This window comes from Bos mutus, chromosome X (assembly GCF_027580195.1).
Source record: "Bos mutus isolate GX-2022 chromosome X, NWIPB_WYAK_1.1, whole genome shotgun sequence".
Classification (NCBI taxonomy): Eukaryota; Metazoa; Chordata; class Mammalia; order Artiodactyla; family Bovidae; genus Bos; species Bos mutus.
The window spans coordinates 13,179,648-13,251,736 of record NC_091646.1 but is presented as its reverse complement, the minus strand read 5'-3'; the positions used below and the strand labels follow the sequence as shown (position 1 = coordinate 13,251,736).

At 37.5% G+C, this 72,089-nt stretch overlaps 1 pseudogene; it reads right to left on the bottom strand.

Moving 5' to 3' along the window:
• Window positions 1–71,725: 71,725 nt before the first annotated feature.
• The window catches only part of LOC102284990 (peptidyl-prolyl cis-trans isomerase A pseudogene), a 478-nt pseudogene continuing 114 nt past the window's right edge, over window positions 71,726–72,089 (bottom strand).

Below are 72,089 nucleotides of genomic sequence, written 5' to 3'. Positions count from 1 at the left end.
GAATTTAAAGCGTCTGTGATGTCTTCTTTTCCTAGTCTTAATTTTCATCAGGTTGAGATCAAGCCAAGAAAAAGACCGCAAAACAAAGAGATAAAGAAAATAGATTTTAAAAGGAATGAGAAGGGGAATCTGGGATTTATAAACAGGCCACACTCATTGCTCTTTGCTAGAGTCCATTTACTCGTGTGACACTCTGTGATCCAAATGCTGAATACCAAGTCCTTGTCTCTGATAACTCACCTTCATGAACACTGCTGAAACAATTTTGTCTGCAGCTGTCATCCTCCTTCTGGTCTGTTATTTATATTCCCATAGTAAACAGGGGAATCATTCTCTGTTAAGGAGTATGTGTCATTTTTGTCTCCACCACATGACAATTACTTACTTTTCTGGCATTTGTTCCAAATGCTAGCATTTGAACACATGACCACTGGCATATTAAAATAAGAGACAAACTAATGCTTTGTGGATGTTTATTGCTTCTCTTTGCCTACAATTTCCTGTCCACCACAGTACGTAAATAATAAGGTATATTTCAGAAGGGTCCTTTCCCTATCATTTAATATTCCCCCTTTAATGGCCCATAAATTTGATTGCCATTTGCCTTGTTCTTTGATTTTTTAAAGCAGTGTTCTCATTTTCAAAACGTTTTGAATAATTTAAAAATTGTTTCAAAAGTGTAACTTTTTTTCAAGTGACATATAAAAGAAACTTTGGGTTGATTTTTAAACTTTTACTAGTTATGTCTCATGCCTTGATCAGCTTCCATATTTTGAGTATGTACCATGGCTAAGCCATTATATTAAGCAGTATACCAAACTAATATCTATCATCCAATTGGAACAAGTAGATAGAAATTTGAGACAAATATCAAAGGTATGTTTTTAATTTACCAACAAAATCAGTTAGACATAGGATATAGTCGACAACTACCTGCATTCCATGCTATGTTCTCTGCTTTACCTTGCAAATGCAGATTTACATTTAATATTCTCAATATCAGATATACTTGTGTATTCTGATAAAAGCATCATCCAAACTGGTTATTTGTCTAGTGAAAATATGAATACAAGCTGCTTTGGCACAGCATGAAACATTCAGAATCCAGTATATCCTTAGCCCAGGACTGTGCCTATGTGGAAAATTATTTATGTAGTTGAGATTCCAGAGACTACATAATCTTATACTCTTGACTGGTTTTAACACTATGAAATTATTAATTGCCATCTGATTGTAAAATAATTTTGAATTCATCTTATTGATAAGTGCTTGATATCTCAATGATAAATGAGATACCATTTCCCTTTTTTCAAAGTTTGGGTATGTCTGTTCTTTAAAGACAGTGTTTTTAGAGTAGTTTTAGGTTCACAGAAAAGTTGAGAGGAGGGTATTCCATGTATACCCCTAGGTATACATACAAGGAAGAGATTCCATGTATACCCCAGTCCTCACACAAGCTTAGCCTCCCCCAGTATCAATATCCCCCACCAGAGTGGTACATTTGATGAACCTGCATTGATGCATCCTTACCATCCCAAATCTATAGTTTACATTACAGTTCATTCTTGATGTTGTACATTCTGTGGGTTTGGGCAAGTGCATGATGACAGGTAGTCATTATTAGAGTATCATATACAGTATTTTCACTGCTCTAAAAATTCTCTGTGCTCTACCTGGCAATCATTGATTTTTCTATTGTCTCCATAGTTTTACCTTGGCCAGAATGTCTTATAGTTGAAATCATACAATATTGTGTATCTATTTTTCACTGTGTAAATTCTGATGCATTAAAATATCTAACCATATCAAGATTTTTCCTTGCTCAGCATTATTTTCTTAGGCTAGAGTAATATTCATATTGCATGGAAGGAATATCATTTCGTTTAAAAAACTGACTATTTTAGTACGTAGGAAGTAGAACAATATATTGTTACTTTGATGAGAAAAATGTGACTTTATATTTAGCATTTTTACTTCCTTGATTTCTACTAATGTTGAACATTTTTTTTTTCAAAATAATTAAAAATTTGATTTTCATAATTTGTGAATTATTTGTTATGTCTATTTTCCTTTAACCTTTATGTTGAGTTTTTAAAATAAGTTGCCATCTTTATTACATTTATAAATATATTTGTTGCCTTTTAGATTTCCTAGTTATATTTTGAAATTCAAAAATTTTGTGATTTATTCCAGTCATTTATATAAACATTATTTAGTGATTTTCTTCTGCTTTGAAACTTAGGAAGGTCCCCTTCCCATACTTGAAAAATTACTGATCTCTGTGTTCCTCTAGGATTTTATTAATTTTATATTTATTTCTTAATCCAGCTGGAATTTATTTTGCTACATGAAATAAAATGAGTATATAAATTTATTTTCCTGTTAGATAAACAACAGCACCAATACCATTTATCTCTTCCCAAGTGCTTTATGATGTTCTTTATCATATATTGAATCTTACATATGACAAGATATATTTTTTAAATTATCTAGTAGAGTTGTTGTTCAGTGGCTAAGTCATGTCTGATCCTTTGAAACCCCATGGACTGGAGCACCCCAGGCTTCCCTGTCCTTCACTATCTCCCAGAGCTTGCTCAAACTCATGTCCATCAAGTTGGTAATACCATCCAACCACCTCATCCTCTGTTGTCCCCTTCTTCCCCCAGCTTCAATCTTTCCTAGCATCAGGGTCTTTTCCAATGAGGCAGTTCTTTGCATCAGGTGGCCAAAGTATTGGAGTTTAAGCTTCAACATCAGTCGTTCCAATGAATATTCAGGCTTGATTTCTTTACGATTGACTGGTTTGATCTCCTTGGAGTCCAAGGGACTCTCAAGAGTATTCTTCAATACCACAGTTCAAAAGCATCAATTCTTTGGCGTTCAGCTTTCTTTATGGTCCAACTCACATCCATACATGACTACTGGAAAAACCATGGCCTTGACTAGATGGACCTTTGTTTGCAAAGTAATGTCTCTGCTTTTGAAGATGCTGTCTAGGTTGGTCATAGCTTTTCTTCCAAGGAGTGAGTGTCTTTTAATTTCATTGCTTCACTCACCATCTGCAGTGATTTTGGAGCCCGAGATAATGAAATATGGCACTGTTTCCATTATTTCCCCATCTATTCGCCTTTGAAGTTATGGGACCAGTTGCCATGATCTTTGTTTTTTGAATGTTGAGTTTAAGTCAGCTCTTTGGCTCTTTAGATCCTCTTCACTTTCTGCCATTAAAGTGGTCTCTACATGCAGCATCAATATATTTATCCCTGCTTTTCATTAGTTCACTTTATTCCACTTTGCTTTTGTGAAAAACTTTCATTAATATTAGTTCTCACTAACTAAAAGAAATTCTAAGTGGATTTTTGCTTTTAAGAAAAAAGGTGAAACGTGAAAATAGTGCTCAGTGTTTATTTTGCAGCAAGCTGTTACAGAGGCAACAGGCACTCTTAGCTTCACCAAGTTCCTTCCTGGGAACCACACTCAGCATCAAGTCACCATAGCTTTGAACTGTGTCCATGAGCATATGTGTTCCATCTCCATTCATTTTGTGCATCCTTTAGCAAGATGTGACCTAAGGTAGTTGCTTCTGTGCTTTATGACATTTTCACTTTTGAAAGGTTTCCTAGGAACACTCTATTTTGGACAGTGAGGGAAACACTATATTTTCTATTACATACTTGCACTACTGTTAATCCATATGTTAAGTCACATATATTAATTTGTGTCTTGAAACTAAGTGAAAAATATACCTTATAATTTTTTAATCTCAACCTTGGTAATTTTTTAAAATATATATTTATTTATTTTAATTGGAGGCTAATTACTTTACAATATTGTGTGGGTTTTGCCATACACCAGCATGAATCTGCCACGGGTGTACAGGTATTCCCCATCCTAAACCCCCCTCCCACCTTCCTTCCTGTACCATCCTTCTGGGTCATCCCAGTGCACCAGGCCCGAGCATCCTATATCATGCATCCAACCTGGACTGGTGATCCATTTCACGTACAATAATATACAGGTTTCGATGCCCTTCTCCCAAATCAACCCACCCTCGCCCTCTCCCACAGAGTCCAAAAGACTGTTCTATATATCTGTGTCTCTTTTGCTGTCTCGCATACAGGGCTATCGTTACCATCTTTCTAAATTCCATATACATGTGTTAGTATACTGTATTGGTGTTTTTCTTTCTGGCTTACTTCACTCTGTATAATAGGATCCAGTTTCATCAACCTCATTAAAACTGACTCAAATGTATTCTTTTTAAAGGCTGAGTAATATTCCATTGGGTATATGTACCACAGCTTTCTTATCCATTCATCTGCTGATGGACATCTAGGTTGCTTCCATGTCCTGGCTATTATAAACAGTGCTGCAATGAACATTGGGGTACATGTGTCTCTTTCAATTCTGGTTTCCTTGGTGTGTATGCTCAGCAATGGGATTGCTGGGTCATATGGCAGTTCTACTTCCAGTTTTTTAAGCAATCTCTTACTATAGTTCTCCATAGTAACTATACTAGTTTGCATTCCCACCAACAGTGAAAGAGGGTTTCTTTTCCTTTTCTCCACACCATCTCCAGTATTTATTGCTTGTGGACTTTTGGATAGCAGCCATTCTGACTGGCATGAAATGGTACCTCATTGTGGTTTTGATTTGCATTTCTCTGATAATGAGTGATGTTGAGCATCTTTTCATGTGTTTGTTAGCCATCTGTATGTCTTCTTTGGAGAAATGTCTGGTTAGCTCTTTGGCCCATTTTTTGATTGGGTTGTTTATTTTTCTGGAATTGAGCTGCAGGAGCTCAATTTTGAGATTAATTCTTTGTCAGTTGCTTCATTTGCCATTATTTTCTCCCATTCTGAAGACTGTCTTTTCACGTTGCTTACAGTTTCCTTTGTTATGCAGAAGCTTTTAATTTTAATTAGGTCCCATTTGTTTCTTTTTGCTTTTATTTCCGATATTCTACGAGGTGCGTCATAAAGGATCCTGCTGTGATTTATGTCGGAGAGTGTTTTGCCTCTGTCTTCCTCTAGGAGTTTTATAGTTTCTGGCCTTACGTTTAGACCTTTAATCCATTTTGAGTTTATTTTTGTGTAGGGTGTTAGAAAGTGTTCTAGTTTCATTGTTTTACAAGTGGTTGACCAGTTTTCCCAGCACCACTGGTTAAAGAGATTGTCTTTTCTCCATTGTATATTCTTGCCTCCTTTGTCAAAGATAAGGTGACCATAGGTGCGTGGATTTATCTCTGGGCTTTCAATTTTGTTCTATCGATGTATATTTCTATCTTTGTGCCAGTACCATACTGTCTTGATGATTGCAACTTTGTAGTAGAGCTAGAAGTCAGGCAGGTTGATTCCTCCAGTTCCATTCTTCTTTCTCAAAATTGCTTTGGCTATTTGAGGTTTTCTGTATTTCCATACAAATTGTGAAATTATTTGATCTAGTTCTGTGAAAAATACCATTGGTAGCTTGATAGGCATTGCATTGAATCAATAGATTGCTTGCAGTAGTATACTCATTTTCACTGTCTTGATTCTTCCAATCCATGAACACGGTATATTTCTCCATCTATTTGTGTCATCTTTGAGTTCTTTCATCAGTGTTCTATAGTTTTCTATATATAGGTCTTTTGTTTCTTTAGGTGGATACATTCCTAAGTATTTAATTCTTTTTGTTGCAATGGTGAATGGAATTGTTTCCTTAATTTCTCTTTCTGTTTTCTCATTGTTAGTGTATACAAATGCAAGGGATTTCTGTGTGTTGATTTTATATCCTGCAACTTTACTATATTTATTGATTAGCTCTAGTAATTTTCTGGTGGAGTCTTTAGGGTTTTCTATGTAGAGGATCATGTCATCTGCAAACAGTGAGCGTTTTACTTCTTCTTTTCCAATCTGGATCCCTTTTATTCCTTTTTCTGCTGTGATTGCTGTGGCCAAAACATCCAAAACTACATTGAATAGTAGTGGTGAGAGTGGGCATCATTGTTTTGTCCCTGACTTTAGGGGAAATGCTTTCAATTTTTCACCACTGAAGATAATGTTTGCTGTGGGTTTGTCATATATAGCTTTTATTAAGTTGAGGTATGTTGCTTCTATTCCTGCTTTCTGGAGGGTTCTTATCATAAATGGATGTTGAATTTTGTCAAAGGCTTTCTCTGCATCTATTGAGATAATCATTTCGTTTTTATTTTTCAATTTGTTAATGTGATGTATTACATTGATTGATTTTCAGATATTGTAGAATCCTTGCATTCCTGGGACAAAGCCCACTTGGTCATGATGTATGGTCTTTTAAATATATTGTTGGATTCTGTTTGCTAGAATTTTGTTAAGGATTTTTGCATCTATGCTCCTCAGTGATATTGGCCTGTAGTTTTTTTTTTTTTTTTTAGTGGCATCTTTGTCAGGTTTTGGTATTAGGGTGATGGTGGCCTTATAGAATGACTTTGGAAGTTTACCTTCCTCTGCAATTTTCTGGAAGAGTTTGAGTAGGATAGGTGTTAGCTCTTCTCTAAATTTTTGGTAGAACTCAGCTGTGGAGCCATCTGGACCTGGGCTTTTGTTTGCTTGAAGATTTCTGATTACAGTTTCAATTTCTGTGCTTATGATGGGTCTGTTAAGATTTTCCATTTCTTCCTGGTTCATTTTTGTAAAGTTTTACTTTTCTACGAATTTGTCCCTTTCTTCCAAGTTGTCCATTTTATTGGCATATAGTTGCTGATAGTAATCTCTTATGATCCTTTGTACTTCTGTGTTGTCTGTTGTGATCTCTCCATTTTAATTTTTAATTTGTTGATTTGATTTTTCTCCCTTTGTTTCTTGATGTGTCTGGCTTTTCAATTTTATTTAACTTCTCAAACAACCAGCTTTCGCTTTGCTGATTTTTGCTATGGTCTCTTTTGTTTCTTTTGCATTTTTTTCTGCTCTGATTTTTAAGATTTATTTCCTTCCACTAACTCAGGGGTTCTTATTTCTTCCTGTTCTAGATGCTTTAAATGTAGAATTAGGTTATTTATTTGACTTTTTTCTTGTTTCTTGAGGTATGACTGTATTGCTATGAACCTTCCGCTTAACACTGCTTTTACTGAGCCCCATAGGTTTTTGGTTGTTGTGTTTTCATTTTCATTCGTTTCTATGCATATTTTTATTTATTTTTTTATTTCTTCTGTGATTTGTTGGTTATCATTAGCATGCTGTTCAGCCTTCATAAGTTGGAATTTTTAACAATTTTTCTCCTGTAATTGAGATCTAGTCTTACTGCACTGTGATCGGAAAAGATGCTTGGAATGATTTCAAAATTTTTTTTAATTTACCAATGCTAGATTTACGGCCCAGGATGCGATCTATCCTGGAGAAGCTTCCATGTGCACTTGAGAAAAAGGTGAAATTCATTGTTTCGGGATGAGATGTCCTATAGATATCAATTAGGTCTAACTGCTCTATTGTATCATTTAAAGTTTGTGTTTCTTTCCAGAGGTGTGAGAAGGGTATTAAAGTCTCCCACTATAATTGTGTTATTGTTAATTTCCCCTTTCATACTTGTTAGCATTTGTCTTGCATATTGTGGTGCTCCTATGTTGGGTGCATATATATTTATCATTGTTATATCATCTTCTTGCCTTGATCCTTTGATCATTAGGCAGTGTCCTTCTTTGTCTCTTTTCACAGCCTTTGTTTTAAAGTCTATTTAATCTGATATAAATAAGTATTGCTACTCCTGCTTTCTTTTGGTCTCTATTTGCATGGAATAACTTTTTCCAGCCCTTCACTTTCAGTCTGTATGCGTCCCTTGTTTTGAGGTGGGTCTCTTGTAGACAACATATATAGGGGTCTTGTTTTTATATCCATTCAACCAGTCTTTGTCTTTTGGTTGGGGCATTCAACCCATTTACATTTAAGGTAATTATTGATAAGTATGATCCCGTTCGTCTAGTCAAGGCTATGGTTTTTCCTGTGGTCATGTATGGATGTGAGAGTTGGACTGTGAAGAAGGCTGAGCACCGAAGAATTGAAGCTTTTGAACTGAGGTGTTGGAGAAGACTCTTGAGAGTCCCTTGGACTGCAAGGAGATCCAACCAGTCCATTCTGAAGGAGGTCAGCCCTGGATTTCTTTGGAAGGAATGATGCTAAAGCTGAAACTCCAGTACTTTGGCCACACCATGCGAAGAGCCGACTCATTGGAAAATACTCTGATGCTGGAAGGTATTGGGGGCAGGAGGAGAAAGGGATGACAGAGGATGAGATGGCTGGATGGCATCACTGACTCGATTGACGTGAGTCTGTGTGAACTCCGGGAGTTGGTGATGGACAGGGAGGCCTGGCATGCTGCGATTCATGCGGTCGCAAAGAGTCGGACACGACTGAGTGACTGAACTGAACTGATCTGAACTGATGATCCCGTTGCCATTTACTTTATTGTTTTAGGTTCACGTTTATACACCCTTTCTGTGTTTCCTGTCTAGAGAAGATCCTTTAGCATTTATTGGAGAGCTGGTTTGGCGGTGCTGAATTCTCTCATCTTTTGCTTGTCTGTAAAGCTTTTGATTCCTCCTTCATATTTGAATGATATCCTTGCTGGGTACAGTAATCTGGGTTATTTTCTTTCATCACTTTAAGTATGTCTTGCAATTCCCTTCTGGCCTGAAGTGTTTCTATTGAAAGATCAGCTGTTATCCTTAAGGGAATCCCCTTGTGTGTTATTTGTTGTTTTTCCCATCAGCCCTTGTTGCTTTTAATATTTGTTCTTTGTGTTTGATCTTTGTTAGTTTGATTAATATGTGTCTTGGAGTGTTTTGCCTTGTATTTATCTTGTTTGGGACTCTCTGGGTTTCTTGCACTTGGGTGACTTTTCTTCCCCATTTTAGGGAAGTTTTCAACTATTATCTCCTCAAGTGTTTTCTCAGGTTCTTTCTTTTTGTCTTCTTCTGGGACTCCTATGATTCGAATGTTGGGACGTTTAACATTGTTCCAGAGGTCTCTGAGGTTGTCCTCATTTCTTTTAATTCTTTTTTCTTTTTTTCTGTTCTGTTTCATTTATTTCCACCATTCTATCTTCCACCTCACTTATCCCATCTTCTGCCTCAGTTATTCTACTGTTGGCTCCCTCCAGAGTGTTTTTTATCTCATTTTTTGCATTATTCATTATTGATTGACTCTTTTTTTTTTTCTTCTAGGTCCTTGTTAAACATTTATTGCATCTTCTCAATTCTTGTCTCCAAACTATTTATCTGTAGCTCCAATTTGTTTTCAACATTTTAGATCATTTTCACTATCATTATTTGGAATTTTTATCACATAGATTCCCTATCTCTTCCTCTTTTGTTTGGTTTGATGGGCATTTATCCTGTTCCTTTACCTGCTGGGTATTTCTCTGCCTTTTCATCTTGTTCATATTGCTGTGTTTGGGGTGGCCTTTCTGTATTCTGGCAGTTTGTGTTTACTCTTTATTGTGGAGGTTCCTCACTGTGGATGAGGTTGAACATGTGGCTTGTCAAGTTTTTCTGGATAGGGAAGCCTGTGTGGTTGTTCTGGTGAGTGGAGCTGGATTTCTTCTCTCTAGAGTCCAATGAAGTGTCCAGTAATGAGTTTTGAGATGCCAATGGGTTTGGTGTGACCTGGGGCAGCCTCTATATTGAAGCTCAGGGCTATGTTCCTGTGTTGCTGGAGAATTTGTGTGGTATGTCTTGCTCTGGAACTTGTTGGCCCTTGGTTGGTGCTTGGTTTCAGTGCAGATATGGAGGCATTTGATGAGCTCCTATCAATTAATGTTCCCTGGAGTCAGGAGTTCTCTGGGGTTCTCAGGATTTGGACTTAAGCCTCCTGCCTCTGGTTTTCAGTCGTATTCTTACAGTAGCCTCAAGACTTCTCCATCTGTACAGCACTGATGATAAAACATCTAGGTTAATGATGTAAAGTTTCTCCACACTGAGGGACACCAGGAAAGGTACACAGAGTTACGTGCAGAGGAGAAGAAGGACGAGGGAGATAGAGGTGACCAGAAGGAGAACAGGGGAAATCAAAAGAGGAGAGAGCAAGCTAGCCAGTAATCACTTCCCTATGTGCTCTCCACAGTCTGGACCCCTCAGAGATGTTCACAGAATTACACAGAGAAGAGAAGAGGGAGGAAGGAGAGAGAGGTGGCCAGGAGGATAAAAGGGGGAATCAAAATGAGAGAGACAGATCCAGCCTATAATCAATTCTATAATTGTTCTCCACAGCCCAGAACATGCAAAGAGATTCACAGAGTTGGGTAGAGAAGAGAAGGGGGAGGGAGGAGATAGAGGCAACCTGGTGAAGAAAAAGGAGAGTCCAAAGGGGGAAAGAGCAATCCAGGCACTATTCTCACACCCAAGTAAAAATGGGTACTTAAGATTAGGTTCTTAAAGGTACAAAGTTAATAACAAATACCAAAAAGCAAAGATTAAAAATATAGAGTAGAAGTTAGATTCTCAAAAATACAATACTAAAGAAAGAAACAAAGTCAAAACATTATTATATATATACATATATATATATATATAAGTTTGCTTTAAAAATAGGGTGTTTTTGCAAAGTAGTAGTAGGTTATAAAAATGAAAATTAAAGGAGTAATAGAGGACTAAAATATTTTTAAAAATTTTAAAAATGATGATAATAAAAATATATTTAGGACTTTCTGTGGTGGTGTTGTGGATAGTGTGGGGTCAGTTCATTTTCAGATAGTTCCTTGATCTGTCTTACCCTTGTCAAGATCTATAGGCCCATTCCTATGTAGTCAGTGCTAACTTCAGGGTTTTGATCAATTGCAACTGTCACTTCCAAAGGAGTTCCCTCTGTTTATTTTAGCTTCTGTTTGCTGGCCTCTTCAGTGTCTAATTTCAACCCTGACACAAAGGGGTGGTGGTGGTCACTTTTTTTAAGCTCACTTGTTCAGTCGTCCTGTGGGGAGGGAGGAACACTGCAAATAAATATCACTGGTGTCTGTTGGGAGTGTTCCCAGTGTCTCGGCCACACTGGGTTTGCTTCCACTCATGGCATGTGTGCTTTCCCAGTCTACACTGCTCAGGCTCTAGGCGCTCTGCTGGGAACTGTCTGAGGCCGGCCATGTGTTGAATGCACTTCCCAGGTCTAAGCGGCTCAGGTTCAGGTTCTCGGGTACTCCACAAAGGCACAAACTTGATTGGGCCTGCGTTTTGTGCCCTTCCCTGGTCCAAGCAGCTCAGGTGAACAGGTGCTTGGCAAGCTGTGACTTATCGCCTCCCCTGTCCCAGATGCTAGGTTTTCTGGGTGTACAACAGGCACGCCTTCTCAGGTGTGCCGTGTGTCTCCTCTGTGGAGCTGATCTCTGGCTGCAACCCTCCCAGCGGATGTCGACCACCCAGAATCCCAAGGAGTCTTGGTTAACAACGAAGCCTGCTTGCACTTTGGTAGATGATGCTTCTCTGGGGCCGTGGTTGCCCTTTTCTGGCTCTGGCTGCCCTCGCCTGCCTGTCTCCAGCAGGGGATGGGCTGGTACGCAGCTGGCTAGCTCTGCTCAGTCCTTTGTTCTGTGAGTGGACCTGGCAGTGTTTTAGGTTAGGGCTTTTTGTGGGATAGCTATCCCACAGTCTGGGTTGGTATTTCTAGTTGGTTCCCTCAGATTGCCCTCGGGGCATTCAGGCCCGGTCCTTATCCTAAATAATGCAGCCTGCACCTACCTGTCCAGTCCCCACTTGCTAGTGGCGGATACAAGCGTCTGTGCTGCTTCTCTCCTGGGAGTTGCCTTAGGCACATAATCTGTCGGTTTTAATTATTTACTTATTTTTCCTCCCGGTTATGTTGTCCTCTGAAGTTCCAAGGTTCACCACAGATTCCCTGGTGAGAGTGTTTCCTGGTGTTTGGAAACTTCTCTCTTTTTTAAGACTCCCTTCCCGGGATGGATCTCTGTCCCTCCCTCTTTTGTCTCTCTTTTTATCTTTTATATTTTATCCTACCTCCTTTTGATGACAATGGGCTGCCTTTCTGAGTGTCTGATGTCCTCTGCCAGCATTCAGAAGTTGTTTTGTGGAATTTGCTCAGTGTTCAAATGTTCTTTTGATGAATTTGTGGGGGAAAAAGTGGTTTCCCCATCCTATTCCTCTGCCATCTTAGGACCGCCCCTAATATGATACTCTTAAAATCCATGTTTATATATTTCTCAGAAGTGGGGTTATAGATGATTTTAACATTCTTTTGTGCTTTTGTATGTTTTTAAAATTATTTTACTAAAAGGAAAAGATTGCTTTGAAAACAGTAAAATATTTGGCATACATGTAAAAAAAAAATTTCTTTACTCTTTTCTTGTTTTTACTCCCCTTATGTGTTCATTCATACCTCCCTGCCTTTGCTCTCACTATTCCCCCTTTAAAAAAGTACTGTCCTCTCTTCTTTTTATCTATTCACATTCCACCTTCAAGACCTTTATTGAAAACTTTCTCTCCCCTATAGCAAATTGAATCTGCTCACAGATGTTTACCCCCGGAAATAGAGTACAGATGGTAAAGGCTTAAAACTTAAAGGTAGCATCACAGATTCCTTGCTTGAACACTGGCTTTGGCTTTTATCAATGGTGTGAACTTGCACATGTTAATTAACAATTTTATGCATCATTCTCCCCAGTTGTTAAATGGATGATAATAGTAACTATTTCATACAGTTCCTATGTGTGCTGCATGCTCAGTCGTGTCTTTACTCTTTGTGACCCCCATGGTCTGTAGCCCACCATACTCCTCTGTCCACGGTATTCTCCAGGTAATACTACTGAAGTAGACCGCCATTTCCTCCTCCAGGGTATCTTCCTAACCCAAGGATCAAATCTGAGTCTCCTGCATTGACAGGAAGATTCTTTACCACTGAGCCATAGTTGCTATAAGAGGATTAAAAGCTGACATAAATATACCACAGAACCTGGCACATAATAAGCACTCAGTGTTACTGCATTCTGCTTGAGCAAATTTTATAATCCTCTTTTATCTCAGCTATGCCCAGCAAAATACAGCTAAGGCAATTTTTCCTTTTTGATTAATTTATCTATTAGAATCCATATTTCAGTCTAATTAAAACAAGATTCAATGTGGAGAAATCTGTGAAATAATGGGCCTCACACCTCAACTAAAAACCATTGAATTCCACATAAACAGGCAATCTATCATGTTTCCCTGCATTTATAGAGTTATCAACCAAGTTGTTCATTTTGAAATTTCTCAAAAAATTTCCTTTAAGAGCAATATTTTATTTGCAATTCCTTATCTACTTTCTCACACACTTTAAAAGAACTGGAGATGAAGAAATAGTCCTATACATTTTTTGAGGCTCACTTGGTTTCTTAGTAACCAAAATTGAATGGATGCAGGTTCCAAGTTCTTTTTGTACTTTCATATTTTGTGCCAGTTTAGGAAGAGTCTAGATAATACTAGCTATGTTCAAGAAATGCTAATCTGGTTGTAAAACTTTCAAATGATTAGCCTATGCACCTTTATGTTTTCTAAAAAAAAATACACATTTTTAATAACCTGATTTTTCAAATATGCTGTGGTAATACTTAACCCTAAAGAAACTAGGTTTTCCCTGAATCATGTTAAATTTAAATGAATCTTTACTGTATATCTAAGGAATGCTTCATGTGAAGTTTCTAGTATGGCTTATATTATGTAAGAGTGACCTTTTCTAAAAATCAAGCCATAAAAAATACAAGCAATTATCAAATTGCTGATGGTGATACGTTTAAAGCTTCAAAGCAATGGAAGAAATTACAAATGAAACTATGGATGTTTGTTTATACAAAAAATTAAAACTTTAGTATAATAAAAACAAAACTAAAATGTCAATCATATCATCTTTCTCGCTACATATATATTATATACACTGTATGCATGTCATATGCATTTATATGTATGTATATATAAGCACATATATGGGTGACTGAAGAGATGGAAATTTAAATGAAATACATTTCCGTCTTTCAATTTAGTAAAAATATGAGCAATAATATTCAGTTTTGGTGAGGGTTCAGTGAGATGTATATCTTTACATCCTACTAGTAAGGATATAAAATAGTACAGACTATCTGGAAGCTATTTTTTGAAGATTTATCATGTACCATAAGAACATAATGAGACATGTTTAACTACACACTAATTTGAATAAACATTTTTAAAGATTGAAATTATATTTACAAAAGGCTTTTAATGCAAAGAGGAAATGCTTATATATATTCAGCAACTGTTTACTAACTGCGTACTTTGTACAACAATGGCAAATAATGGTAAAAAAATAACTTGTAATAAAAGAACTGAAAGAGTCATAGTGGTTTGTTGAAAATATTGGTGATTTTTCTTTGCATCTCTCTATGTTTAATTTCAGAGTAAGAACACACTTTTTTTTCTCAAAAACATGATAATAATTAATTTTTCAACTACTGATTTATAGTTATACACAGTCTAAATAAGCACTGGCAGGGTTGGGGACTATAAATATTTTAGATTTTATAGCAATCTTTCACACTGTATCTCTCCCGAAAAAAAAAAAAAAAAATAGAAATCCCTGAAGAATCCTCAGTCGGAAGTTGTACAGAAGAAACATTTGCTTTAAACAGAGTAATAAAATTAAAAGTTATAACAAAATATTCTACAATATAGAATGAGTTTTGGTCTCTTATAGAGAAAACCTTAACCTCTTCAAGGCTGAGGGTAGCTGTTTTGCAAGGGAACATTGCTGTAGTACATGAATGTTTCCACAAGGGGGCAGAAGAACAATACAGTTCGATATATTTTTTTAAAATTCCATGCTAGAATTCTTGCTCTGCAGCTTAATTTTACCAGCTACAAAATTATTACTATCAATACTCTTAAGCTGTAACATCTCAATGTGTTCATTCAACTACTTCAGATTTCATTCTAAAATATCTTGTATTATTGGTAAAACTGAAAAAACGTGACAACAGTAGAAATATACACATACATTGTTGTTCTTCAGTCATTAAGTTGTGTCTGACACTTTGCGACCTCATGGATTGCAGCATGCCAGGCTGGTCTGTCCTGCACTATCTCCTGGAGTCTGTTCAAACTCATGTCCATTGAATCAGTGATGCAACCATTTCATCCTCTCTCTCCCCCTTCTCCTCCTGCCTTCAATCTTTCCCAGCATCAGGGTCTTTTCCAGTGAGTTGGCTCTTCACATCAGGTGGCCAAAGTATTGGAGCTTCAGCTTCAGTATCAGTCTTTCCAATGAGTATTCAGGACTGATTTCCTTTAGGATTAACTGGTTGGATCTCCTTGCAGTCCAGGGGACTCTCAAGCGTCTTCTGCAGTGTACCACAGTTCGAAAGCATCATTTTTTCAGCGCTCAGCCTTCTTTATGGCACTCTCACATCCATACGTGACTACTGGAAAAACCATAGCTTGACTATACACACCTTTGTCGGCAAACTGATGCATCTGCTTTTTAACAGTTGTCTAGGTTTGTCATTGGAGAAGGCAATCGCACCTCACTCCAGTACTCTTGTCTGGAAAATCCCATGGACTGAGGAGCCTGATAGGCTGCAGTTCATGGGGTCGCTAAGAGTCGGACACGACTGAGCGACTTCACTTTCACTTTTCACTTTCATGCATTGGAGAAGGAAATGGCAACCCACTCCAGTGTTCTTGCCTGGAGAATCCCAGGGACGGGGGAGCCTGGTGGGCTGCCGTCCATGGGGTCGCATAGAGTCAGATACGACTGAAGCGACTTAGCAGCAGCAGGTTTGTCATAGCTTTCCTTCCAAGAAGCAAGCGTCTTTTAATTTTGTGGCATCATCTGCAGTGATTTTGGAGCCCAAGAAAACAAAATATGCCACAGTTTCCATTGTTTCTCCATCTATTTGCCATGAAGTGACAGGACTGGATACCATGATCTTAGTTTTTTGAATGTTGAGGTTCAAGTCAGCTCTTCACTCTCCTCTTTTACCTTCATCAAGAGACTCTAGTTCCTCTTCACTTTCTGCCATTAGAGTGGTATCATCTTCATAGCTGACGTTGTTGTTATTTCTCCCAGCAAGCTTGATTTCAGTTTGCGATTCATCCAGCCTGGCATTTCTCATGATGTACTCTGCATGTAAGGAGACTTGTCATGCTCCTTTCCCCATTTTGAACCAGTCAGTCATTCCATATCAAGTTCTAACCAACAAACACATCCATCACTGAGCGTCATTTCTGCTTTGGCTCAGCGTCTTCATTCTTTTCTCCACTCTTCCCCAGTAGCATACTGGACACCTTCTGACCTGGGGTGGGGGGAAGGTGGCTCATCTGTTGTCATCTATTTTTGCCTTTTCATACCATTCATTTGGTTCTCAGGGCAAGAATACTGCAGTGGTTTGCCATCCCCTCTTCCAGTGGACCACAGTTTGTTAGAACCCTTCACTGTGACCCATCCATCTTGGCCCTACACGGTATGACTCATAGCTTCATTGAGTTACACAAACCCCCTCACCACAAAAAGGCTGTGATCCATGAAGGGGACACATCTGTATTATTTTCTTTTTCTTGGACTTTTGAAAGCCACAGCTTTGATATACCCATATGTTTGCTTTTGTTTTCTTTATTGATTCAATAGTCTTTAAGAATGTGTCCTTCACCAATATATCTCAGAAAGGTACCATTAGAGTAGAAGAAATCAGATGGAATCAAAGAAACTTAACATGTCTGATCTCTGAGAAGGCTTTAGTTATCACCTGGTTCAAATCTCTCATGTTATCAGTGGAGAAACTGGCATCCTGAAAATAACATGCCCAAATGCACATGGTATGTTGAAGTTAGAGGCAAGACTAGAAGGCATATCTCCTGAAAACCAGATCAGTGTGGTAACAATCAGAAAATGCGTAGTGGATTCATGTTGATGTTGGCAAAACTAATACAATTATGTAAAATTTAAAAATAAAATAAAATTTAAAAAAATAAATAAACTTTTATTTGGATAAGAAAAAATATATTGTAAAGTAATTAGCCTCTAATTAAAATAAATAAATTTAAACTAAAAATAATAAAAAATAATAAAAATTAAAAAAAAAAAAAGAAGAAAATGCTTAAGGTTTGATGGTGTGAAGATATCATCTAGAAGGGTTAATAATTCTGACCTCTCTCTCTGGGCCATATCTCAAAGGCCCAACTCTGTCATTGCAGTGTCAAATGTCATGTACAGCATGGTCTAGGATAGGGTTTACATCTTAACTCCCACATACCTGTCTTTTTGTCATTTCAGAGCCCAGATTCTCCAGATGGCCTTAGCAAAATCAATCGTGATCTTTCTCAACTTGATCTCAGAGGAGCATCTCTCCTATGTCAAGACTAGGGTAAAAGTCATCATTTCCTACTAAGTGCTGTTCAACAGAGAGATACAGAGGCTCAGAATGATAAAGGACCTTAGAAATATTCTAGACAGAGATTTCACTAAACCAGCCATTAAATGGTGAACAGGCTGTTACCCAGTTTCTTTTCATTGGCTTTGAGGCAGAAAGCTTAGCATGAATGCTAGCAGTCAGTAACAATATCCATATAGTCAAAGTTCTTTTCCTCTTTAGCTAAAAATAAAAATGTGCTGAGAAAATTGGTCGTGCACATATAACACGATTTACAGTGCCTTTTCAATCATTAAAGCATTTTTATGAAAAAGCTGTAAAAGATACTTAATATTCAACTTTTTAAAAAAGATACTTAACATTGAACTTTTGTCATCAGTTCCCAATTCTCACCTCAATATAGCCTTTTCTAACACATAAATACACTTCACTGACTTTTTCTTGAAGGACAGATTATATGCTGAAAACCAACTTATAATGAAAATACTGTTTTTGTGGGTCTTTGAACTTTCTTAGCATCAGCCTGCAGAGCCCCATCCTTCCCATAATTTTCCTTCCCGCTGCCAGTCACTCATCCACACATCCAACCCTGGATGTTCTCAAATACACAGGCCACCAATTCCCTGTGCCCTCTGAGGAGTACAAGAGAAAAATCATCCTATTCTGGCATCCCCTAGTGGTGATGCCAATACTCCTCTTTGAATACTATATTTTTTTTTTCTTTCTTATTTTTCCAAATGAAGTAGTAGATGCATTTATCAGCCCCTTACTTTTCTTTCTATAGTTTTATTTTATGCATTTGTATCCCTAAACATTATCTTGTTTAATTTTGCAGGCTCTCTTTTCTCCACCTCCTCACCCCTCAGGGAGAACCCGCAGTTGTGATATCCCTCCCACGTGCAGGTCATTGCACCAAAGGTGTTTTGGCTAGACCACATTTCTGCCCCTCCTACCTGTCTTGATGTGGCATTTTCTTTATACCCTTAGTTTTAGAAAATCTGTTTTGTGAATGTTCATGTCATTCTTAGACATGGTTGTTCTATACATAGCTGTAGTTTTGTTGTGTCTATGGGAGGAAGTGAGCTCAGGATCTTCCTACTCTTCTATCTTGATCTGGGCCCTACTTGGGAATTATTTTGCCTGGTTTTCTTCTGGATTGTCTGCGAATTTTTAAAATATAGCCCTCATATATTATAGACACTAATCCATTGTCAGTTATATGTGTTGAAAATTTCCCTTCTAGTTTATGCTTTGTCTTTTAGTTTTACACATGGGTCTTGAAAGAACAATGTGCTTAACCTTAATATGCTTGATTTTAAAACATTTTATTTGTAGTGTTTTCTTTCTATATATTAAGATAGTTTTATACCCCCAAGGACTTAATGTTATTACCTTTCCTCCTAAACAGCTTAATAGTTTTCCTAGTCACATGAAATCTAGATATATCAGGAATTGATTTGTATTTCATCTCTGGTCTCTCTTTCCTGTACTGCTTGTCTATTTCTTTGAAAATGTCCCAAGTGTTTTAATTGCCATAGCTTCATAAAATCTCTTGAAATCTAGTGAGGCAACACCTTCCCACATCTTGGACTATTTTAGGTATCATGATTTTCAAAATAGCTTTTTACACATTAGCTTCTCAAGTTCCCCAAAAAGGAAAGGTATGGATGTTGACTTTAATTTTATTGTCTTTATTAATTAAATTGGGAACAACTTATATCTTTACAGTACAACTTATATCTTTATAATACCTTTACAAACTTTTAGAGCTTTCTAATCCATAAACATGGTGGTTGTCACCATTTATTTAGATTTATTTAATGCCTTTCAGTAAAATTAATACAACTTTCTTTTCAAAAATCTTGCATATTTTGGGGCAAGACAGTCCTGGGTAATTTATAATTGTTGATGCTTTTATAATTGCGACCATTTTTATTTTTTAACTCTGCATAGCTGGAGGATAGAAATACTTTTTATGTGTATTGACCATCCATCCCAACAGTTTGAAAAATCATATTAATTCCAATAAGTTATCTGCATATGTTCTGGATTTTGTATATAAATCATCCTATTGCAAATAATGAATAGCATTTTTTCTAATCCTGAATTTTTTACTGCCTTACTGTACTGACTCAGACATTGAAGTGAAAGTGAAAGTGCTAGTCTTTGAGTCATGTCTGACTGTAGCCCACCAGGCTCCTCTATCCATGGAATTCTCCAGGCAAGAATACTGGAGTACATAGCCATTCCCTGCTCCAGGGGATCTTCTCAAACCAGGTATCTAACCCGTGTCTCCTGCCTTACAAGCAGACACTTTACCATCTGAGCCACCAGGGAAATCATACTCAGATATTTGTTGTTGTTCAGTCGACTAGTTGTGTCTTACTCTTTGCAACCTCATGGACTGCAGGATGCCAGGCTTCCCTGTCCTTCACCATCTCCCAGAGCTTGCTCAAATTCATGTCCATTGAGTCTGTGATACCATTCAACCATCTTACCCTCTGTTGTCCCCTTCTCTTCCTGCCTTCAATCTTTATCTGCATCAGGGTCTTTTCTAATGTGTCAGCTCTTCACATCAGGTGGCCAAAGTACTGGAATTTGAGCTTCAGCATCAGTCCTTCCAATAAATATTCAGGCTTGATTTCCTTTAGGATTGACTGGTTTGATCTCCTTGCAGTCCAAGGGACTCTCAAGAGTCTTCTCCAACACCACAGTTCAGAAGCATCAATTATTTGGTGTTCAGCCTTCTTTATGGTCCAGCTATCAAATCCATGCATGACTACTGGAAAAAACCATAGCTTTGACTAGACAGACCTTTGTCAGCAAAGTAATGTCTCTGCTTTTAAATATTCTGTCTAGGTTGGTCAGAGCATTTCTTTCAAGGAGCAAGCATCTTTTAATTTCATGGCTGCAGTCACAATCTGCAATGACTTTGCAGCCCAAGAAAAGAAAGTCTCTCACTGTTTCCATTATTTCCCCATCTGTTTGCCATGAAGTAATGGGACCGGATGCCACAATCTTTTTTATTTTTTTAAATGTTGAATTTTAAGCCAGCTTTTCAAGCTCCTTTTTCACTTTCATCAAGGGGCACTTCACTTCCTCTCCCATAAGGGTGATGTCATCTGCTTATCTGTGGCTTTGGTATTTTTCCCAGCAATCTTGATTCCAGCTTGTGCTTCCACCAGCCCAGCATTTCTCATGATGTGCTCTGCATATAAGTAAATAAGCAGAGTGACAATATACAGCCTTGAAGTACTCCTTTTCCTATTTGGAACCAGTCTGTTGTTCCATGTCTGGTTCTAACTGTTGCTTCTTGACCTGAGTTCAGATTTCTCAGGAGTCAGGTCAGGTGGTCTGGTATCCTCATCTATTTAAGAATTTTCCACAGTTTGTTGTGATCCACACAGTCTGTGGGCAGGAATCCCTTAGAAAAAATGGAGGAACCATCATGGTCAACAAGAGAGTCATAAATGCAGTACTTGAATGCAATCTCAAAAATGACAGAATGATCTCTGTTCGTTTCCAAGGCAAACCATTCAATATCATTGCAATCCAAGCCTATGCCCCAACCAGTAACGCTGAAGAAACTGAAGTTGAGTGGTTCTATGAAGACCTACAAGACCTGCAAGAACTAATGCCCAAAATAGATGGCTTTTTCATTATAGGGAACTGGAATGTAAAAGTAGGAAGTCAAGAAACACCTGGAGTAACAGGCAAATTTGGCCTTGGAGTACAGAATGAAGCAGGGCAAAGGCTACAGAGTTCTGCCAAGAGAATGCACTGGTCATAGTAGACACCCTCTTCCAACAACACAAGAGAAGACTTTACACATGGACATCACCAGATGGTGAACACCAAAATCAGATTGATTATATCCTTTGCAGCCAAAGATGGAGAAGCTCTACACAGTCAGCAAAAACAAAACTGGGAGTGGACTGTGGCTCAGATCATGAACTTCTTATTGCCAAATTTAGACTTAAATTTAAGAAAGTGGGGCAAACCACTAGACCATTCAGGTATGACCTAAATCAAATCACTTATGACTATACAGTGGAAGAGAGAAATATATTTAATGGACTAGATCTGATAAACAGAGTACCTGATGAACTATGGACGGAGGTTCTTGACATTGTACAGGAAACAGGGAGCAAGAGCATCCCCAATAAAAGGAAATACAAAAAAGCAAAATGGATGTCTGAGGATGCCTCACAAATAGCTGTGAAAAGATTGAGAAGTGAAAAGCAAAGGAGAAAAGGAAAGATATACCCATTTGAATGCAGAGTTCCAAAGACTAGCAAGGAGGGATAAGAAAGCCTTCCTCAGCAATCAGTGCAAAGGAATAGAGGAAAACAATAGAATGAGAAAGAGTAGAGATCTCTTCAAGAAAACTGGAGATACCAAGGAAATATTTCATGCAAAGATGGGCTCAATAAAGGACAGAAATGGTATTGACCTAACTGAAGCAGAATACATTAAGAAGAGGTGGCAAGAATACACAGAAGAACTGTACAAAAAAGATCTTCAGTTCAGTTCAGTTGCTCAGTCACGTCCAAATTTTTGCGACTCCATGAATAGCAGCACGTCAGGCCTTCCTGTCCATCACCAACTCCCAGAGTTCACTCAACCTCACGTCCATTGAGTCAGTGATGCCATCCAGCCATTTCATCCTCTGTTGTCCCAGTCTCCTCCTGCCCCCAATCCTTCCCATCATCAGACTCCTTTCCAATGAGTCAACTCTTCACATGAGGTGGCCAAAGTACTGGAGTTTCACCTTCAGCATCATTCCTTCCAAAGAAATCCCAGGGCTGATCTCCTTCAGAATGGACTGGTTGGATCTCCTTGCAGTCCAAGGGACTCTCAAGAGTCTTCTCCAACACCACAGTTCAAAAGCATCAATTCTTCAGCTCTCAGCTTTCTTCACAGTCCAACTCTCACATCCATACATGATCACTGGAAAAAATATAGCCTTGACTAGACAGACCTTTGTTGACAAAGTAATGTCTCTGCTTTTCAATATGCTGTCTAGGTTGGTCATAACTTTTCTTCCAAGAAGTAAGCATCTTTTAATTTCATGGCTGCGTCACCATATGTAGCGATTTTGGAGCCCCCAAAATAAAGTCTGACACGGTTTTCACTGTTTCCCCATCTATTTCCCATGAAGTGATGGGGCCAGATGCCATGATCTTCACCTTCTGAATGTTGAGCTTTAAGCCAACTTTATCACTCTGCACTTTCACTTTCATCAAGAGGTTTTTTAGTTCCTCTTCACTTTCTGCCATAAGGGTGGTGTCATCTGCATATCTGAGGTTATTGATATTTCTCCCAGCAATCTTGATTCCAGCTTGTGCTTCTTCCAGCCCAGCATTTCTCATGATGTACTCAGCATATAAGTTAAATAAGCAGGGTGACAATACACAGCCTTGAGTACTCCTTTTCCAATTTGGAACCAGTCTGTTGTTCCATGTCCAGTTCTAACTGTTGCTTCCTGACCTGCATATAGGTTTCTCAAGAGGCAGGTCAGGTGGTCTGGTAGTCCCATCTCTTTCAGAATTTTCCACAGTTTATTGTGATCCACACAGTCAAAGGCTTTGGCATACTCAATAAAGCAGAAATCGATGTTTTTCTGGAACTCTCTTGCTTTTTCGATGATCCAGAGGATGTTGGCAATTTGATTTCTGCTTCCTCTGCCTTTTCTAAAACCAGCTTGAACATCTGCAAGTTCATGGTTAATGTTTTGCTGAAGCCTGGCTTGGAGAATTTTGAGCATTACTTTACTAGCATGTGAGATGAGTGCAATTCTGTGGTAGTTTGACCATTTTTGGCATTGCCTTTCATTGGGATTGGAATTAAAACTGACCTTTCCCAGTCTTGTGGCCACTGCTGACTTTTCCAAATTTGCTGGCATATTGAGTGCAGCACTTTCACAGCATCATCTTTCAGGATTTGAAATAGCTCAACTGAAATTCCATCACCTCCACTAGCTTTGTTCGTAGTGATGTTTTCTAAAGCCCCACTTGACTTCACATTCCAGGATGTCTGTCTCTAGGTGAGTGATCACACCATCATGATTATCTTGGCCATGAAGATCTTTTTTGTAGAGTTCTTCTGTGTATTCTTGCCACCTCTTAATATCTTCTGCTTTTGTTAGGTCCATACTATTTCTGTCCTTTATCGAGCCCATCTTTCCATGAAATGTTCCCTTGGTATCTCTAATTTTCTTCAAGAGATCTCTAGTCTTTCCCATTCTGTTGTTTTCCTCTATTTCTTTGCATTGATCACTGAGGAAAGCTTTCTTATCTCTTCTTGCTATTCTTTGGAACTCTGCATTCAGATGCCTGTATCTATCCTTTCTCCTTTGCTTTTCACTTCTCTTCTTTTCATAGCTATTTGTAAGGCCTCCCTAGACAGCCATTTTGCTTTTTTGCATTTGTTTTCCATGGGGATGGTCTTGATCCCTGTCTCCTGTACAATGTCATGAACCTCCATCCATAGTTCATCAGGCACTCTATCAGATCTAGTCCCTTAAATCTATTTCGTACTTCCACTGTATAATCATAAGGAATTTGTTTTAGTTCATAATGAATGGTCTAGTGGTTTTCTCTACTTTCTTCAATTTAAGTCTGAATTTGGCAATAAGGAGTTCATGATCTGAGCCACAGTCAGCTCCCGGTCTTTTTTTTGCTGACTGTATAGAGCTTCTCCATCTTTGGCTGCAAAGGATATAATCAACCTGATTTCAGTGTTGACCATCTAGTGATGTCCATGTGTAGAGTCTTCTCTTGTGTTGTTGGAAGAGGGCGTTTACTATGACCACTGCATTTTCTTGGCAAAACTCTATTAGTCTTTTCTTTGCTTCATTTCATATCCCAAGGCCAAATTTGCCTGTTACTCTAGGTGTTTCTTGACTTCCTACTTTTGCATTCCAGTCCCCTATAATGAAAAGGACATCTTTTTTGGGTGTTAGTTCTAAAAGGTCCTGTAGGTCTTCATAGAACCATTCAACTTCAGCTTCTTCAGCGTTACTGGTTGGGGCATAGACTTGGATTACTGTGATATTGAATGGTTTGCCTTGGAAACGAACAGAGATCATTCTGTCATTTTTGAGACTGCATCCAAGTACTGCATTTCTGACTCTTTTGTTGACCCTGATGGCTACTCCATTTCTTCTAAGGGATTCCTGCCCACAGTAGTAGATATAATGGTCTTCACGACCAAGATAATCATGAAGGTGTGATCACCCACACTCACCTAGAGCTGGGTATCCTGGAATGTGAAGTCAGGTGGGCCTTAGGAAGCATCACTACAAACAAAGCTGGTGGAGGTGAAGGAATTCCAGTTGAGCTGTTTGAAATTATAAAAGATGATGCTGTGAAAGTGTGGCTCTCAATATGCCAGCAAATTTGGAAAACACAGCAGAGGCCACAGGACTGGGAAAGGTCAGTTTTCATTCCAATCCCAAAGAAAGGCAATGCCAAAGAACGGTCAAACTACTGCACCATTGCACTTATCTCACACACTAGCAAAGTAATACTCAAAATTCTCCAAGCCAGGCTTCATCAATATGCGAACTGTGAACCTCCAAATGTTCAAGCTGTTTTAGAAAAGGTAGTGGAGCCCAAGATAAAATTGTCAACATGTGCTGGATCATCGAAAAAGCAATAAAGTTCCAGAAAAACATCTATTTATGTTTTATTGACTATGCCAACACTTTTGACTGTGTGGATCACAATAAACTGTGTAAAATTCTGAGAGATGGGAATACCAGACCACCTGACCAGCCTCTTGAGAAATATATATGCAGGTCAGGAGGCAACAGTTAGAACTGGACATGGAACAGCAGACTGGTTCCAAATAGGAAAAGGAGTATGTCAAGGCTGTATATTGTTGCCCTGTTTATTTAACTTATATGGAGAGTACATCATGAGAAACACTTGATTGGAGGAAGCACAAACTGGAATCAAGATTGCTGGGAAAAATATCAATAACCTCAGATATGCAGATGACACCACCCTTATGACAGAAAGTGAAGAAGAACTAAAGAGCCTCTTGATGAAAGTGAAAGAGGAGAGTGAAAAAGTTGGCTTAAAGCTCAACATTCAGAAAACTAAGATCATGGCATCCGGTCCTATCAATTCATGGCAAATAGATGGGAAAACAGTGGAAACAGTGGCTGACATTATTTTTCTGGTCTCCAAAATCACTGTGCATGGTGATTGCAGCCATGAAATTAAAGACGCTTGCTCCTTGGAAGGAAAGTTATGAACAACCTAGAAAGTGAAAATGAACGTGTATTCGCTCAGTCGTGTCCGACTCTTCACAACCCCGTGGACTGCAGCCTACCAGGCTCCTCCGTCCATGGGATTTGCCAGGCAAGAGTACTGGAGTGGGGTGCCATCAGACAGCATATTAAAAAGCAGAGACATTATTTTGCCAACAAAGGTCCGTCTAGTTAAGGCTATGGTTTTTCCAGTGGTGATGTATGGATGTGAGAGTTGGACTATAAAGAAAGGTGAATGCCAAAGAATTGATGCTTTTGAACTGTGGTGTTGGAGAAGACTCTTGAGAGTCCCTTGGACTGCAAGGAGATCCAACCAGTCCATCCTAAAGGAGATCAGTCCTGGGTATTCATTGGAGGGACTGATGCTGAAGCTGAAACTCCAATACTTTGGCCACCTGATGTGGAGAGCTGACTCATTTGAAAAGACCCTGATACTGGGAAACATTGAGGGCAGGAGGAGAAGGGGATGACAGAGGATGAGATTTTTGGGTCCGTCACTGACACAATGGACATGGGTTTGTGTTGACTCCGGGAGTTGATGGACAGGGAGGCCTGGCGTGCTGTGGTTCATGGGGTCGCAAAGAGTCGGACACGACTGAGCGACTGAACTGAACTGAACACAGTCAAAAGTTTTGTCATAATCAGTAAAGCAGAATTAGATGTTTCTCTGGATCTCTCCTGCTGTTTTTATGATCCAACGGATGTTGGAAATTATATCTCTAGTTCCTCTGCCTTTTCTAAATCCAGTTCGAACATCAGAAGTTCTCAGTTCACATACTGTTGAAGCCTAACTTGGAGAATGGTAAGCATTACTTTGCTAGCATGTGAGATCAGTGCAATTGTGTTTGAGTTTGAGCATTCTTTGGCATTGCCTTTCTTTGGGACCGAAATGAAAACTGACCTTTTCCAGTCCTGTGGTCACCGCTGAGTTTTCCAAATTTACTTGCATGTTGAGTGCAGCACTTTCATAGCATCGTCATTTAGTATTTGAAATAGCTCAGCTGAAATTTCATCACCTCCTCTAGCTTTATTCATAGTGATGCTCTCTAAGGCCCACTTGACTTTGCATTCCAGGATGTCTGACTCTAGGTGAGTGATCCACACCATCGTGGTTTTCTGGGTCATTAAGATATCTTTTGTATAGTTCAGATGTTAGTTACAGTGTTAAATAGAAGCAGTAATAGTGGGGAACCTTTTGACATTCTGGATTTTAAATGGAAGTTTTTCATGACTTCACTCTTAAGTATGATACTTTCTGTGATTCTTTCATAGGTGCCCTTTTTCAAGCTAATAAAGATCTCTTCTATTCTTGCTTTGCTAAGGTTTTCTTTTTAATAATGCATAGATATTGTAGTTTATCAAACTTTTTGTCTGTAGTATGGAGACTGCCATGTTATTTTCATCTTTAATAAGTAAACATGGTAAGTTAATTGATTTCTGAGTGTAAGATCATCATTACATTCCTGGAGTAAACCTAGTTTTTGTCATTTAAGAAATACAGCTGGATTCATTTTGCTACCATTTTGTTAATGATCACTGCATCTATATTCATGAGAATGTTGTCCTGTAATTGTCCTTATTACACATCCTTGCTTACTTTTGGTTTTAAAGTTTTCTTGGTTTGATTACATGAATTGAGAATTCTTTTTCTATAATTGAGGGGTTCATGTGAAATTGGAACTTATTCCTTGTTTCTTTCAAAGAAGAGTTGATAAAACTAACACTGGTACACATGTCAAAGAGTTTCTCTATGATATTTTCCTAGAGAAGCCATTGAGGTTTAATTGTAACAATCATATATTTCTTTTTCTGTCTCACATACAGGGTTATCATTACCATCTTTCTAAATTCCATATATATGTGTTAGTATACTATATTGGTGTTTTTCTTTCTGGCTTACTTCACTGTATGGTATTTTATTTTGTATTTTATTGTCTGAAGTTCTTAGAAATACAATCCTGCTATTTCTCATGTCAGTTGACTTCATATTAGATTGCTTCTTTGTGGTTTTAGAACTCAGAAACAAAAGAAAAGCAGCCAAGAAGTAATGATACAGGTATAAAGCAGAGTTCTAGTTCCTTCTGAAGAGAAATTAAAAAAAAAAAAAAAAAAAAAACTGGGACATATATCTTTGAGTTGTTCTACAGGAACTAAGGCTGCCATCCAAGTGGAGGATGGTAACTTCAGACTGAGCACAAGCATTAGGCTGCACATTGGTTGTAATCATAAAGGTTGATAATTGACATTCCTGGAAAACTACCCTGTTAACCCACCATCAACCAGAAGGTCACACACTCTGCAGCCCTCATCCCAAATTTGCTTTTCAAAACTCTTCCCTGAAAACCACTGGGTAATTTGGGTCTTTTGAGCATGAGACACCTGTTCTTCCTGCTTGGCCCTTACACTAAACCTTTTTCTGCTCCAAACTCTGATGTTTTGGTTTGTTTGGCCTCACTGTGCATTGGTCATGTGAACTTGTGTTTGACAACAATGTGAGATTATTAAAACCCAAGCTTCTTGTTTAAGGATATTAGCCATCATCTTTTTCCCTTTGGCCTCTAGGATATTCCTTACTTTTTTCCAAGCTCAGCCATACCTTTAAAAGGATGTTTTCTTTGTTTCTGTTGGCTTTTCTGCTGGAGCATTATCTGGTTATACCAATGAATATCTGTAGGAGACATTCAGTGAGTCTTTCCTTAAAGTTATTCCTCAGGAATGACAAATACATTGAGATAAATTCGTGCTACACACAGGAAAAACAAACATTAAAAGGACACTCCTAACTGCATTTTATCTTATAACCTCCTTCCCCCCACGGTGATAAAGAGTCTATTATCACTGCTAAGAATTCAGGAATGTGAGTCTGCACAATGTCTGAAATTTCCAAAAGTTAACTGTGACATATAGATACAGAATCAAAAAAAAAAAAAAAAAATCAGAGCAATTGGACCTTATTTTTATCCCTTTTGAGAAAAGTTCATACCTTCCCAAAAATCTTCTGTTTCAACCATTTATCTCGTACATTAATATATATCAACTGGGGGGTGGCTGTGGCAAATCATAATACGAGACAGGGAAGAGGATAATCTAAGGTGGACACATTTCCAAAAAAAAGATTTAAACTTCTATAACCAAAAGTACATCAAATATTTCTAAGAAATCCTCTGTGTTGCTTTTAAAAGATCTGTACAGACTACTATTGTTTTATACTGTTCCTTAATTACTTATAGTTATCTACTCAATAGAGATGCACCATGCCTTTATTATTCTGAAAGCAATCTGTTTTTGCCATAAGCCATACACAGTATTTTTCAGATACCTAGTAAATATGTCAGGTGCTGCAAATTAATGCTACTAGAATCCATTCTGGGGAATATTTCATAAAATATGGTGGTTGGAGGTGGGAAGCAATTGTATTTTACTTCTCATTGGCATATATTTGAAATGTAAAATACTGTTTCATAAATGATGGCCCTTCTGCTGTTTGTTTTATTGCTTTTTAGCAAAATTTAGTCCCCCATAATTGTCACTGCCTCATTTAATACTGTATATTTTGAAAATTCAGTCAGTTCCGTTCAGTTCAGTTACTCAGTCGTGTCCAAATCTTTGCGACCCCACGAACCACAGCACACCAGGCCTCCCTGTCCATCACTAACTCCCGGAGTTCACTCAGACTCATGTCCATAGAGTCAGTGATGCCATCCAGCCATCTCATCCTCTGTCGTCCCCTTCTCCTCCTGCCCCCAATCCCTCCCAGCATCAGATTTTTTTTTCCCAATGAGTCAACACTTCACATGAGGTGGCCAAAGTACTGGAGTTTCACCTTCAGCATCATTCCTTCCAAAGAAATCCCAGGGCTGATCTCCTTCAGAATGGACTGGTTGGATCTCCTTGCAGTCCAAGGGACTCTCAAGACTCTTCTCCAACACCACAGTTCAAAAGCATCAATTCTTTGGCGCTCAGCCTTCTTCACAGTCCACCTCTCACATCCATACATGACCACTGGAAAAGCCATAGCCTTGACTAGACAGACCTTTGTTGGCAAAGTAATGTCTCTGCTTTTCAATATGCTATCTAGGTTGGTCATAACTTTTCTTCCAAGGAGTAAGTGTCTTTTAATTTCATGGCTGCAGTCACCATCTGTAGCGATTTTGGACCCCAGAAAAATAAAGTCAGACACTGTTTTCACTGTTTCCCCACCTATTTCCCATGAAGTGATGGAACTAGATGCCATGATCTTCATCTTCTGAATGTTGAGCTTTAAGCCAACTTTTTCACTCTCCACTTTCACTTTCATCAAGAGGTTTTTTAGTTCCTCTTCACTTTGTGCCATAAGGGTGGTACCATCTGCATATCTGAGGTTATTGATATTTCTCCCGGCAATCTTGATTCCAGCTTGTGTTTCTTCCAGCCCAGCGTTTTTCATAATGTACTCTGCATATAAGCTAAATAAGCAGGGTGACAATATACAGCCTTGACGTACTCCTTTACCTATTTGGAACCAGTCTGTTGTTCCATGTCCAGTTCTAACTGTTGCTTCCTGACCTGCATATAGGTTTCTCAAGAGGCAGGTCAGGTGGTCTGGTAGTCCCATCTCTTTCAGAATTTTCCACAGTTTATTGTGATCCACACAGTCAAAGGCTTTGGCATACTCAATAAAGCAGAAATCGATGTTTTTCTGGAACTCTCTTGCTTTTTCGATGATCCAGAGGATGTTGGCAATTTGATTTCTGCTTCCTCTGCCTTTTTTAAAACCAGGTTGAACATCTGCAAGTTCATGGTTCACGTATTGCTGAGGCCTGGCTTGAAGAATTTTGAGCATTACTAGCCTGTGAGATGAGTGCAATTCTGTGGTAGTTTGAGCATTCTTTGGCATTGCTTTTCTTTGGAATTGGAATTAAAACTGACCTTTCCCAGTCCTGTGGCCACTGTTGAGTTTTCCATATTTGCTGGCATATTGAGTGCAGCACTTTCACAGCATCATCTTTCAGGATTTGAAATAGCTCAATTGGAATTTCATCACCTCCACTAGCTTTCTTCATAGTGATGCTTTCTAAGGCCGACTTGACTTCACATTCCAGGATGTCTGGCTCTAGGTGAGTGATCACACCATTGTGATTATCTTGGTCTTGAAGATCTTTTTTGTATAGTTCTTCTGTGTATTTCTGCCACCTCTTCTTAATATCTTCTGCTTCTGTTAGGTCCATACCATTTCTGTCCTTTATTGAGCCCATCTTTCCATGAAATGTTCCCTTGGTATCTCTAATTTTCTTGAAGAGATCCCTAGTCTTTCCCATTCTGTTGTTTTCCTCTATTTCTTCACATCGATCATTGAAGAGGGCTTTGTTATCTCTTCTTGCTATTCTTTGGAACTCTGCATTCAGATCCTTATATCTTTCCTTTTCTCCTTTGCTTTTCACTTCTCTTCTTTTCACAGCTATTTGTAAGGCCTCCTCAGACAGCCATTTTGCTTTTTTGCATTTATTTGCCATGGGGATGGTCTTGATCCCTGTCTCCTGTACAATGTCATGAACCTCCATCCATAGTTCATCAGGCAAACCACTTCAGTATTCTTGCCCTGAGAACCCCATGAACAGCATAAAAAGGCAAAATGATAGGATACTGAAAGAGGAACTTCCCAATTCAGTAGGTGCCCAATACGCTACTGGAGATCAGTGGAGAAATAACTCCAGAAAGAATGAAGGGATGGAGCCAAAGCAAAAACAATACCTAATTGTGGATGTGACTGGTTATAGAGGCAAGGTCCAATGCTATACAGAGAAATATTGCATAGGAACCTGGAATGTCAGGTCCATGAATCAAGGCAATTTGGAAGTGGTCAAACAGGAAATGGCAAGAGTGAATGTCGACATTCTAGGAATCGGTGAACTAAAATGGACTGGAATGGGTGAATTTAACTCCAACGACCATTATATCTACTACTGCGGGCAGGAATCCCTTAAAAGAACTGGAGTAGCCATCAGGGTCAACAAAAGAGTCAGAAATGCAGTACTTGGATTTCTGTTCATACAGAGAACATACATCATTCTGTTCATACAGAGAACAAACAGAATGATCTCTGTTCGTTTCCAAGGCAAACCATTCAATATCACAGTAATCCAAGTGTATGCCCCAACCAGTAATGCCGAAGAAGCTGAATTTGAATGGTTCTATGAAGACTTACAGGACCTTTTAGAACTAACACCCAAAAATATGTCCTTTTCATTATAGGGGACTGGAATGCAAAAGTAGGAAGTCAAGAAACACCTGGAGTAACATGCAAATTTGGCCTTGGAATACGGAATGAAGCAGGGCAAAGACTAATAGAGTTTTGCCAAGAAAATGCAGTGGTCATAGTAAACACCCTCTTCCAACAACACAGAAGCAGACTCTACACATGGAAATCACCAGATGGTCAACACTGAAACCAGGTTGATTATATCCTTTGCAGCCAAAGATGGAGAAGCTCTATACAGTCAACAAAAACAAGACCAGGAGCTGACTTTGGCTCAGATCATGAACTCCTTATTGCCAAATTCAGACTTAAATTGATGAAAGTAGGGAAAACCACTAGACCATTTTGAAAATTAGGTGTTCATTATTTCACTGTGAAAAAGTGGGTGTGGGTAAAGGAAGACAGAAGAGGAAATGAGAAGCATACTGAGAATAAGGGGGGAGAATTACAAACTGTAAACAAGGTCAGGAATTGTGCTTTATACTTTCACATATGTTTTATCCTTATTTCCACAGCAATCTTGTGATTCAAAAATTATTCTTGTTTTACAGATGATGAAAACAAGTACAAAATAACATAAGTGGTATACCTCAGTTCATATTTTTAATAGGTAGCATGTTCTCTGTCTTTGAGAATACAGTCAGTTTTTTTTTTTTTTTTCATGACACCATAGCTGCCCCCCATTCTACCAAACACTGGACTCAGTGTAGATTCACAGTACTTTGTACCAAGTATATACAGTTCAGCAACAAACTCTATTAAGTGGGAATGGATTGGGGATGACTGCTAATACTTACAGCACAGGCTGTACACTGGAAGCCAGAGGTGAAGCCTGGCCTTCAGATAATTCAACAAGATCCATTAAGTATCCCATGATATTATTTAACAACTGAACAATGTATATTTGTTGAAAATAAATAAATGTATGATACCAGTTTCCTAGGGTGGTTGCACCAAATTATCACAACTGGGTAGCTTACAACAGCAAAAAATTATTGTCTCACAAATCTGGAGGCTAGAGATGTGAAATTAAGATGTAGGCAGGGCCATGTTCCCTCTGAAGGCTCTAGGGGATAATTCTCCCTTGCTTTTTTCTAGCTTTCGGTGGCATCCAGCAATGTTTGGCACTCCTTGGCCTAGCGCTCTGTTACTCCGGATTCTGCCTCCATTTTTATGTTTTTTTCTTCCGTGTGTCTCTATGTCCAAATCTCCCTCTGTTACAATACCTTTAGGATTTAGGGTTATATTCTGAGGTTCTGGGCAAATATGAATTTTGAGGAGACATTATTTAACCCCTATACCAATCAACAGAAGTATTTTATTATTAACCACAAGTTCAACATACTGTTCTGTTCAGTTCAGTCACTCAGTCGTGTCCGACTCTGCGACCCCATGGACTGCAGCACACCAGGCCTCCCTGTCCATTGCCAACTCCTGGAGTTTACTCAAACTCATGTCCATTGAGTCAGCGATGTCATCCAACCATCTTATCCTCTGTCGTCCCCTTCTGTTCCCGCCTTCAATCTTTCTCAGCATCAGGGTCTTTTCCAGTGAGTCAGTTCTTTGCATCAGGTGGCCAAAGTATTGGAGTTTCAGCTGCAGCATCAGTCCTTTCAATGACTATTCAGGACTGATTTCCTTTAGGAGGGACTGGTTGGATCTCCTTGCAGTCCAAGAGACTCTCAAGAGTCTTCTCCAACACCACAGTTCAAAAGGATCAATTCTTGAGCATTCACCTTTCTTTATAGTCCAACTCTCACATCCATACATGACTACTGGAAAAACCATAGCTTTAACTAAATGGACCTTTGTTGGCAAAGTAATGTCTCTGCTAAATATTGTTACTGTCTACTATTCTTACTGGCTGATTATGTTGCCTTTCATTTGTTTTACACAGAAAAGTACATATGCACATCATTTCACCTAATTCTCATAATCACTTTATCAATAGGCAGGGTAAGTAATATTACACATTGTGTAGATAAAAATCATGAAATGTGGAGAAGTAAATAAACTTGCTAAAGATTAAATATGTTGTAATTCAGGGAAAGACACTTTAATCCAAGCAGGATAGGAGAGAAGAGTAAATATGAGCAGATATGTAATGAATATGATTGAGCTGTGAGACTTCAGTGGAAAGCCATGTTAAAACCACCAGCAAGGTAGGACCAGAAGTATCACACACTTCAGCTAGGCCCAGGGCCTGTATCTATCAAGTCAGACAGCAATTTAAAGATTGTCTGAGGGCACCTTACCTTTCTCTGGGCTAAATATTTGGGTAGCTGGATATCTACATAGGCACTAACAAATATATTTCTTTCTCATTCATTCTTGTGGTACTACTCAATTGACATTTAGCATGCAAATCAGGGCTTCCTTGGTGGCTCAGATGGTAAAGGATCTGCCTTCAATGTGGAAGACACAGGTTTGATCCTTGGGTTGGGAAGATCCCCTGGAGAAGGAATGGGCATCCCACTCGAGTATTCTTTCCTGGAGAATCCCATGGACAGAGGAGCCTGGTAGGCTATAATTCATGGGGTCATAAAGAGCCAGACATGACTGAACGACTAACATGCATGCAAAGTGAAGGGGAAGGTATTACATTCCATTTCAGAATTATTTTATCCAGATTTTTTCTATATCTTATCTCCCCTCTTAGGTTGTAAACTGATTGAGGGCATAGGCATAATCTTAAAATGACATCCTCTATAATATTTAACCTACTAGTCATTTATTCATTCAGATATACTTATAGTGCTTAATCATTATTAAACTAACTTATTACACTTACCTAATTCTGTAAGCATTTGCAAACCTCACTTGTGTATATTATAGTGTATAATTTGCATTATTCATTTATTAATTTATTCAATTCATTAATTTAAATTGGTGAGGAAGAATGGGATTTAATACCTTTCCCTTCTCTTTTCAATATTTTGCCTCGCTTGATGGTCATTAAAATGGTTTCCTATAGGTACTGCCTTTGAAAATAAAAAATAATCCTATAGATGATTGATGGAAGTCAGAAAGTAGAACTAAAATGATAATATGGATATGCAAACTAAAACATCTCTTAGCCTGCAGTTGATTTTGACTGCTTATTTATGAAACCCTGAAACGTGGGGTCTATAATGAAACTGCTGCTAGACCCTGAGCTGTAACATCTGTCACGGAGGGTGATGGTACGAGACTAAATGATAAATTGTTAAGGTCAAGCTACAATCAATATGCAAACACTCAATATAGAAATGTGTGACTTATGCACACCAACAGCAATAGATTAAAATATTATGGATTCAATCATTTTTTCCTCCCAACGGAGGCCATCTTTAAGATAAATGGTGCAAATAACTTTATCATAAGGTCATATCTGATTTTATTTATTTAAACTCAAAGGTAGGGCAAGCAACTCACTTTTTTAAAAAAGGAAAAACCTCTGACTGTTTTTGTCTCAGTCATTATGCATAACTCAATTTAGCAATTGAGAATTCTGATAACTCATAATTATACATATTTAAATTATAAAGTATGCTTTTCATATACTTTTCATCATGTTTCTCCTCTGAATTCTTTGCCTTCCAACTGCACCCATTTAGACTGTCATCAGTTTTTTTAACAGTAACATTCTAGGTTGCCTTCTCTGTTTTTAATCCCTTCTGATCCCTGTTGCACCCCTACAAACACATATTGCATGTATCATCCCTTCAGGTCCAATGTGAGAACTGACCAGTCTGATGGCAGAGCTTGGCTGATCTGTGTTCCCAAGTATTAGCTAGATTAGTCAGGGTTCTTCAGGGAAATCAGTACAAATGTAGATTCATTATAGAAATTGGCTCACAGTTATAGAGGCCAAGAATTCTCACTGTCAGCCATTTGCAAGCTGGAGAACCAGGAGGCCAGTGGTATAATTCACTCTGAGTCCAAAGGCCTGAGAACCAGGGGAGACAATAATAAAACTCCCAGTCCAAGGCCAAAGGTCTGACAATGGTGTAAGTCCTAGAGTTTGAAGATCTGAGAACCAGGAGCTCTAGTGTCTGATGGTAAAAGAAGATAGATGTTCCAGCTGAAGAAGAGAGGACAATTTCATTCTTCATCTACCTTGTTTTTTCTATTCAGGCCCTTAATAGATTGAATGGTGCTGGCTCACATTGGCAAAGTAGACTTTCTTTACTCAATCAACTTATTTAAATACTGATCTCTTCTGAAAACACTCTCACAGATGCACCCAGAAAAAATATCTTATCAGCTCTTTGGGCATAATTCAGCTCAGTCAAGTTGACACACAAAATTAACCATCATGACATTCAAATACTTAAACTGGAGTTCTATAGACAAAGCATTCTCATTTGTCTTATAAGCAGCTAGAATTTGTGGGAATTTCAGTAAAGGTAGAAGTGGTGCCCCTGGTAATAGAAACTACTGAGATGGAATTTAGGGAAGACTATAGGCATGTAGGTATCTAGTTTACGAAATCATTCTTTAGTCTAGAGGTATCCAACATGATCTTTAGCCTCAGACACATCTGGCTGATTTCACAGCTTTTCCATTTAATATCTGAGTGACTAAGAATATTTCTTAATCTCTCTGAGTCTCACTTCCATCGTATATACAATGGAGCTAAAAATCCCAACCTAATGGAGTTGTAAAGTTTATAACAGATCATTGGCTTACAAGCTTCTTGACCCTGGACAAGTGCCTTTTTCTCTCTGAGCATCAGTGGGCTGATATGGAAAATGCTGATAGCAATATCCTGATTAATATACTGTTATAATGATTAGGTTTTTGTTCTTTCAGGTGGCTTAAATATGGTTCTTATACAATTCAACAAATATTTGCTGAGCACGCCCTATAGGTTCATACAAAGCATTTAGCAGGAACTGTGCCATGGGCAATGCTCAGTGAATGTTAGCTATGTGACTGTGGTTATCCTTGGGACATGCTGCAGCCCTGCTCCCTCCCACATGGGCAAGTGGTTAAAGTACCAGAGAGCCACCTTATCCTAGCAGGCCTCTCTGAGCTCACCTATGTTAACAACTTCCTGGAGGGATTACTGTGCTTCTGAGAAACGATTTGCAAAATAAAAGGACTTATTTTTAGAAGCATTTCCTGGTAAGGTAGCCAATACAGCATTGAGGAAATGTTATTTTCCTTTTCTTCAAACTATGATGGATTTACATAAGTTGCTGAGACTCCAGAAATGTGTTGTTTGCACTAAATCCACACCACAGGGAAAAGTTGATATTTTCCTAGTGACTTGAATATTAATACATGATGTATGTCCAGTGCCAGCGTCTCTTACATTTCCAAGATTTGTTGCAATTTTTAATAAACCATATGTTTAAAAGACATGCAATTTTTAAAATAAGTCTTCTCCATATGATTACCTGTTTTAAAGCTACAAGCAAATTTACAGAGAAAGGCAGATACAATATCATTTTCTTTTATATGTTTAAAACACCAAAACTGCACACAGGACATTGGAGCCTTTATCAAGTCCTGGCTGTCAGAATATCTATTTGTTTCATGTCAGGGAAATAGTGTTTTGCTCCAGGTCTGGTGTGCTGTTTTGTCATTACTTCCATTGTAAAGTGTTTTAATATTTTCATTTTTAGAATTTCAGCAATGCAATTCCCACTGCTATTCATTATGATCTGTGAGTATTTACTTTCATTGAGCACCCATGCTTTTTTCTTGTGCTAGATGATGCAAATAAACATAAACATGAGCTGAAGAAAACCAAATTAGATAAAGGAAATCATTTAACCAAAACAAATCCTTCAATGATTCATAAATAAGAAATTTCTAAAAGAACTGACTTTTCAATTATGCACAGTACAAATTTTCAAGACACTCTACCTGCACACGTGTGTTTGTGCATGTGTGTATGTCTATCTACCATCTACTTGTCTATTCATTCTAATGTAATGAGTAAACAAAACATAAGCAGAAGAGAGGACAAGGCTGCTGAACCTCAAGCAAAATTTAATTATTAGGATGTAACTTTCCTTGGGCAACTTTAATTTTTAAACTACCTCTTTAAGGTGACCAATAAGACTTTGTGAAGTTTACATAGTCTCTGAGATAAGAAAAAAATTAAGTGAAACTATTTAGAAGGAAATGATTTTGGAGACAAGGATCCCCCAAGGAAATTTGATCTCTATGGATTTATAACCCTTTGTCTACTCTCATTTTTCCATTTTCATTATTTTTTGGATGTCAATCTTTTTGCATAAACAAATAATGAACTTTTATCCCAGACCAATTCTATGCAATAAAATAGAGTAAACACCTACTATATGCCAGCCATTGGTAATTTGAAAGTGAAAAAGACAGTTTCTCATTCTCATGATCTAGGTGTACAGATTACAAACACATAACATCTTTTAAGAAAAAGAGTAATATCCCTGGTGGTTCAGCAGTAAAGAATTCACCTACAAGCAGGAGACACAGGTTTGATCCCTGGATCAGGAAGATCCCCTGGAGAAGGAAATGGTAATCCACTCCAATATTCTTGCCTGGGAAATCCCATGGACAGAGGAGCCTCACTGGCTACAGTCCATGGGGTCGCAAAGAGTTGGACACGACTTAATGACTAAACAACAACAAAAAACATGGTCATAGGTTTAGAAAGATTACTAGAATGACACTATGTGCTGTGCTGTGCTTAGTCACTCAGTCTTGTCTGACTCTTTGTAACCTCATGGACTGTAGCCTGCCAGGCTCCTCTGTCCATGGGCTTCTCCAGGCAAGAATACTGGAGTGGTTTGCCATGCCCTCCTCCAGGGGATCTTCCCAACCCGGGGTTCAAACCCAGGTATCACACATTGCAGGCAGGAATTCTTTATCATCTGAGCCACCAGGGAAACCAGAATGACAATATGCAGAGGGATCTGAAGGGGGGAAATATTGCAAGCAGGTTTTCTATTATGCTTCTGTACTTACTGTCTTAGAACAACACTTCCAGATCTATTCTGTCCTATGATCACTTTCATAACATATAGAGACTCAAAGCAAATCATTTAGTCCATCTCCCACACATATTAAAAAACTTGAACAAACATTTACATGGTATCTAGCAGCCTAAGGCTACATCCCTAGCATGACACCAGCCCTCTTAACAGTGTCTGCCTGATAAAAGTCAAGGCTGCCGAAAGAATGAACCATTTGTTCCAGCCAACACCTGAAGATAGACCCTCTGTCTCCCAGCCCCTGTGGGAGGAGAGAAGCCTAGCTTTTATAAGCACCACTTAGCAAAAATGACATATGTTCCCCAGGGACCAACCCTTGCTCCCACCTTTTTGTAAATTCCCACTTCCTTGACTCTCCAAAAGCCCCTACCATCCCTCTTCTCTCTTCACTTCTCCCTTTAAAACACCCTGTCATCTCTGCACAAATGGAAGTTGAATTCTGTTCACGTTGGGCCTTCCCACTTTCAATAGTATATTACTGCTTAAGTATCTGTCCTTACTGCTTTCACTAGCGTCCAGCTTTGCTCTATCCTTGAAACTAATTTGAAATACGTTTCCATAAAAGACATCCTTGCTGGCACTGATGTCATTCTTTTACGTTTTATCCTCTTTAGGCTACCTTTACCGACTCCCATAAATTAAAAGTTAATGTACCAACAGAATAGTGGGGCAGGAGCCTGTGGTAGAAGATGTAAGTGTGGCATGTAAGAATGGGGCAACAATATCAGTAAAGTTCATGTTTATAATGGAAATTTTTAACATATATTCTTTAATCTTATAACAAAAGAGACAGATGACATGTAACCAAATTCCCACCTTGCCAATTCAAATTTACATTGCTAATAGAAGCCCTCCTTATACAGAATTAATATATACCACACAGGTAAACGATGCAGCATGTACCTATGAAAGTCAGCATGGGAATCCCAGCAATAAGAACACAACTCCTTGTTGCTCAGTAATGCTGGGACAGTGGGGTACCGTGCTGTACAGTGACATCAAGCCAAACCCTTGAAGTAAGATTTCAATTCCTCACCTACAGAAACTTATTATGTATATATCCCCCCCCCATTTCTGCTTTAGTTTTTGTCAACACTTTGAAGTGTAGCATTTTTATTATCATTCCCATTTAAGTATTTTACTATTTCTCTTGTTTATACTTATAAATTCAAATGTTACTTATTAATATATATTTCCAGAGAATGGTTACATGCCATGAGATGACTGTTACATAAATCATTAAAACAGCTTCCTTCCCTATTTCATATCACATGTTTTCCCTAAGTATGGACTTACAGGAGAGTTCAGTTTGGAATTCAAAAAGATTTGGGACTTTTAAAATGTGTGATCTCTGGCTGGTTTCCTCACATCTCTGAACCTCAATTTCCTAATTTATGAAATGGAACCCTTAACAAAAGTTTATGGTTTAATAACTGCAATAAAATGTTCAAATATTAATAATTATTTCAACACCCAACACGTATTGAGTGTTGAATTTTTTCCAGACACCATTCTTAGCATTTAACCTAGATTCATTCACTTCATCAAACATGTTCAGTCACTAAGTCATATCCGACTCTTCATGACCCCATGGACTGCAGCCTGCCAGGCCTCCACGTCCTTCACCATTTCCCAGAGTTTGCTCAAACTCATGTCTATTGAGTCGGTGAAGAAATACAACCATCTCATCCTCTGTCATCCCCTTCTCCTCCTGCCCTTAATCTTTCCCAGCATCAGGGTCTCTTCCAATGAGCTGGCTCTTCACATCAGGGGGCCAAAGTATTGGAGCTTCAGCTTCAGCATCAGTCCTTCCAATGAATACTCAGGGTTGATGTCCTTTAGGATCGACTGGTGTGATCTCCTTGGCCAGAGATATTTGGCTGTTGGTTAAAACATGTCAGATTGCACTTCTGCTTAAAACTTTGAAATAGCTACCTAATTTTTTCTGAACAGCAAAAGAGACACAGATGTATAGAACAGTCTTTTGGACTCGGGGGAGGGGGGATAATTTGGGAGAATGGCATTGAAACATGTATAATATCATATAAGAAATGAATCGCCAGTCCAGGTTCGATGCAGGATACAGGATGCTTGTGGCTGGTGCACTGGGATGACCCAGAGGGATGGTATGGGGAAGGAGGTGGGAGGAGGGTTCAGGATTGGGAACATGTGTACACTCGTGGTGGATTCATGTTGATGTATGGCAAAACCAATACAATATTGTAAAGTAACTAGCCTCTAATTAAAATAAATAAATTAAAAAAAGAAAAAAAATTTAAAATCATACTCCTAATACACAAGCTCTTCCATGATCAGCCTTCTTGCTACTTCTCTGAACTTACATTCTACCACTCATTCATATACTGACTGTATTCGTGATGAAATAGTTCCCTGGTTGGTATCCCTAACCCTAACCCAATCCTAACTGAATCCAAACCTGTCATACATGGTATTCTGGTGTACTTGGGGTTTTCCCTAACTAAAGCATTTTGTTCTGTCTCCAAATATCTGCATGGCTTCTACCCTCACTTCCTTCAGGTCTTGGCTTAAATATCACCATATAAGAAAAAGATCACCGCATACAAAATAGCAACCATTCTTCTCCTACTAAAGTGCTTATCATATAACTCCTTGATTAATTAAGCACACTGGAAAAAATCTTCTAAGCCATTCCATTTAATAGGTGATCTAATAATGTAATCCCTGACATTTTGGGTGTTTTCCAATAGCTAGGCATAATGCTAAGCACTTTATATACATATCAACCATTGTGAAAGCAGACTAGATAAACAAACAGTTACAACTTACATATGTGCATATGTGCACCCACACTTAACTCTCTGGCCTGTGCTGATCCATTGTTCCACCTCAACCCACCTAGATGCCTCTGTCTATACCAGTGCACAGGTAATATTTAAGAATTGTTTCCTTTTAGAAACAGGGATCATGTTATGCTTTTAAACTTTTCTAATTTGTTCTCACTTAAAATATGCCACCAAAGTCCTTTCAGATCAATAGCTGTATCTTGTACTAATATTACATTTTATAATTCAACATTCTAACTCATGTAAAATGTATTGAGTGTAAATTGGAAAGTGCTGATTTAACACTTTATGTTTTCCATGAATATCTAATTTTCCCACAGCATTTAATTTTAGTACTTTTTTCCATTGTCAATTCTTTTTATTTCTTTGGCTGTATTGGGTCTTAGTTGTGGCACATGGGATCTTTTTTAGTTATGCCATGTGGAATCTATTTCCCAGACCAGGGATCAAACCCGGGCTTCCTGCATTGGGATCATGGAGTCCCAGCCACTGGACCAGCAGGGAAGTCTTAATTCTGTCAATTCTTGATCCAAAACCATATGCTTTTAACTTTAGGTGGCTTCAAAATTGCACTTTAGTATCTAGTATGAGAAGCATCTCTCATTACACTTTAATTTCATTTTATGAATGAATTCCCTGAAGGTAACACAGGTGACTATATAAGTTTGAATTTATTTTAAGCTAAGTATAATGTGCTTCAAAGCCACCTGTCGTTAATGGTGGCCATCTTGGGCAGCACAGAGGTAGAACATTTCTAATGCAAATGAAATAAAAATCAACATCTTAAATGCATCATCTTGTCTACAGAAATGGGGATATATGAGTTGATTCAAAGCTTTGCTAAATCCCTCAGCAGCACTGTATAGCTTTATTTCATAGCTTCTTAAGGTATTTTGTTGTTGATACTTATAGACCAGGTGTTATCTGACTTTTAGAGGTGAGAGAATTAAAAATCTAGAGAAATTGAGGGGCTTAGTAGGAATACACAAGTGCATTCATATTTACCTTGCTTCATATTTTCCTTGATATTTTACTTACATAAGTATCACTTGCTCATCCTAAGGGATGAGATGCTGGCAAGATGCAGGATCAGACATGTGGTGGTCTCTGAGGCCAGCCATCCCTCCCACCCAGCGTGATCTCCTGCTGTCCCGACCTGGCTTTTCCTGCTGGGAAGCTCTGTGTCTGGGCTGGGCTGGGCTGAACTTGACTGGGCTGGCTGGGATCAGGTTCTCTGGCTTTAAGTGTGGATGGGCGGTTGGGTGAGTGTCTCTGCTCTAGGACTTGTTTTGATGACTGAGGAGAACCGTGTGCATGAAGCTTTTACACTTCTTGTTGTAAAGTCCAATGCCTGATCCTGTGAAGAATATTTTCAGATTTCTCAAAACACTTTCTGCCATTTTTTGAAAATTTTGGTGAAATGTGGGGATCAACTTGTTTCCCCCCCAACACACACACACACAAACACTCGATATAATTCCATAAGCTCAGTGTCTCCTGAGCTCAATTCCAATCCGTTGCTGTGCCAACATCCATGTCTCCACAATACCTTCACTATGGACAATTTGCCATGGCGAGTGCCCCTCATTTCTTGCTTCTGTGGCCAGTTTCATGAATTTTCTCACCATTGTATTGTTGCAGAGGGGTTCATACTGTTTGGTACATAAATCATTTGGCCTGTCCTGCCTCCAGAGCAGAACTCCAGTTGAGAGCTGTAGACTCTGGGCCATCTGGACCCATACCCTGGAGGGCCAAGCATGTTTGTTCTCTCCTTTCAAGCCCTCGTGTGTGTTCACAAGGTCTTCATTCTTGTCCTGGACACATGTGACCTGGTTCCTTGCTGGGGCTGCACATCCTTTCTTCCGGTTCTTAAGGGCTGCTCTCCACTCTCAGTGCTGAGTCTTCTCCTGTTGGCCCCGCTTGGCGGGACCATCTTTCGAGTTCTCAGGGAGCTTCACTTGATGTTCTTGAGTTTTCAGGGAGGTAATCTTATCTTTTCCATGGGAGGCATTTGGAGACCTCGACCTGGAGAAGAGCCATCTCTCTATGAACAGGAGGGGCTGGACGTGGCCACCCAGCAAGTCAGACAGCAACCCTGTTGGGGGAGTTCCCAGACCCCTGCACTGCCTCCTCTCTGTGGCCCTGGGTTTGTAGATGCTTAGCTGACCAGATAGCGATCTTCTCCCATGAGACTGGCACTGGGTGTGGGGGGAGTGGCCCCTGGTCCCCCAGGTCCTCACGGCAGCAACGTGAGACTGCAACAGTTTGTGACCTGTTGGTGAAAAGAATTAAACCTGAGGGCGGAAAGGAGCCCGTCAGGGCTCCTCTCTGGTGCTCACAGCCTGGCAGGCTTTCAGTGAGAAAATGGGGATGTAAAGTGATGAGTTAGACTCAGAAACAATGCGATAATTTATATCCCTCACTTTTTTATGCCAGTTCCCAATTTATAGAACTATTTTCACCTGTGTTGGTTCCCTTTGTCTTCACGATGAAAATCAAGCTAGGGGTAATGATGGAAGGCACGTGTCCATCACAGGATAGCACAGTGTGTATACGTGCACAGTGAGCAGCACAGAGACCATCCTGGTAAGAGTGCTTAATGCAAAGTCTGGTACTTCAGCAAACCTGGGACAAACGCCTCAGCTTATGGTGATTTCTCAGCTTCTCCTCCAGTCCCTTGGCCTCCTCTCCTGACTCCTCCTCCTCTCTCTCTCTCCCGTGTCCCCTGCCCCCTCTCTCCCCTGCTCTCTGGTAAATGTACTTTGTGAGGATTTTGGACCCAACCGATCAAGAAATGTTCTAGTAGCCAGATGAAACCCAATCACATTAGAAACAATTCCGTATAAAGCATCGCTGTCCAACAGAAATATGCAGAGCCATATACAGAATTTTACATTTTTGATCAGCCATAATAAAAATGTACAAAAGGAACAGATTGAAATAGTTTTAGTAATCTATTTTTGTTTACCTAGATACATCCAAAATATAATTTCAATGGGTAATCAATATAAAAAGCATATCAATGAAATATTTTCCTTTCTTTTTTCACACAAAATGCTTAAAATCTAGTTTGTATTTTACACTTACAGCATATCTCCACTTGGACTGGCCACAATTTAAGTGCTAGTAGACACATGGGGCTAGTGGCTACCGAACTGGACAACATAGTGCCACCACAGTGGTGATTAAGCTTAGCTAAAGGGTTGGATTGTTCAGAGTGCTCACAAACTAAGAGCAAGATGTATTAGTGCTCAAGGCCTAAGTAAATTATTATTAATATATGTATTCTGTTATATGTGTTACTGCATATTAAAATTATGTAATTACTTCCATTTCTAGGTTGGGTTCAGCTTATAGCAGTATTTTCATGTGTGTTGGCTCTCATTTAATCCTCTTGACAGATCACTGAGGCAGAAGTAATAATATTATCTGTCAAGGCTTTTATTATGCAGATTAGATGAGCAGAACCTCATAAAACTCTTGGCACAGTGCCTGAAATGTCACTGAGAACTTGGTAAATGTTAACAATTGTCATTATCATAATTTTCATTATCAAGCATAAGCCCAGAAATTATCCCTTTTTACAGATTGGAAAGCTTGAGACTTGAAGACTTTAATTTGTTTAATGTGGTAGGAACTAAATTTACTTTTTAAAAAAATGCATTAAATTTTAATTATAAGACACTACTTGCTTATTCTAATATTTGAAAAAAGGCACAATTTTATAAAGGAAAAAGTTAGTAATCAATTCCTATACCCAGCCTCAACCACTGCCAAAATCCCTGTACTTACCTATTCACAGTTTTCCTTGCTCACACGACCATCTACTAACTCATATGTACACATGTAAAGCTTATTTTCCCACCTCATTTTCGCTTGAGCCATCTATAAGAACATTTTTCTGCAACTTGCTTGCCTTCCTTAACAAGAGATGGTGTATGTCCTTTTTGGGATCAATGGGATTTTATGGCTCATATTTTATACTCTATCTCTTTAATTTTAATGAATTCATTTGGGTAAATATTGTGAATGTGAGTTTGTTTTTTTTTAAGTTTACCTGTGTATGTGTGTGTGTGCACACGTGTGCTAATAAGAAATGGGGCTTTGTAATATTTGAGCTTTTAATGCCATTTTATTGATCCTTCAGTATTTTTTCCCAGTTTCATTGAGGTTATATCAATAATTGACATACAGCACTGTATAAATTTAAGGTGTATAGCATACTGATTTGGCTTACATATATGATGAAATGACTACTGCAACAAGTTTGATGAACACCCATCAAGTCATATACTTCCAAAATTAGAGACATAGAAAAAATTTTTTTTTCTCCGTGATGAGAACTCTTAAGATTTACTCTTGGAACAACTTTTACATATAACATACAGGGTGAGTGGGTGCTAAGTCACTTTAGTCATGCCTGAATCTGTGACCCCATGAACTGTAGCCCACCAGGCTCCTCTGTCCATGGAATTCTCCAGGCAAGACCACTGGAGTGGATTGCTTTTCCCTTCTCCAGGGAATGTTCCAGACCCAGGGACTGAACCCGCATCTCCTGCATTGCAGGCGGATTCTTTACCACTGAGCCACCAGGGAAGCCCATAAAACTCATTGAATTACTACATAATACCAGTGAATTTTATGGTACGTAAATTATACTTCTAATCTTTTTTTTTTTTTTTACATACCACAAGGAAAGAGGGCTCCCATGTTCAGCCACACTAGCTGCAGTGCTCTACTAAGGAAGGTGGCCGTGTATCGACGACAACGTAAACTGCATCTTTCACTCGAGAAATGCTCAAGAAAGCAACAATGAGGGGGTGGGGGGGGGCTTGGGAACAGGGTCGGGGTAAAGCACAGAGCTGCTCTCCCACGAGTCCCAGGTGGAGAAATTAATTAATCATACAAATGAGTGAAAGAACGAATTGGGGTGAAGCCTTTTTTCCTTTTCCTCAGACTACGCTATGGCTTCATGGTAGGCTGGCTGGCCCTGACCTTTTGACATTAATTTCCTGTCTCTACGTGGTTCCCTCTGAAACTGTATCAGGATTTCTCCCCAGAAACAATTCTGAACCCATAAAAAAATTATATGAGAGATTGTAAATTCGACCCTTAAAATCCCTCAGTGAATGGATAATACAGCAAATTAATTCTTAGTAAAACATTAAGCAACAAAGTAAAGATTAAGGCACAAGGGAATATTCTAGAACATGAAAAATGCTATACTCACTATGTAGAAAAATGTCTGTGATAAAATGGGACAAAACCTGACTCTCAGCCATTGCGGTGGTAACAGGAAGTTTCTTCCTGCCTGTAGGTGGGACAACAAGTTGTCCTGAAGGTGCCACGGCACCTCCTTGGGCCTAAGGAAATAGTTCTTCTCACCCTCACTGTGGACTAAGTGCCCACGTTGCGGTCAGACCACGCCTGCGTTCTCACCACGCCTGCGAGATGACGCATGCTTTTTCACCACTCATGCGCTCCACACAAGCCAGAAATAGCACATTCCTGAGCTCCCTGCTGACCTTGTGGGCACAGCACAGGATGCTCAAACCAAGTTGTTCCTTGGTGCTGGTGTCCCTTCTCCGTGGTCCTGGTGAATCACTCAAATTCAGTATTTAGATGCTTCGGTGGCATGATTGTGGAAGTTCAAGAAGGCATGAAGCCCATTGTTCTGTGCCCAGATGGGAATTTGTATAGATAACATGAAGCCAAGTTCAAACTGAATAAACAAAATTCAGTTGATTTTTCTGTATACCGGTAATAAACTGAATATGAAAAAACAATGCCACTTACAATACACCAAAAAAGAAAAACAATCCTCATGGGTAAACCCCATAAATTATTTACAAATCTCTGTGGAAAAAAATATGAAACACTTGAAAACAATGAAAAAATATTGAGTTATATCTCTTGTTAATGATCAAAAGATACAGTGTTTTTAGTATGTCAATTCTTTTTAAATTGATTTAAAGATCCAGTAAAATCACAGTAAAAATTTCAGCAAGCTACTTTGTAGATACTGACAAACTCATTTTAAACCTTGAGTAGTCTAGACAATACTGATAAAGAACACACTTCTGAATTTTAAGATTTATTTCAAAGCTACATAAGCAAGAAAGCATAATAATTAAAACCTACAATAAACAGGAAAGCATGACATTTAAAACGAAGACACATAGATAAATGGAACTAAATAAAAACCCAGAAAATATTCCTATGTGAACACAGATAACTTGACTTTGCTAAACCCAGAGAAGATAGTCTTTAATCTTTTAGTCTTTAGTCACTGTCAACAAATGTTAGTGCAGTTTTATTTTTAATTTAAATTTATTTATTTTAGTGCAGTTTTATAAATGGAATTAGGGGTATGCTGAGAGTCTCTGAATAACTACAACAAGGGTGGAAATTGGATGGTAGAGTTGGTAAAGTCTTAAAGGCAATGGATTAATAACTGGGGTAATAAAGCATGAGAGGGCGAGAATAGGAGACAATGGGAAAATGATTCATGAGATGCAGGAGTAAGGAAGAGCAAACGCTTAAGAAGGATTTAAGGGAAGCACCATCCTCAGCAGAGAAACAGGTTTTAATTAGAGTAAGAAAATAAATACCAGAGAATAGCATAAGGATACTCACTTTGATTGTGAGTCTGTTTTTTTCTTTTAAAATTCACTGATTTTCATACGTTTGTTGAATTTCTACAGTGTGGTTATATTTTAAGAAGAAATTATCCTTGGTTGCTGTGGAGAAATGGATCATATGAGCCTTTGAGTTTGCTTTCGTAGCATTGTGTTATGTATATTGCAAAAATCACTGTGCATATTTGAAACTAATAAAACTTGAAAATATAGACAAATTCATCAACAGAAATTCTTTTTTACTGATAGAAGCATAATTAAATGTGAATTACCTACTAGCCATAATACACTTTTAATAAAGCAGTAATCATTATAATCACAGAGTACAGCAGAAAACTACAGAGTAGGAAAACCTGACGCTACAGTATATATTTTTATTCATTTTGGCAGAAATCATACTTTTCATGATTCCTTTGTATATGGAACAAAGCAGGATTTTTTACTTTGATCATTTTGTTTCCAATGTTAACTAGCTTTAAAAAAATATTCATAGCTTTTGGGAGGATATAACAGATATATAATAAACTGCACATATTTTAAATGTGTACTATGATAATTTTTGATATTTATACACACATGATAACATATCCATCAACTCCAAAAGTTTCCTCATGCAACTTTGTAAACTCATCTTTCCCGTTAATACTTGCTGCTTTTCTCCAAGGCAAATACTGATATGCTTTCTGTGACAATAGATCAGTTTAAATCTTCTGGGAATTTATGTAGATGGAATCAAACAAAATTATTTCCTGTCTTCTTTCTTTCACTCAGTATAATTATTTTGTGATTAATCCATGTTGCTGTGTGTATCTACAATTTATTCATTTCTATAGTTGAATTGTATTCCATTGTGTGGATATATCAAATTTTGTTTATTCATCCCTTGTTGGTGTACATTTTGGTTGTTTCTTTTTTTTCCATTATAAGTAAAGCTGTTATGAAAATTTTTGTATAGTTCTTTGCATCACATATGTTTTCATGTCTCTTGAAATAATACAAAGGTTTAAAATGGATCAATTATGACTTAGCAGCAGCAGCATGTGCTAGGTAAATGTTTAGCTTTTTACCAATCTGCTAAACTGTTTCTCAAAATGATTGTGCTATTTACATTCTGATTAGCAGCACTGTAGCATGTCAGTGATCCATATCCTGAAGGACACAGTACCACCAGTTATTTTCAATTTTAAACCTTCTAATAAATACATAATAGTGTCTCATTGTGGTATAGGATTTCCTTAGTGATAGATGACTAACAATTTTTGCATGTGTTTATTTGCCATCCCTATATATTCTTTGAAGAAGTGTTTGTTTAAATATTTTGCTTCTTTTTTATTGGGTTGTTTGATTCCTTATTATTGAGTTTTGAGAATTCTTTATATGTACTCGACACAACTCTTCTATCAGATATGTGACTGGCAAACATTTTCTCACAAGCTGTGATTTGTCTTTTCATTCTCTTTACAGTGTTTTGCAATTATTGGAATTTGAATGAAGTCCAATTTACCTTTTTTCCATATTAATGAAGACCATATTAATGGTTTTTTGGACCTGAAAAATGGTTTCAGAGTGGCAAATACTTTCTCTTGGCTTTTCATATGGAAGCATATAGAAGCATTATTGAGGTTCATGATCCATTTCTAGTTAATTTTTATATGGTGTGATGTAGAGATAAAAATTAATTTGTTTTGCATGTGGCTGTGCAATTGCTCCAGACTCAAATTTTGAAAAGACTATTATCTCTCTTCCAATCTTTCTTTGAATCTCTGTTGATAATCAATTTGTCTATATGTGCATATTTTCCCATTTTGTAGATGGATTGTTTTTCTTTTTACTGTTAAGTTTTGAGAGTTCTTTTAATACCTAGGAATGAGTGCTCTGTCACATATGTGGTTGTTAGATATATCCTCTAAGCCTGTAGCTCATTATTTAATCCTCTTAAAAAGGTTTTACAACAAAAATTTTTAGTTTTGACAAGGTCCAATTTGTTGCCTTTCCTTTTATGGATCATGCTTTTGGTGTTACAGTTAACATTTGACCCATCTCTAGGTCTTGAATTTTTTCTCCATCTTCTTTTTTTTTCAATAGATGGGAATACCAGACACCTGACCTGCCTCTTGAGAAATCTGTATGCAGGTCAGGAAGTAACAGTTAGAACTGGACATGGAACAACAGACTGGTTCCAAATAGGAAAAGGAGTACGTCAAGGCTGTATATTGTCACCCTGCTTATTTAACTTATATGCACAGTACATCATGAGAAACGCTGGACTGGAAGAAACACAAGCTGGAATCAAGATTGCCGGGAGAAATATTAATAACCTCAGATATGCAGATGGTACCACCCTTATGGCAGAAAGTGAAGAGGAACTAAAAAGCCTCTTGATGAAAGTGAAAGAGGAGAGTGAAAAAGTTGGCTTAAAGCTCAACATTCAGAAAACGAAGATCATGGCATCTGGTCCCATCACTTCATGGGAAATAGATGGGGAAACAGTGTCAGACTTTATATTTTTGGGCTCCAAAATCACTGCAGATGGTGACTTCAGCCATGAAATTAAAAGACGCTTACTCCTTGGAAGAAAAGTTATGACCAACCTAGATAGCATATTCAAAAGCAGAGAAATTACTTTGCCAACAAAGGTCCGTCTAGTCAAGGCTATGGTTTTTTCTGTGGTCATGTATGGATGTGAGAGTTGGACTGTGAAGAAGGCTGAGCACCGAAGAATTGATGCTTTTGAAGTGTGGTGTTGGAGAAGACTCTTGAGAGTCCCTTGGACTGCAAGGAGATCCAACCAGTCCATTCTGAAGGAGATCAGCCCTGAGATTTCTTTGGAGGGAATGATGCTAAAGCTGAAACTCCAGTACTTTGGCCACCTCATGCCAAGAGCTGACTCATTGGAAAAGACTCTGATGCTGGAAGGGATTGGGGGCAGGAGAAGGGGACGACAGAGGATGAGATGGTTGGATGGCATCACTGACTTGATGGACATGAGTCTGAGTAAACTCCAGGAGTTGGTGATGGAGAGGGAGGCCTGGCGTGCTGTGATTCATGGGGTCGCAAAGAGTCCGCGACGACTGATTGACTGTACTGAACTGATACTTTCATATTTTGCTTCCAAATTTATGATCCATTTTGAGTAATTTTTGGTGTTATAAGACACTTTTTATTTGAGCATAATTTAGGTTTATGGAAGAGTTATATACACAGCACAGTTTCACCCAATTTCTACAAATGCGAACATCTTACATTGCCATGGTACGTATTTTGAAACTAAGAAATTAACAAAGATACATTACTATGATTCATGCCATGTAGGGCCACCCAAGATGAACAGGTCATGGTGGGGAATTTGGACTAAATGTGGTCCAATGGAGAAGGGAATGGAAAACCACTTCACTATTGTTGCCGTGAGAACCCCATGAACAGTATGAAAAGGCAAAAAGATAGGACACAGAAAGATGAACTCCCCAGGTCGGTAGATGTTCAATATGCTACTGGAGATCAGTGGAGAAATAATTCCAGAAAGAATGAAGAGAAAGAGCCAAAGCAAAAATAACACACAGCTGTGGATGTGACTGGTGATGGAAGTAAAATCTGATGCTGTAATAAGCAAGATTGCGTAGGAATCTGGAATGTTAGGTCCATGAGTCAAGGCAAATCAGAAGTGGTCAAACAGGAAATGGCAAGAGTGAACATCGACATTTTAGGAATCAATGAACTAAAATGGACTGGAATTTCTGAATTTAACTCAGATGACAATTATATCTATGACTGTGGACCAGAATCCCTTAGAAGAATTGGACTAGTCATCATAGTCAACAAAAGAGTCTGAAATGCAGTACTTGGATGCAATCTCATAAACAATAAAATGATCTCTGTTCATTTCCAAGGCAAACCATTCAATATCACAGTAATCCAGGTCTATTCCCAACCAATATTGCTGAAGAAGTTGAAGTTGTACAGTTCTATGATGGCCTACAAGATCTAGAACTAACACCCAAAAAAAGAAGCCCTTTTCATTATAGGGGACTGGAATGCAAAAAATAGGAAGTCAAGAGATACTTGGAGTAACAGGCAAATTTGGCCTTGGAGTACAAAACGAAGCAAGTCAAAGGCTAACAAAAGTTTTTTTTTTTTTTTTTTTTTTCCCAAGAGAATGCAAAGATCATAGCAAACACCTTCTTTCAACAGCACAAGAGAAGACTCTACACAGGCACATCATCATATGGTCAATACCAAAATCAGATTGATTATATTTGTACTCAAATATGGAGAAGCTCTGTACAGTCAGCAAAAACAAGACTGGGAGCTGACTACGGCTAAGATCATGAATTCCTTATTGCCAAATACAGACTTAAATTGAAGAAAATAGGGAAAATCACTAGACCATTCAGGTATAACCTAAATCAAATCCCTTATGATTATACAGTGGAATTGAGAAATAGATTTAAGGGACTAGATCTGATAGAAAGAGTGACTGAAGAACTACTGACAGAGGTTTATGACACTGTAGAGGAGGCAGCAATCAAGACCATCCCGAAGAAAAAGAAATGAAAAAAAAAGGCAAAAATAGTTGTTTGAAGAGGCCTTATATATAGGTGAGAAAGGAAGAGAAGCAAAAGGCAAAGGAGAAAAGGAAAGATATACCCATTTGAATGCAGAGCTCCAAAGAATACAAGGAGAGATAGGAAAGCCTTCGTCAGTGATCAATGCAAAGAAATAGAGGAAAACAATAGAATGGGAAAGACTAGAGATCTCTTGAAGAAAACTAGAGATACCAAGGGAACATTTCCTGCAAAAAGGGGCACAATAAAGGACAGAAATGGTAGGGACCTAACAGAAGCATATAATATTAAGAAGATGTGGCAAGAATACACAGAAGAACTGTACAAAAAAGATCTTCATGACCCAGATAACCACAATGCTTTGATCACTCACCTAGAGCTAGACATCTTGGAATGCAAAGTCAAGTGGGCCTTAGGAGGCATCACAATGAATAAAGCTAGTGGAGGTGATGGAATTCCAGATGAGCTATGTAAAACCCTAAAAGATGATTGTGTGAAAGTGTTGCACTCAATATGCCATCAAATTTGGAAAACTCATCAGTGGTCACAGGACTGAAAAAGTTCAGTTTTCATTCCAATCCCAAAGAAAGGCAATACCAAAGAATGTTCAAACTACCACACAATTGCATGCATCTAACACACTAGCAAAGTAATGCTCAAAATTCTCCAAGCCAGGCTTCAACAATATGTGAACTGTGAACTTCCAGATGTTCAAGCTGGATTTAGAAAAAGCAGAGAAACCAGAGATCAAACTGCCAATATCCATTAGATCATAGAAAAAGCAAGAGAGTTCCAGAAAAAACATATACTTCTGCTTTACTGACTATGCCAAAGCCTTTGACTGTAAATCACAACAAACTGTGGAAAATTCTGGAAGAGATGGGAATACCAGACTACCTGACCTGCCTCCTGAGAAACCTGTATGCAGTTCAGGAAGCAACAGTTAGAACTGAACATGGAACAACAGACTGGTTCCAAATAGGAAAAGGAGTATGTCAAATCTGTATATTGTCACTCTGCTTGAAGGAACATACCTCAACATAATAAAAGCTATATATGACAAACCCACAGCAAACATTATCCTCAATGGTGAAAAATTGAAAGCATTTCCCCTAAACTCAAGAACAAAACAAATGTGCCCACTCTCACCACTACTATTCAACATAGTTTTGGAAGTTTTGGCCACAGCAATCAGAGCAGAAAAAGAAATAAATAATCCAGATTTGAAAATAAGAAGTTAAACTCTCAGTGTTTGCAGATAACATGATCCTCTAAATAGAAAACCCTAAAGATTCTACTAGAATATCACTAGAGCTAATAAATGAATATAGTATAGTTTCAGGTTATAAAATTAACACACAGAAATCCCTTGCATTCCTACACACTAACAATGGGAAAACAGAAAGAGAATTTAAGGAAACAAATTCACCATTGCACTGAAGAGAATGAAATACTTAGGAATATACTACCTAAAGAGACAAAAGACTTATATATAGAAAACTATAAAACACTGATGAAAGAAATCAAAGAGGAAACAAATAGATGGAGAAATATACCATGTTCATGGATTGGAAGAATCAATATAGTGAAAATGAGTATAATACCCAATACGATCTATAGATTCAATGCAATCCCTATCAAGCTACCAATGGTAATTTTCATAGAACTAGAACAAATAATTTTACAGTCTGTATGGAAATACAAAAAATCTCGAATAGCCAAAGCAATCTTGAGAAAGAAGAATGGAAATGGAGCAATCAACATGCCTCACTTCAGGCTATACTATAAAGCTACAGTTATCAAGACAGTATGGTACTGGCACAAAGACAGAAATATAGATCAAAGGAACAAAGTAGAAAACCCAGAGATAAATCCATGCACATATGGACACCTTATCTTTGACAAAGGAGACAAGAATATACAATGGAGAAAAGACAATGTCTTTAATGAGTGGTGCTGGGAAAACTGGTCAACCTCTTGTAAAAGAATGAAACTAGAACACTTTCTAACACCATACACAAAAATAAATTCAAAATGGATTAAAGATCTAAACCTAAGACCAGAAACTATAAAACTCCTAGGGGAAATCATAGGAAAACACTCTCCAACATAAATCACAGCAGGATCCTTTATGAACCTCCTCCCAGAGTAATGGAAATAAAAGCAAAAATAAACAAATGGGACCTAATTATACTTAAAAGCTTTTGCACAACGAAGGAAACTATAAGCGAAGTGAAAAAACAGCCTTTGGAATAGGAGAAAATAATAGCAAACGAAGCAACTGACAAACAATTAATCTCAAAAATATGCAAGCAGCTCCTGTAGCTGAATTCCAGAAAAATAACTGACCCAATCAAAAATATGGGCCAAATAACTAAACAGACATTTCTCCAAAGAAGACATACAGATGGCTAACAAACACATGGAAAGATGCTCAACATCACCCATTATCAGAGAAATGCAAATCAAAACCACAATGAGGTACCATTTCACGCCAGTCAGGATGGCTGCTATCCAAAAGTCTACAAGCAATAAATGCTGGAGAGGATGTGGAGAAAAGGGAACCCTCCTACACTGTTGGTGGGAATGCAAATTAGTACAGCCACTATGGAGAACAGTGTGGAGATTCCTTAAAAAACTGGAAATAGACCTGCCATATGACCCAGCAATCCCACTGCTGGGCATACACAGTGACAAAACCAGAATTGAAAGAGACACGTGTACCCCAATGTTCATTATAGCACTGTTTATAATAGCCAGGACATGGAAGCAACCTAGATGTCCTTTAGCAGATGAATGGATAAGAAAGCCGTGGTACATATACACAATGGAATATTACTCAGCCATTAAAAAGAATACATTTGAATCAGTTCTAATGAGGTGGATGAAACTGGAGCCTATTATACAGAGTAAAGTAAGTCAGAAAGAAAAACAGCAATACAGTATACTAACACATATATATGAAATTTAAAAAGATGGTAATGATAACCCTGTATGTGAGACAGCAAAAGAGACACAGATGTATAAAACAGTCTTTTGGACTCTGTGGGAGAAGGCTAGGGTGGGATGATCTGAGAGAATAGCATTGAAACCTGTATATTTTCATATGTGAAACAGATCACCAGTGCAGGTTCGATGCATGAGACAGGGTGCTTAGGGCTGGTGCACTGGGATGATCCAGAGGGATGCGATGGGCAGGGAGGTGGGAGGGGGGTTCAGGATGGGGAATACATGTAAATCCATGGCTGATTCATGTCAATGTATGCCAAAAACACATACAATATTGTAAAGTAATTAGCCTCCAATTAAAATTAATTGAACACACACACACAGAGCACTAATTCTCCAATAACTTAAATGGAAATAAAGATGATGCACTCTGGGAAAAAAAAAAAAAAGAAGTCCTCATTTTGTATAATGAAAGCTATAAAATTTTGCTAAACATCTAAATAAATGGAGAACATCTTACCAATTGGAAGAATCAAAAATGTTAAGATAGAAATACTCTCTAATTGAGCTATAGATTCAATTAAACCCTATTAACAGTCCAAATGTCTTTTGTCCACAGACACTGACAAGATCATTCTAAAATTCCTATGGCAACATAAATGATCTTTACAACCAAAACAATACTTAAAAGAAAAATAGCATTGGAAAACTTACACTGACCAATTTTAAAACTTTCTACAAGGGTGCAGGACTTTCCAGATGGTGCCCGTGGTGAAGAGTCTGACTGCCAATGCAAGAGACATGGTTCGATTTCTAGATCTGGAAGATCTCCTGGAATAGGAAAGTGCAACCCATTCCAGTATTCTTACCTGGAAAATCCTATGGACAGAGGAGCCTGGCAGGCTACAGTCTACAAGATTGCAAGAAGTCAGACATGACTGAACAACTTAACATGCAAGCACAAGGCTACAAGACCATGTTGTACTGGAAAATTGTAGACATATAGATCAAGGGAATAGAACTGCAAGTCCAGAAGTAAACATCTATGGTTACTTGACTTTTGACAGGGGTAACAAGACCATTCAACTGGGAAAGAATAATCTTTTCAGTAAGTTATTCTGAGATGTTTGAATATCCACATATAAGAGGATTAATATGGACTCTTACATAAGACAAATCCAAAAATTAATGAAAATGATCATTTATGTAAATTAAGTGCTTATAACTATAAAACTAATAGAAAATACTAACAGTAAAATGTTAAACCTTGAGTTAGACAAAGTTTTCTTAGCTATGACACCAAAAGCACGAGATTAAAAAAAAAAAAAACTGTAAATTTGCTTTGTCAAGATAAAAACACATTTGTGCTTCAAATGACTTCATTAATAAAATGAAAACACAATTCACACAAGGGGAGAGAGTGTTTTTAAATAATGTATTCAATAAAGAACTTGTATCTGGAATACATTAGAAGACATCTGTCTCATTAAAAACAGGCAAAAAATGTAAATAAAAATTTTAACAAACAGGGCATAGGAACGGCCTAAAATACTTGAAGTGATGCTCAAAATTATTAGTAATTCAGTTCAGTTCAGTTCAGTTGCTCATTCGTATCCAACTGTTTGTGACCCCATGAATCACAGCACACCAGGCCTCCCTGTCCATCACCAACTCCCGGAGTTCACTCAAACTCATGTCCATTCAGTCGGTGATGCCATCCAGCCATCTCATCCTCTGTCGTCCCATTCTTCTCCTGCCCCAAATCCCTCCCAGCATCAGGGTCTTTTCCAGTGAGTCAACTCTTTGCATCAGATGGCCAAGGTATTGGAGTTTCAGCTTCAGCATCAGTCTGTCCAATGAACACCCAGGACTGATCTCCTTCAGGATGGACTGGTTGGATCTCCTTGCAGTCCAAGGGACTCTCAAGAGTCTTCTCCAACACCACAGTTCAAAAGCATCAATTTTGATATTTGGCAAAACTAATACAATTATGTAAAGTTTAAAAATAAAATAAAATTAAAATTACAAAAAAACAAAAAACAAAACAAAACAAAAATCAACTATTTCTACAAATTAGCAATTAAAAAAAAAAAAAAAAAAAGCATCAATTCTTCAGCCCTCAGCTTTCTTCACACTCCAACTCTCACATCCATACATGACCACTAGGGAAATGCAAATCAAAACCACAATGACATATAATTTTAGAACTAGCAAAATATGACATATACAAGTCAGATGATAACAAGTATTGCCAAGGATGTAAAGAAACTGAAATGCTCACATATTGCTTGACAGAATGAAAAATGATGCAGCCAATTTGAAAATGGTATAGCAATTTCTTAAAATGTTAAACATTCATTTAGTATTAACCTGGCATATAATTTCACTCCTAGGTATTTACCTCAAAAAATGCAAATGTGTCCAGGCAATGTGGTGAATGAATGAAGAAAATGTGATATAGCCATACACTATAGTATTATTTGGTAATAAACAGGAATGAAGTATCAATATATGCTGCCCCTGGATTAAACTCAAAGACATTATGTCAAATGAAAGCCAGACAGAAAGAAGGCCACATGTTGTGTCATTGCATTTATATGAAATGTACAGAAATGCCAAATCTATAAAGGGAAAAAAGTAGATTAGTAGCTGCATTGGGCTGGGGATGGGAGCAGAAAATCTTGGCAATCAGACATGAGGCATCTTTTGAGGGTGATAGATATGTTCAAAAATTAGACTGCAGTGATAGTTGCCCAGCTTTGTAAATGTATTAAGAATCTTTAAATTATACAGCATTAACATGGTGAATTTTATGGTATTTAAATTATATCTTAATAAAAGTGTTTCTTCTACCAAATTATTTTACCAAAGGTCATCATTCTTTGCTGCATTTTCTTGCATTTACTAACTAAGTGCATTGCTATAATCATCAAATTCCATGTACAATAGTACAGAGCAACTCAGACTATTACACAACTCATGCTTTAGAGACTGGTTCTTCCTAACCACTCCTTACCCCATGTTATTTAGACCTGGGATGTTCATCTCTATTCTAAAATTCTGATCTTCTCATGGTCAGTTCAGCGTCACATGGCAACTAATACACAGCATTTACCTGTTCCTTGAGTTGAGTTTCAAGTTTCTTGAACTTCAGTTTCATCTGAGACCTTGAGGCATAAAATGACAATTAATGGAATAGGGGTGATTAAGCATAGCTAACATGAAGGATTAGCCTGGATAATCACATCCTGATATATAGATAATTGGCTTTAAAAAGGATGTCAAGAGAACATAATTAAATGTGTATTTTGACTTTGAAGCACATGTGATAATTTAATAGCTTGTTTTTATCTCTTTTCACTTTCCAAGAGGAACTGAATCATCAGAATTAATAGTATCTGTATCCTAGAACTTTTACAAGGTTCAAGTGAGATTATCTATAAATACCCACCAAGCAGTCAGCCTGTCACGTAAGTAGTTTTTAAATTTTAAGAATCATCATTGCTGCTGCTACCTTTGTCCGAATTTAATATTAAATATGGTTAATATCTTTGGTTTACAGAAGAGAAAACTTATAGCTTCTAGAAGGTGAGTGACTTTTTAAATTTCCATATTAAATGATTTGCCTGTAGAATCTCTTTTTATTTCTTTACCTCTATTGACTGTTTTTTTCTATTGACTGTTTTAAATAACAAAATAGCTCCCATTCTCTATCTCAAATGGAGCTAGCTAAAGATATGTAATGAAAATTAGCAGTTGCCTTCCCACCCACACCAACCTTCTGTGCCTCACATTTCTTAAAGTAAGAAATATTAACAATGTGGTATATTTCCTGATTGTTCTCTTAAAATATATATATGCATGTATGTATTTAAATATACCCAGAAAAGAAAGATTTTTTTTATTGTCTTTTTTTTTTTTTTGTAAATTCAGGATGACTATATGTTACTTTCCAAAATTGGAAGCTGATTATGTGATTAACTTTAGTAAAATTCATAAATAAATTCTAAATAGCATTTATTTAGAATTTAACTATTTTATTTTTAGAGATGGAACCTGAACATTCTAAGCTCCTTCAGTGATCATTTTTTTCTCATATTTGATTTTTTTACTCACTCTGACAAGTCTGTAATGTAGAATTAACAACTATACTATATTTTTATGTGTCTGTGAAGATTAAGCAAGGTAATCCACTTAAAAGCACAAAGTGTACTGCTTGTCAGTTATAGAAGAATTAAGCTGTTCCCTTTCATTTTTAACCACTTGCATTTTCTTTCTACAATGTCTTATTTAAAGGCAGCTATTTGGTCATTTTGAAATAGTAAATAATGTAAGACATAAAGTGTAATAATCTCCTATCACACCCTATATATTTCTCTAGTGCTTTTATAAGCAATACAAATTGTTTAGTGTATATCCCCTGTACTTATCTGTATGCTCGAAAGAAATCCTAATATATATATACACACCCACATATACATGCAAACACTGAAGTATTTGATAAATTTTTTAACAATGGGAAATATTGTATAAATTGATTTTTTCATGTTTCATCACACTATAAAATCTAAGTATATCATAGATGTCTATCTAAGTCAGACTGCTTTATGAATTAATATTATAAATGTTTGAAAATTATAAAATTTAAATGTTAACCCATGTGAACTGAATTTGGGTATATGTTTTAAATGAAGGATTTATGTGTGGTTTTCTGATGGATATCGACTGTACTGCAGCTACCTCTCAGATAAATTGCAATGACTAATGGCTGAGCCAGCAGCAAATTGTCTAAATTATTATGGCTTTGTAGTAGAGTAGCTATTATTCAATTTCTTTTCCTATTTGACTTATTTATTGCTTCTGTGTCATGTATTATCAATTTATTTTTGGAGATTACCATTACCTCACTTCATTAAATTTACAAAAATTAAGTTAGGCTATGTTAGGACTTTTAATTCTAAAATAACTGTAAGTTAATTCAGGAAATATTAACAATTTAACAATATTGAGCCTTTTCTTTTCATATGTGTTTATCATTTTTGAAACTTCTTTTTAAAATCTTTCTGTGAAAGAAATTTTATTCATCTTGTGTCCTTGAAAATACCTGATGTTTATCCCTTTGAATTTTAGATTGTCTTCCATTTTGTTTTTGTTTTTCCATTACCGGTGGGTTAATTTTGCTAATTGGTAAAGCTATTGGTTATTATATAATTCCTGTCTACGTACCTCCTTCCAGAGCAAACTATAAGTTCTCAACATGAATTTCTAGGTCTTCCTAAGTGAGTGATAATAGCTCTCTTCATGAATCACAATTAAAATAATCCTCCACACACATCACCCCCAAAATATGGGCCTTAGGTTCATCTCTCAAACATTTCAGGTAGTACTTATTTGGAGATTATGCCTAATATGGGCCTCTTAAACATTTGATACTCTTCTGTATTTTGGGATCCAGGCTCTCACAAGACAAATTTACAGTGACTTTGGTGCAAAATCACCCAGGGTTGTTGACAGCCACCTGAAAGCCAAAGAACATCGAGATGTCAATTTAATAGTGGAACTTAATATTAGCTACTAAATAGATTCATTTCAGTTCCTTATATGTTGGTAAATTTTTTTAACAATTACACAGCTTTAAGTACAAAATTAAGTTTTTAGCAACAAAACTATGTATTAACAAACGTTCAAATATATTGCTTTTTTTGTTGTTGCTTTGCTGTTAAAAATACAGGATTAAACATGTCCTCAATTATTTTTTCTATCTTAATAACCCTTAATTACAATAATTGTTCTATTTCAATGTGCCACCTGGTGGGTCAAGAGACCAATTAACTTGGTTGCTGATAGCTTTTCTAAATAGAAAATTTTAAATGTATCACATGTGGTATGGGTAATTAGTGTTTCATACAACTTAAAATAAATAACTGGAATTTGGAAATGATGTATAACATGTAATTTTAGGTAAGTAAAGTGCTAAAGTGTTGGAATTAACTTCTCTGTTGTTATATTATTTATTTTCACATTAAACATTTGATAAATAATCAATGGATTGAGTTGCAGTGGAGAATATATCCTGATACTTTTGTTTAGTTATCCAACTTAGTGGAAGCCTAACTTCAACAATTGAGGCTTTCCAGATGGCTCAGTGGTAAAAGAATCTTCCTGTCAATATAGGAGACGTAGGAAACATCGGTTCGATCCCTGTGTTGGGAAGATTTCTGGGGAAGGATGAGGCAACCCACTTGAGTATTCTTACCTGGGAAATCCTGACGGGCTACAGCTCATGAGATCTTAAGAGTCGAACATAGCAACTAAACAACAACAGCAAACCTTAGCAATTACTAACAGCATGTGAGAATTTCCTGTTATCATTTTCCTCATATATATATATATATATATATGTATACTCACCCATAATATATAAACATGAAGACATTTTTTTACACTTTTTATTTTCACAAAAAGGGAGTCATGATTATACTTGTTTATAAAGCTGCTACTTGTTTTCCTCATTAACAAATGATTAAGGATGTACTTGTTAGTGTATTTTTATTTGGCTTATATTTACAAGTACAGCCTTTAAAAATGTGGGTAATGTATCCATTTAATGGTGAGAAGTGAGTTGCAAGTGTTGAATTTTCCCGTATCCATTTGAGCTATTGCTCCAATGATTCTTTTAATGATTGTGGCTTTATAGTACAGTTTAATGGGTTAAATATTATTCATTGGCATTCTTCATTTGGTTTCTTATATGTATTCACAATTTTTTTTGTATATAGGCTGAAACAATACTATGTCCAATGTCTCAAAAACAAAATTACTTTCAAATTATAATTTGATTAGCTATATTTCAATACATTTTTTCCCATCCAGAATCTATTCCATTTGTGAACATACACACAAAAGGACAGTATTTACTTACAATCAAGATTTTTTTTAATGTTTAAATTTATTCATTGACAACTTTTCTTTTTTTTTTTTGCTGTGGATAGAGTCTTTTACATATTATTTTTAAAAGATTTATTGCTAATAAGTAGGGAAGCCACTGTATTTACTTCCTTAAATGCTTCTCTAACCAAATCATATTACTGACCAAAATTTTTCAGTGGATTTTCTTAGTGTTTTCAGGTGATTAATATTTGTTTCGGACATTGGGATATTAAGACCAAACTACACACTACATCATTGTAATCAGAATGTTTCATTTATAGTGAAACAAGCCAAGCAGAGCTTTGATTTTAGGGCTTATGACAAACAACCTAGTTCAACTTCATATCCCATAGATAACAAAGTCAATTTTTAACAACAAATAAAATGTGCTTTTTAAAAAAATATTTTGGCTCTGCTCTGTGGCTTGTGGGATGTTAGTTCCACATCTGTCATGATAGCACAGAGTCCTAACCACTGGACCACCAGGGAACTACGTCAAATGTGATTATTAAATGTGTACTTTTAATGAAATTTAATTTTGTGATAATAAAACCATTTATGTTTGTTATTACTTTTCAGATTCCAAAAAGCTCTTTGCATATGTTACCTCACTGAATTCTCATGAAAATTCTGTGATACACAATTCACAATGTTTTTATAGCATAAGATTGTTGTGAAGATCAAGGTTGATAATCTACATATAAGCACTAAGCTCTCTGCCAGAAATGTAAGTAAGCATCAAGTGTTAATGATTATCATTATCATCATTTTTCTCATTTGCAAAAACATATTGGATAACTGATCTATGGTATCATTTTTATTGTTTCCCACAATAATTTTCTTTTTTTTTTTTGCTATTGTCCATCCAACCTGTATTTCCAAAATGAAGAATCAGAATCCTGATTCAGTGATGAAAATTTTCTTTGCTTCAAATCCATATTACACTTGATTTTTTAAATTTATTTTTTAATCAGGGGAAAAGTGCTTTACAATGTTGTGTTGGTTTCTGCCCTACAACAATACAAATCAGCCATAATTATACATATATCACCTCCTTCTTGAGCCTCCCCATCCTCCCCCATCCCACCCCTCTAGGTCATCACAGAGTGCCAAGCTGGGATCCCTGTGTTATACAGCAACTTCTCACCAGCTGTATATTTTACAGATGGTAGTATATATTTGTCAATTCTACTTTCTCTATTTTTCCTACTGTCTCCTTCCTTCACTGTGTTCACAAGTCCATTCTCTATATCAGCATCTACATTTCTTCCCTGCAAGTAGGTTCATTAAAACCATTTTTATAGATTCCATACACATGCATTAATATGCTGTATTTGTTTTTCTCTTTCTGACTGACTTCATTCTGTATAACAAGCACTAGGTTCATCCACCTATCTAGAACTGACTCAAATTCAGTATTTTTTATTCCACAATAATTTTCTTAATAACATTGCAAATGATTTTTCACCATTACTAGTGATACCAGGCAATGGAATATAATAATAAAAACAGAAGTAATACCTTCTCCATTACCCTTCATTTCATACTTTTTTAATCAATATTAATTACCTAGTTCATTTTATTCAACAGTTGCCACATTTAGAAATATATATATTATATTCCCAAATTGCATGTATGCAGGCAAGTCATGTACAGAATCAAATAGTGTAATGAGACCAACATTTATGTTTCTCTGTCTTGTCAAAGCCCGTGCATAAAGTTTGGCCTTGGTAGCTTCTGAAAACACAAGATCATGTGTGCTTTACTCACTGACGTCAACTCTTGTCCATTAGCTGGAGTAATTTTCCAAGAGAGTGTTTGACCATGGCTACATCCTGATCCTGTGACTCGCTGGAGACCTTGAAACAAAATAGCATTTTACCAAGAAGAATTAATCTTACATAATCCATCTTTTTCATTAAATAACTCACCATGAACTTCCACCTAAGTGAAAGTAATTAACACCTTTTTTAATTTCTAAATTTTTCCAACTCTGAATTTTAATGCCCACAGACTTAGTCTATGTTATAAATTAAAAATATTTCTGTGGATATCTACTTCTGTTAAATACCTATTTTATGCAAGAGCAATTCAACTCCTAATTCAATTTATTGATCTTTGTCAATAATTGAGCCCATAGTGCAAGGTTTTCATTTACTGTGGTGTTACAATACCTTTGAGGACCTAGTGTTTCAAATCCCTGCAATACCCTCTTTGTTTAAGGATTTCATGAAATATTCCACACATCAACTTTAGATACTAATCTTAACATTGGCTTTCCATATTTATAAAAGTGTCACTTTGGGCTTTTGTTGAGAGTTTAGTTAAGTTATTCCACGATATTACTGATTTAGCATCCATTTTGTTCAACCAAATGGCCTGAGGGGGCCTTACATAGACCCTAGTCCCTAATGCAAGTACATGCCCTACATAGTAGTTAGTAAAGTCGTAAGTAAATATAAGTTCCTGATCCAACTTCCCTAAGAGTCCTTGTGATCAGCAGTCTCCCCTCTTATGTGCCGATTAGACAAGACACTTGGGGCTTATCAAAACTCTACTCTTCTGACTTGAACTGATCAATCTAGCCATAACTTGGAAACCGCAAAGCATTCCACCCATGGACCCTAATAAAGGCATGTGCCCCAGGTCCTGTCTCTCCCTCTGCCTTGACCTCCACATGTGACCCCTCGAGGAGTGCCAGGTAATTCATCCAGGACCTGTGAGTAAGAAACTGATCAATTTCAATTTCTGTTGTGATATGACAGTTTGTACTCCACCTAACAAATATTTAATTTGACAAATTCATGACAGCCTTTTATTCTGGGATGACTTAAAGGAAATCCAAGATCTTTCTGAGACACAGTTTTCTCCTTTCTAATATGCGAAATTGGACATTTTAATTTGTAAATATGTCTATCTAAGTGTGTGTGTGTTGTGTACTTTTAAAGGGGATGTGTACACAAATTTGAGGTATGCTGTGATAATCTGATGGCTTATGTTTCTAAGTTGCTTTTAATCTTCCAAAAGAACTTCCTCATTGACACCTCATGGCAATCCTGTGATGTAGAATTAATAATATTTTCTAAATCATAGGATTGCTGTGAGGATCATGTGAGATTATCCATCGATTAATACTAACACAAATGATCATTATTCTAATTATTTTTATTTTTATTTACTTTTATTTAACTTTATATATTGAAGTAATTTTATATTCAAAAGGGATTGTGAAAATAGTAAAAAGAATTCCTGTGTGCCCTTCATTCAGGTTCCTTTATGGTAACATCCTATATAACCATAATACATATTATCAAAATTTAGAAATTAACATTAATAGAATACTATTAATTAGACTATAGACTGTATTCAGATGTCATTAGTTACTGCATGCACTCATTTCTCTCTCTCTGTGCAAGTTCTTTGAAATGATGTTACATATATGGATTGTTATAACAACCACTGCGACAAAGATACTGTTTCATCACCACAAAGGAACTCTATCACACACATCACTTTTTAACCCTAACCCACAACCATCCCTAAACTCTGGGAATCTGTTTTCCATCTCTACATTTTTTTCATTTAGATAATATTATATAAATGAAATCATAATGTGTAACATTTTGAGGTTCTATTTTTTTACCTATGTAATAATTTAAACTCCATCTAACTTGTGTACCATAGTTGATTCATTTGTATTGCTGAGTAGCACTCCAACGTTTATATGTGCCACTGTTTGTTTAACCATTCACTAATTGAAGGACATTTGTGTTATTTCCACTTTTTGATTATTATAAGTAGAACAGCTATGAACATTAATGTACAACTCTTTTTGTAGACAAATTTTTATTTTTGTGGGATAAATACTGAAGAAGATGATTGAAGAATTATGTGTATATTTAGTTTTTAAATTATCTACTAAACTATTTTCCAGAGCAGGAGTACCATTTTGCATTCCCCTCAGCAATATATCAGAGATCCAGTTTCTCTGCAGCCTTGCCAACATTTGATATCATCACTGTTTTTTAGTTGAGCTATTCTAATAGTATGTAATATCTTATTGCAGTCTTAATTTGCATTTCCCTCCTGGCTGACAATGTTGAATATCTTTCTGTGTTTTTCATTTGGCCAGCAAAGTGGCATGCAGGATCTCAGTTTCTGGCCAGGGATCCAACCCAGGCCCCCTGCAGTGGAAGCCCAGAGTCTTAACCATAGGATCACCGCCAGAGAATTACTAATACACAATATTTCAGTTGTGCAGGATGAATAAATTCTGAAGATCTAATGTACAGCATGGTGACTATTTAATACTATATTGTAAATTTGAAATTTGCTGAGAGTAAATCTTAATTGTTCTCACAGAAAAAAAATGGTAATTATGTGAGGCAACATGTTAATTAACTTGATTGTGGTAGTCATTTCATAGTATATACATATAGCATCACTTTGTACACATTAAATATATATAATTTTTTATTTATAATTAAATCTCAATGATGCTAGAAAAAAGTAATATTCCTAAGGTATTTATCAAACATGTCTTTTTCTCTTATTTACTTTCAAAATATCTAGTTATTATTGCTAGAGACACAGAAGAAATCTAGGTTCAGAGAAACTGATGTTCCTTATTACCTCTTCTGATTGCAATTTGCACCCCAGTGTTCTTGTCTTGTGGCAATCATCCTTATACTATACCCTCCCACAACCTACTCAATCCTAAAAAAAAAAAAAAAAAAGAAGGTGTTGCTGAGACCATCTGGACAGGATATATGACTGAACCCTGTTAAGGCTTCTATATAAACTTTTTAAGATTCAGGCAAGCAGGGACACATACAACAGAGACAAGCCTTGTAGGTAAGTTCCCTCACTTAGTAAACTTGCCACCGACATCCTGATCCATGGGTCGGGAAGATCCCCTGGAGGAGGGCATGGCAACCCACTCCAGTATTCTTGCCTGGAGAATCCCATGGAAAGAGAAGTCTGGCAGGCTACAGTCCATGGAGTTGTGAAGAGTCAGATAAGACTGAGCATGCACATGCACACGCTGGCTAATAAAGATAACTTTCTTTCTTGTCCACTGGATTCATATGTTGACATTGATAAATTGACTACTTAGGTAAATAGTTAAGGCTAGTAATTCTGAAAACTCCTTGAAGAGCCCTGTGGTACTTTGAATGATTTTGGAGTTGTATGAGAGAGAAATAATCACCGACTATGTTCTTTAGGCCACATATCATGTGTGGAGTAGCTGCCACTTTGAAATGATTTGAATTTTTAAGTGATTTTATTTGAGATTTTAAAGGTAATTTAACCATGAGTTCCTTATTCAAAACCAATCTTAATGCATAGTGTTGTCAAAATTATATTCTTGCCTTTTGTTCATATATGTATGCAGTTCTACTTGGTTGAAATTATCTTGGTATAATAATAAAAATTTCTGAATCCATTTAATAACTATGTATAAGAAATAACTGTATTTCTCCTGTCAGCAAAATGTTAGTCTTTCTTTTTTTTTCTTCCCAGTGACCTAGATACACCCAAAGCCTGTGAGAGTTACTCTGAATTTATTTTGTGAAAATCAGTATCAGTTTTCCCTTACCTATTTCTATAGGGAATTTTTTCTCTTTGCCTTCCATCTATCCACAGTAGAAACTTTAGTTAGAGGTAAATAATATGACAAGCTTTCCAGATTCATCTCCTAGAAAAGAAAGGAATTTTTCATATTGGTTCATTACGTTGAGATATTCTATCCTGAGCAAAATCCCAAGCTATCAGTCGGTAGCTGATGTTCAAAATATGTAAAAATAGATTTAAATCATATAGTATGATATTTGTATAAAACACCTTTTTCTCAGTAACTAATCACTGAATCATAATTTGGGTTTGCTAACATACCTAATGATACTTAGTTCCAAAAGATGAGCATAATAATTCCTTGCATTTGTTTAGCACTTTGTAAATTCTAAAGATTCTCAAATCTGACAGCACAACTGGTCCTCATAACCACCCTTTGGGGTACTACAGTGAGTGTACCTGACATTGTATTGGGACATGCAATGTTCATTCCTTAACCCTTTCTTTTATATTCTTCTGCAGGGGTTGGCAAAATGAATTATTGGTTTTCCAGTCTCCCCTGCAACCAAGGCTGACTTTGTGCCATGTGTGTGTGTGCTTGCTCAGTTGCTAGGTTGTATCTGACTTTTTTGCAACCCCATGGACAGTAGCCCATCAGTCCGTGGGATTGCCCAGGCAAGAATACTGGAGTGGGTAGCCATCCCCTTCTCCAGGGGATCTTCCTGACTCAGGGATCCAACCTGCATGTCCTGCATTGTAGGCAGATTCTTTACCACAGAGCTACAAGGTCGGGAACCTCTGACTTTGTGGCATAGTTCATGATAAAAAGATGAAAGAAAGAAAAACTTAAGTAGTACTCTGAGAAATAATTTTGATTACTAATGAAAGAAGGACAGATGTCATGGGTGTAGCCTCCTTCCTTTACCCTCCCTGCTCATATCACACACATGTGATGCCTGTGTGTACATGGTGATGTTGGGGAGGAGGAAATTTTCCTCTACCCTTCTGGGTTCTTCTGGCTGATCTAAGATTAACAGGAGAAAATCAAACAAATTTTAGTAACATGTATATATAGGAGGGTGCTTCCAGGTGGCGCTAGTGGTAAAGAACCTGCCTGCCAATGCAGGAGACAGAAGAGAAGGGAGCTCAATTCCTGGGTTGGGAAGATCCCCTAGAGGAGGGCATGGAAACCCACTCCAGTATCCTTGCCTGGAGAATCCCATGGACAGAGGAGCCTGGTAGGCCACAGTCCATGGGGTCACAAAGAGTCGGACATGAATGAAGTGACCTAACAGGCATGAAGGCATACATGGGAGACCCAGGAACACTGATTAACTCACCAAAATGGCTGAAATGTGAACGTGAAGTCGCTCAGTTGTGTCTGACTCTTTTTGACCCCATGGACTGTAGCCTGCCAGGTTCCTCCATCCATGGGATTTTCCCTCACCTAAATACCATCTTCAGCTAAAGACTAAAGAGAATGTTGTGATTTGGCACTTCAGAGGGGAGAAAGGTAATTGACATGGAGATGGAAAAGAAGTGTTTGATAAATAAATGTTTGCTGGGCCAGGCATGTAACCAGGAAGGGTTAATTTTGAATTTACATCCTGACCCCGCCCACCTGTGAAAGACTGTGACATTCTTGAATCCTTTGTGTGGAAAATGGCGCAGTTCCTGGTGCATCTCTTCTGCTGCTTACCTGCGCAGCCCAGAAATTCACATTTCGGAGGCTGGAATCACAGAGAGAGATGACATTTTTGTTGACTTGACAGGAGATATTCCATTTCACACCACCCATGAAATGACTAAAAGGAAGTGAAACTAACACATCCCCTTATCTGCAGTTTGTCATTCTGGGAGATATTTGCAGGAATTAAGTGGTCTTTTTCCTTTGTTTCCTCACTCCACCCATCTCTGATATGTAAAAGAATCTGACATACAGGCCCTGACAAGATGGTTACTTTGACATGCTAGCCTGCCATCTTCTCGGTCAGCTGGCTCCCCAATTAAAGTCCCTTGCTTGCCTCAACACCTCATCTCTTGGATTCATTGGCCTGTCGTGTGGCGAGCAGAGCCAGTGAAACACAAAAAGGGATTTTAACAAACGGACATAACTAGGTCTGTCCCTGTCTACACACCTAGGCAGTTAGGGGTAAAGTTCTTCTTGAGTCTTTTAGGACTTGATTGTTTTCAGCTGGAAATAAAGCACAGGCCAAGAGACATTTGGGTGATGCAAGTTTCACTCCCCTATAGTAATGATAGTGAAACACAAAAAAAGAGTAATTCATTTTGAGCACCTGAAAAAATGACTGCAACTGCTGATTTTTGGATTTTTCTTATTGTGAGAGAGAGGATAACTCTTATTTGAACATTGTTATTCAAGTGTTCCATTATTTGCTAATACATTTATAGCTAATGGACTTGACTCATCACCAATTAATAGGTGAGGACAATAAAATTTAAATCAGTTAAATGACATGTCCATTAACATAACAAGAGCAGGGGAATGCTTCTTTAGCTTTCTGTGGATTTTAATATGCTAATACACTTAAAATATTTAAAATGGAATCTTAAGCTAACAAAATGAAAACTGTTATGCTTTTAAAAATAGAGAAAATCTGGAAAAAAGATCTGTTACTCCTAGACTAGAGCACATTACCTTTCTCTGGAGCTTGCTCTGAGCACTCATATTTTCTATCCTTATTAAAAAAACATGGGGATGATAATCATTTCAGAAAATATGGGTATACCTCCCCATATTTAGAGTTCTTATTCTCATTATGAGAAGAAACACCACAGATTATTCCTACCTTCACCAATAATGTACCTATGGATTGTTTCCTGTTCGGGCTATTAAGAACAGTGCTATTATGGGAATTCTTTTCAGTGCCTTCGGGCGTGTGTATACATGCACTTTTGTATGGTATTCACTCAAGAATGGAATTGCTGGACTACAGAGTATGTATGTTTTCAGTTTTATTAAATGAGTCTTATTTTCCAAAGTGCTTATGTTAATTGTGCACTTCCACCCATAGAGTATTAGAATTATATCTTTTTCACCATGGGATATTTTCAGGTTGTAAAAATTTACCATTTTATAGAAGGAATGGCGCTGAAGTCCATAGGGTCACAAAGAGTTGGACACAATGGAGCGACTGAACTGTATTGAAAAATTTACCAGTCTGGAATATGGGTAATGATCTCATACTGTGGGTGTTTTGTTGTTGTTTCTGTTGTTTAGTTTTTAATTCCATAATCATAAATTTAACATTGCAATCAAGCTAAACTTGGAGGGAGATAAGGAAAATATGGAATCCAAAGAACTGCAGTGAGACCACAAAGATTATAGGATATTTCAAGCAGATGGGGGTGAAGGGGTGCTCTCCTGAGCTACAAAAGGAATGGTTTGGTGGCTAAGTAGAATGCAAGTCAAATTTATTAGATTTGTCCACAGTGAGCCGTGGTAATCTTGCTGATCTTGCCATTCCTGGTCCCAAAGCGCTCCATGGCTTCTATAATATTCATGCTGTCTTTCACCTTGCCAACGACCACATGCTTGCCATCCAACCACTCAGTCTTGGCAGTGTAGATGAAAAACTGGGAACTATTTTGTGTTGGGACCAGCATTTGCCATGGACAAGATGCTAGGACTCATATAATTCAGGATGAAATTCTCATCATCAAATTTCTCCCCATAGATGGACTTGCCACCAGTGCCATTGTGGCATGTGAAGCCACTACCCTGGCACATACATCCTGGAATTATTCTGTGAAAGCAGGAACCTTTATAACCATAACCTTT